At 42.2% G+C, this 72,089-nt stretch overlaps 1 protein-coding gene across 6 annotated transcripts; it reads left to right on the top strand.

Annotated features, from left to right (window-relative positions):
- Positions 1 to 16,473: 16,473 nt before the first annotated feature.
- Positions 16,474 to 57,691, top strand: RSPH3 (radial spoke head 3). Of its 6 annotated transcripts, none has more exons than XR_009690708.1 (10): positions 16,478 to 19,635; positions 21,796 to 21,883; positions 24,544 to 24,685; positions 26,808 to 26,953; positions 27,997 to 28,200; positions 30,193 to 30,355; positions 31,051 to 31,137; positions 31,667 to 32,037; positions 56,277 to 56,430; positions 57,523 to 57,691. XR_009690708.1 is itself a non-coding variant. In XM_061130431.1 (8 exons), the coding sequence occupies exons 1-8, from the start codon at positions 19,139 to 19,141 to the stop codon at positions 57,582 to 57,584; spliced, it is 1,389 nt and encodes a 462-aa protein (XP_060986414.1). In that variant the 5' UTR covers positions 16,474 to 19,138; the 3' UTR covers positions 57,585 to 57,691. The 6 variants fall into 6 exon arrangements, 2 of the variants coding, with proteins under 2 accessions (XP_060986414.1, XP_060986413.1); XR_009690709.1 differs by lacking the exon at positions 56,277 to 56,430 and adding an exon at positions 49,407 to 49,563; XR_009690707.1 differs by lacking the exon at positions 56,277 to 56,430.
- Positions 57,692 to 72,089: the final 14,398 nt, after the last annotated feature.

Below are 72,089 nucleotides of genomic sequence, written 5' to 3'. Positions count from 1 at the left end.
TGAGCAACCAATACTTTCTTCTTCCTTTGAAATAGCAGTTTCATTTTTCTTACTGTAAAATTTTAACATTAATGTCAAACTTAGTGTAACAATCATTTAGGATATCAGCAAGTTCAAAATGACGAAATTGGCCTTTTGAGGAACACTATCAAATTTCAGTTAAAAGTGTTCCTAGAACCAATTCCAACCTGTGTGTGGTAGAGCCTCCCCCACACCAACTATCAAGCCTTGGAACACTAGCTGAGTGTCCTACGACTTCTGACACTATTTACCTGGAGATAACCTAGATTCCATAGTTTAAGGGTTCAGCCCTACAAGGCCCCTCTGTCCCATGTCCTGTCCAAAGGCCACTTTTCCAGCATCTCCATATGGTCACCCACCTAGAGGCTCTCTGAAGCCTCTCCCTTCAGGTTTTTCATGAGGGTTCATTACATAGCCATGATTAACTATCAATAAATCATTGGCCATTGACAACTGATTTGACCTCCAGCCCTCTCTCTAATCTGGTGGCTCAAATGGTAAAGAATCTGCCCACAATGCGGGAGACCCAGGTTCAATCCCTGGGTCAAGAAGACCCCCTGGAGGAAGGAATGGCTACCCACTCCAGTATTCTTGCCTGGAGAATTCCATGGACAGAAGAGCCTGGTGGGTTACAGTGTATGGGGTCGCAAAGAGTTGGGCAAGACTGAGAAGCTAACACTTTCTACTTTTCACAACTTCCTTCCATCACCTGGTATATTCTCCTCCCAACAAATCCCTATCCTTAGGTGGGATCCAAAATTCACCTCATTAACATAAGAAAAGACACACTTATCACTTCGACGCTTAGGAAATTCTGAGGGTTTTAACAGCTATGAGCCAGAAACTGTAGAAGAAAACCAAATATGTAGAAAAATATTATGTGGGTCATCTGAGTGTCCAAATATATTTCTCATAAATCACAATATCACACAATGAACTTCTTCTTATGCCCAAGAAGAATGTAGGAAAAAAGTAAGATATTACATTTAATAGATTGTAATATATTAATATAATAATAAGCAAAAAATAACGACAAACTTACATACTAATTCTAAACAGCATTAACTCAACACATTCCCTGCATTTGCTGATTCTTCCTAAATTCTTTACACACTTGTCTTTTAAATTACTTATCCATTTTTATTTTTGGCTGTGCTAGGTTGAGTTGAGTTGTGTGCGTGCTAGGTTCTAGTTGAGTTGCCGGGCCGTCTCATTCTGGTGCCTTCTCTTGTCGTGGAGCGCAGGCTCCAGAGCGTGGGCTTCAGTAGTTGGAGCACGTGGGCTCAGTAAATGAGGCTCCCTGGGTTCCAGCACACAGACTCAATAGTTGTGGCGCATAGGCTTAGCTGCCCCAAGGCATGTGGGATCTTCTCAGATCAGGGGTGGAACCCATGTCTCCTATAGGCGGATTCTTTACCACTAAGCCTCCCGGAAAGCCCCCTTTACACATTTTTGATGCATCTACATAACTTAAGTAGAACTTAAACGTTCTGAAGGATGTTCACTGGTGATCTCAGAAACTGATCGAAAGCATGCCCCCAAAGTTCCTCATTCACATATCCTAATGGTATATGGTGTAGGTCACTTGAACTTTCTATTTCAATGTCTATAATTCAAATTGAGCCTGTTACAATTAGGGAAGAGAAAGGAAAACAAGGAAGCTATTTTGAAAGATTGAAACTTCTCACAGGTGAAAACAAGACGTGACTTAACTACTGTAGGGAAGTGTTTTGACGCCACCAGTTGGGACAAGACTAAGGGTCTGAGTTACAACAGATCGATTCTCAGGACTCTTGTTTCTCTTCTTGGTTTTCCCTCTTCTTCATTCCTAAATTCGATGCACAGCAGTATGATCTAATTGGAAGAGAAAATAACCTGGATGAAAGTCCGATCCTAGCTACACTTACTACAAGAATATCATCTTGAGCAAGTGTCTGAGCATCTTTGTATCTTTGGTCCCTCATCAGGATGATAAACAATTTTATTCTTCCATCGGCCTCTTTAAAAATCAGCTTCACTGAGATATAATTCACATATTGTAAACTGCATCCACTCAAAAACGTTCAGTTTGATCAATTTTGCCTGATACATATACTCATGAAACCACCACCATCATCAAAATATGAAACACATGGGTAATACTGGTATTGTCATATTTGTTCATTTTGTTTTACCCATTCTAGTGGGTATGAAATAGTATCTCAGTTCAGTTCAGTTCAGTCATTCAGTCATGTCCGACTCTTTGCAACCCCATGAACCACAGCACACCAGGCCTCCCTGTTATCTCACTGTGGCTTTAATTTGTATTTTACATTGGCTAACAGTGTTGAAAATCTCTTCACATGTTTATTGGCCATTTGTGAAGTACTCAGTCTATGCCTATTTTTTTTAATTGAGTGTTTAAGTACTAAGTTTTCAGCATACTTTATATATTTTATTGACAGTCCATTTTAATGTTTTTGTGCTTTTAATATTCTGTTTAAAAAAATTTTTCCTCTCCAAGTGTCACAAAGATCTTTTATTCTGTTATCTGCTATAAGTTGTATACCTTTTTAAGAGTCTGCATTTATAGATCTAAATGTAAAAACAGAGATTTTATTAATGCATTTAAGTCTATGACCCATTATAAGTTAATCTCTGTGTATGATGTGAGGAAAAAATTAATGTAATTTCTTTCCATATGGAAAGACTACTTTTAAAAAAACTTTTGATGACTAATAAGAAACTAGTTTGGGGGGTTTTTGGGGGGGTACCACACTGTACGGATGTGAGAGCTGGACCATAAAGAAAGCTGAGCACCAAACAATCGATGCTTTCAAACTGTGGTGCTGGAGAAAACTCTTGAGAGTCCCTTGGACAACAAGGAGATCAAACCAGTCAATCCTAAAGGAAATCAGTCCTGAATATTCATTGGAAGGACTGATGTTGAAGCTGAAGCTCTAATACTTTGGCCTCCAGATGTGAAAAGCTGACTTACTATAAAGACCCTGATGCAGAGAAAGATTGAGAGCAAGAGGAGAAGGGAGTGACAGAGGATGAGATGGTTGGATGGCATCTTTGATGCAATGGACATGAGTTTGAGCAAACTCTGGGAGATAGTGAAGGACAGGGAAGCCTGGCGTGCTGCAGTCCATGGGGTCGCAAAGAGTCAGACCAAGACTTAGCCACTGGACAACAACAACAACACTGTGTGATATCGGGACCTTGGTTTGTTGTGGAAAGCTCAGCTTCTCTGTACGCAGATGCGGAATCAAATCTTCAGAGACAGAGTTCTGGGTGAAGCAGAAAAGGATAGCTTTATTGCTTAGCCAGGCACAGAGGGCAAAACGGGCTCATGCCCTCAAAAGCATGTGTCCCAACTCAGGAAAGATAGGGAGAAGTTTTATAGTACTTTTCAAAGAGGGCATGATCAGCTTGTGGACATTCTTCTGATGGATTGGTGGTGAGGTAAGTAGGAGTCAGCATCATCAACCTTCAGGTCCAACTGGTCTGGGGTCTATATGCTTGTGGGCAGCTTACGGTCATTAACTTCTCTCATCTAGAGGGAGTTTCAGTATTTGCAAAACAGCTCAAAGATACTATCACATCTGCTGATGGAGAAATAGGACCTTGCCCCAAGGCTGCTCTTGACAGTTTCTCCCAAGTCTCACGTCCCCTCCCTTCCTTAATTTACAACTGCATGCATCTGCCCGATCCCTGGGTTGGGAAGATCCCCTGGAGGAGGAAACGTCAACCCGCTCATATCCTTGCCTGCAGAATCCCCATGGACAGAGGAGCCTGGTGGGCTACAGTCCATGGGATCACAAAGAGTTGGACATGGCCAAGTGACTAACACTTTCACTGAATCTGCTCACTAGAACTCAGGGAGGGTCATGGAGGCTGAATGAAGGCTGTTTCCTATAATCAAAGAAACGGGGGACACAGAAAGGCTCTGTGCCCAGGAGCCCCACAGTTTATCAAGTTTCCCCAACCAGGGATCAAACTCGTGCCCCCTGCAGTGGAAGCGCAGAGTCCTAACCACTGAACAACCAGGGAATTCTCTCCAAATTCTCATATGATTTCCCGTAAGCCTGTTGAATCAGTAAATTTAAATATTCCTTTAAACTTGGGAAGTTTTCTGTTGTTACTCCTTCAGATATTTTCCATCTCATTCTCTCTATCCTCTTCTTCTGGAACTTCAACTATCTATATGTTAGCCTTTTTGATATTGTCCCACACATCCCGGACGGCTCTCTGGAACGTTTTTATTCTCTTTCTCCATCTCCTCCTCCTCCTCTTCCCTTCCTTCCTTCTCCTACACTTCCTTGTCTTCTCTCTTGACAACAGGCCACTTTTTTCTGGTTCTTCTTGTCTTGAATAGTTTGGGGTTATAACCTAGACATTGTGAATGTTTTGTAGTCAAGACTGAGTTCTGTTGTATTCATCCCAACATTGTTGATACTTTTTCTTAACAGGCAGTTGACTTGATTAAATTGAAATGGCAAGCTCTGTCTCACCTGTGGTGGGTGGCAATGCAGATCTCAGGTTGTCCCTCAGGATCCTTGGGGGATTGACTCTGGAATCCCCACCTCCTCCATCAAGACCCCTGGATGCTCACAACTCTTAGTTGACCCTCCTGTTCTCAGGGTGTAACCCGCAGATAACCAGCTGTGCTCCAAACCCAAGTCTGCCTTGTGCAGTGTTCAAACACAGAATTCAGGTCACCTCTCTTCTGGGTAATCCCTCACTTTCTCATTTCTCTGATTGCCCCAGGCTTCACCCTCTGCTTCCTTGGGCCAGAATACAATCGACCTTCCATTGGAGTTTCAGCCCGTCACACACCCTTTGTGACCATGTCCCATCCTCCAGTCAGAGCGGATGCCAGGAAATAGACACCTTCCTCTGCCGTTCATATCCGTTTGTTCACTCTCCGTATCCCTTTGTTGATCTTTGTGGATTGTCTGGAGTTTAGAGTTGCAATATGCTGGGGGGTTTGGCCCATTCAGCGCCCACTCCACCATACAACTGGGCATGTGTCTTCTCCAATGTGTGTGCATACCTAATAAAGAGCTCTCAGCCTAGGGCTGGTGTCCCTGACAACACACCCCCAGTAGGCTTATTGAAGGGATAAGATGTGATCTTTCAGCATGTTCCATATTTAAAATATATGGAGGCACATATTTACACACATAAAAATTGACCAGCCTGTAAAAAGGCAATGTAGTCCAAACAAACTTTAAGAAAAATATGTTAAAGTCTTAAGGAACCAGAACCAAGTGGAGGTCCTCACCTAATGGATATGAAGGTATTCCCTTTTATTTTCTCAAAAAGTGAGAGTTTTCATTGTAACTGGAAATGAGAAAAAGTATAGCTTGGTTTCTGGCAGAATTGTAGGTGATACAACACTTGGATAGCATGCATTTAATTGCTAAGAAACATTTTCTTTTTTTTTTTTTTTTTTTAAGAAACATATTCTATGGCAAATCCTGAAAAGTACAGTAAACATCCACAGTACTCAAAACATACTGAGACCTTAATGTATTCCTTCTGGGATTTTTAATTATAAAGTTCAAAAACCCCTTTAAAGATAGGAATTGTTTGTTCAACAAACATTACATCAGAGCCAAGCAATAATGCAATCTGCAAAACTGGTCTTGCCAGGTGGCTCAATGGTAAAGAATCTGCCTACCAATGCAGGAGATACAGGTTTGATCCCTGGCTTGGGAAGATGCCCCGGAGGAGGAAATGGCAACCCACTCCAGTATTCTTGCCTAGAAAATTCCAAGGACAAAAGAGTCTGATGGGCTACAGTCGATGGGGTGGAAAAGAGTCAGACATAACAGACCACGCGCACACACACGTACACACACACACAAGTCACAGGCGAAGGAGCCTGACCTGCTCTAGGCCACTGTTCGCTGCGTTGGGTTCTTCTGCTCATACAAGGAGCAGTCAGGAAGACTCTTTGCTTTCCCAGTGCCCGACACAGTGCAGCTTTCAAAATTGGACATCTGGCCCCAAAAGAGATCCCCGCTCTCAAACTGCTAAACCAATGTTGCTAAACTTAGCAGCTCTTGCCTAAGAATTTTCACAGGTGTTCATTTGCATGTATGCAATTCCTCTTGTTATATTAGCATTTAAACAAATTGAGTCATGTTTCAAATCTAATTTGTGAATGTTGGTGTAATTTATGAATGTTTATGTCTGACTATGCAACCCCATAGTGGAGATATTAATTTTTCAAAACTTCTGGCCATTCCCAGAGATTAAAGAGTTAGAAAAAAGGCAAAATTTAAACTACCATCTGCTGGCCCCTGCTCATATTATCAAATGCCCAGGCTTTAAAAATGTCATCTTATTAAATACCTTTGCCTCTGTGGATGAAAAAATGTTGCATGGCAAGCATATCATTCAACAAAGGATGTTGTGGCCAGCAAGCCAGCAGCCACCCACAAATATGCACCCTGAAGGCATTTAAGGTAGAGAAAAGCATGATACTGGCCCTGGAGAGCTAAAGTTTCAAATTGCTCAGTCCCTAAGTCATGTCCAGTACTCTTTAAGACCCCATGGACTGTAGCCCGCCAGGCTCCTCTGTCCATGGAGATTCTCCAGACAAGAATACTAGAGTGGGTTGCCATGCCCTCCTCCAAGGAATCTTCCTGACCCAGGGATTGAACCTACATCTCATGCATCTCCTCCATTGGGGGTAGTTCCATTACCTGCTGGCCCAGCAGGGAAGTTCGTGGTGAATATTTGCATCTATATTTTATAGATAAGAAAATTAAGTTACTTGCCGAAGAACAAAGTCAGCATTTGAACACAGATATTCTGAAGACATGCTCTTTTTCTTCATATCAGCATTGGCCGGCAGGGGGAGGGGGGAGGTGTGAGGAGTAAATACTCTAGGCTGGATACTAGTTTTATGTTCTTTCTGTCATAAACCTGCTATAAATAATCTGTAATAGAGCTTCACAGACCTGAAATATTTTTAGAACCACAGAGTAATTCCTGGATTCAAATTAAAATCGCATCTATGTAAAAGCAATTTTGTCATGCAAGTCTATTTTCTTCCCTGTGTTTTGAAACTGTAAGACACCCAAGCACGTGGTTACAGAAGGAGCACGGTGGAGGGGCTGCCCCAAGGCAAGAAACCTGGACCCACGGGCCTTATCACAGTCTGCCAAATGCATTTCAAAAAATGTATTTGGGTCTCAGATCCTCTGACAAAAACAACTTTTATTTTCAAGAATAGGAAGAGTGAGGGGGGTTTTGGTATCTTTTTATAGGAAATTTCCATCCACTGGCTTTAAATTGTACTTTTTTATTCAAAAGCACAGCATGTTTTTATATTTAAAACTTCCTAGGAAACTGAGAGCCATTTTCTCACACTCTGACTCATGGTTTTACTCTGACTAGGTGAACAGCATCCCCAAGGTCTTACTAGACAGACCTACTGAAACCTTCCAGATCAAAAGGAAATGGTCGGTAAACAGCTGCTCCACTTTTCAGTCCTTCTGTAGGAGATGGAAAAGCAGAAGCTACAATACTCAGTATTAGCACCAGATTCAATAACAACTTCTGAGAAGAACAAGGATTAATCTGAAAGCTGGGCTCTCTTAAGTCGGACCCGTGTATTGAGGGGCCTTCCATCATTTTGGAGAACAAGGATGCAAACTCACAAACACAAAAGCAAACAAAAATATTTATGTAGAGAAACAAATCACAAATTATAAATTTAATGTTCACATTAAATAAGTTATCAATTGAATGAAGCAGTGGTTTGTTTGACAACAAAATCCCCCCCACCGCAAAATTAGATAATATTTTGATTAACAACCTCTAGACACATTTCATTACTGTTCCTTTTTCTGCATACCCATTTTAATCACTTTTTAATAAGATTTTGTCCACACACCCTTTTAAATTGCTTCTTCCTATAAAGAAAGATTTTGTAAAATAAATAAACATTTATATAAAATAAATAAACATTTTCTGAAGAAAGAATAAAAGATATATCTGGGTTCTTTTTTAGCTTACTTTATTAAAATGGTGTTCTCGCCAACATTTATAGTTTAGAATACTTTTTTTTCAGCTTCTCAACTCATCATCAGACTTCCCTGGTGGCTCAGAGGGTAAAGTGTCTGCCTGCAATGTTGGAGACCCGGGTTCAATCCCTGGGTCGGGAAGATCCCCTGGAGAAGGAAATGGCAACCCACTTGCTTGGAGAATCCCATGGACAGAGGAGTCTGGTAGGTTACAGTCCACAGGGTCACAAGGAGTTGGACATGACTGAGCGACTTCACTTCACTTCAACTCATTATCGGTCATGTCATGTACATTTTTAAGATTTTTGTCAAATTTAGAGAGATTTCTATCATTTCTTTCATACAGAAGTTGGAAAATCTGGACAATCTCTCCACAGACACTTTCTGGCTCCATATGTTTCAAACCTTTTTTCTCCTCAGGTACTCACATACTGTCAGCACAAGGCCCTGTAAAAAGTGTTCTTACAGTGACTTCCCTGGTGGCCCAGTGGATAAGACTCTGCCTGCCAATGCAGGGGACACGGGTTCAATCCCTGGTCCAGGAAGATTCCACATGCCACAGAGCAACTAAGCCTGTTCACCACAACCACTCCTGCGAGCCGCAACTACTGAACCCGAGTGCCTAGAGCCTGTGTTCCACAGCAAGACGAGCCACGGCAGACAAGAGTAGCCCCTCCTCGCTGCAACAAGAGAAAGGCCACGCAGAGGGATGAAGACCCAGCATAGCCAAAACCCGGATAAATAATTTTTTTTAACTGTTCTTACACGTGTTCTTATTCATCTCAAGCTGGGTGAGCAGGCATAGTGGCCAGTGGAAATTTCTCTGCCAGGCCCTAGTACCCCGGATCAGCTATCAATGGCTGATCTCTTCAAGAAGGTGACCGCACACTGCATAAATACATCTCACTGAACCCAAAGTAAATGTATCCATAGTCAACTTTCCCACATCCCAACCCCCAAAGCCCCATGGCCACTCCACGGCCATCCAAGGGCAGGGAGAGTGTGGGGGTCAGAGTGGAAGGAGACAGCAGTCTTAACTGATTGCATTTTAAAATATCTTTTGCAAATTTTTTCAAAGCCACATGACCATTTGATCCATTTTTGCCCCTGACCCTTCCTAAAAACCTTAGGGGGAACCTGGGTAAGTAGAGGCTCTTAGCTCAAACGGCCTTTGCTTCTCAGTAAGGGCCACCCCTCTGTGTCCTAGCTTTTCACACCCTTAGATTTTCACTATCAGGGAAAATCATTCACGGCTCTTAAATTACTTCAGTCTTGCACCCACCCCATAATCACAGTCACAGAAGTCATCGGTTAAGTTATAGAGAGTGAAGGCTGAGCTCATAAGGCACCAGGTCAGGTGCTTCAGGTATGTTCATTCATCGACACATCACAGCAACACTGAAAAATACTCCTCCCATGTTCCGATTAGGAAGCAGGCTCAGAATTACTAAGTAGCAGAGCAGGACCCAGGGCCAGCTCCCTGAAGCTCTTACTCTTTCTATTGTAATGGCCGTCTCCTGAGGTCTCTTTTCCCTCCCACAATAAAGTGACACACAGTTATAACAGAAGACATTTTCAGCACAGAGAAACAGAAGGAATTTTTTTTTAATGGTTTATAATTGTAAATACCTATACTGTAATCACGGTGACTGAAGCCATGAAATTAAAAGACGCTTGTTCCTTGGAAGAAAAGCTATGACAAACCTAGTCAGTGTATTAAAAAGCAGAGACATCATTTTGCTGACAAAGGTCCATGTAGTCAAAGCTATGATTTTTCCAGTAGTCAGGTATGGATGTGAGAGCTGGGCCATAAAGAAGGCTGAGTGCTGAAGAATTGATGCTTTTGAACTGTGGTGCTAGAGGATACTCTTGAGAGTCCCTTGGACTTCAGAGAGATAGAACTCATCAATCCTAAAGGAAATCAACTCTGACTATTCATTGGAGGGATTGATGCTGAAGCTGAAGCTCCAGTACTTTGGCCACATGATGTGAAGACCCAACTCATTGGAAAAGACCCTGGTGCTGGGAAAGATTGAAGGCAAAAGGAGAAGAGGGTGGCGGAGGATGAGATGGTTAGATAGCATCACTGACTCAATAGACATGAGTTTTAGCAAACTCTGGGAGACCGTGAAGGACAGGGAAGGCTGATGGGCTGCAGTCCCTGTGGTTGCAAAGAGTTGGACATGACTGGGCGACTGAACAACAACAATATTTGTCTTACACAGATATAACCATAGTTAAGATTTTGGTATATTTCCATGTTTTATGGAAACTAAAAATTGAAATTATTATATTAAATAAATGTATTTTCCCCACTTTTAAAGAAACATATGTTCCTTGTCAAAAATATGAAAAATATTAAAAATTATAAACAAACTAAACCACATCTGTATTAGTTTTCTAGGACTGCTATAACAAAGCAGGTGGCTTACACACCAGGAATTGATGGTCTCCTAGCTGTGGGATCTAGAAGTCCAAGATCACGGTGTGACTTAAGCTGGGTCCTTCTGAGGGAGTAAGGAAGTCTCTTCCGGCTTCTCCCCTAGCTTCTGGTAGCTCTCTTGGCTTGCAGAAACACCACACCAGTCTTTATCTTCATGGGATTTCCTGCCTGTGAGTGTCTGTGCCTAAATTCCCCTTCTTAAAATGACACCAGTCATATTGGACTAGGAGTCCACTATATTCCTATATGACATAGTTCTAATTCAACTAACTATACCTGCAAAGACCCTATCTCCAAGGTTCTGAAGGTTAGGACTTTAACATGAATTTTGGGGGGGACAAAATTCAATCCAGAATACCATTCCATGAGCCAAAGAAAACCAATGTCAGCAGTTTGAAGTGAAGTCTCTCAGTCATGTCCGACTCTTTTCGACCCCATGGACTATAGCCTACCAGGCTCCTCCATCCATGGGATTTTCCAGGCAAGAGTATTCATGTGGGTTGCCATTTCCTTCTCCAGGGGATCTTCTTGACCCAGGGAACGAACCTGGGTCTCCCGCATTGCAGGCAGACATCTGAGCCACCAGGGAAGCAGTTTAGCAGTTTCTAAAATACAACCACAAATTTTTTTGACACTCCTCCCACTGAAAGTGGTATGTATGGCCCCTTTCCTTGAGTGTGGGCAAGTTAGTAACTGCTTTGAACAGTGGCCCTAGTGCCCAAGTCATCACAACCCAGGCACCAGACAGGAGAGTGGAAGAACTTCCAGAAGTTTCCAGCCTCTACTATCAAATCATCCCCAATATGAGTCTTACCAACAGGGGTTCCAGGCTTCACGGGATAAAGACAAACCACCCCACACTGCACCCTGTTCCAATTCCTAGCCCACAGGATGCGGGAGCCTGAGAAAATGGTTATTACTGAAGCCACTCATTTCTGGGGGAACTGGTTACACAGCAATAGTAACTAGAAATGTTATGATTCTCAGCCTTTTTCCTGTTCCTTTATGAATATGGCTCCTGCTGAACTGAGTCACTAACTTCCTTGATGAAAAGGAAATGATAAATTGTGTATCTGCTTCTGAGATTTTCTTTAAGAAATAGAAAAAGAGATAAGCTACATTTCTAAACATCAGCATCATATGTATATGATGAACGTGCTGGTTCCAACCAAAGGTAACAAGGGGACATTCACAAGTCCCAGATGAGATAAAGCAAAGCTTCAGGCTGCGATGGCTGCTAACACACCCTTTGCTAGTCTTGCCCAATTCAGGGTACCACAAGCCAGACAAGCATCCAAGTTTGAAAGATGCAGAAAGCATGAGAGGCTCTTGGACATGAAACTGATCAGTACGTTGCATTCAGGTCTGTCCTGAGAAAAGGAGTGTTCAGTTCCTCTCGAGACTGTATCTCAACCAGGTAAGTAGCTAAAACAATATTACCAGCTGTTGGAAACCAAATCAGTTTTAAGCAGTCATCAAACTTGACATTCCTTCTGAAACAAGGGGTAAAGCATGTGGGAAGAGAAATACATTTTCTGGGAAATGGGAGTTACCTCAGGAGGAACAGTTCAGGGAAGCTTCACAGGCCAAGTTTCACCCTCAGGCCCCAGAACTGACCAGACCACACGGAGGTCAACCAAGCAGCTACATTGTGGTCCAAAGTAAGGCTGGTCTCATGAGTCCTTCTGAATCGTGATTCCCTCATTACTGAGCTTTCATTTTGACTTCTCTTTTGTTAGCATTTTTGTAAGTTTTTTTTTTTTTTTTTAATGAGGGACAGGATGATCAATGGGCTTACCTGATAGCTCAGTTGGTAAAGAATCTGCCTGCAAAGCAGGAGACCTGGGTTTGATCCCTAGGTTGGGAAGAACCCCTGGGGAAGGGAAAAGCCACCCACTCCAGTATTCTGGCCTGGAGAATTCCATGCACTGTATAGTCCATGGGGTGGCAAAGAGTCGGACACGACTGAGCGACTTTCACTTTCACTTCTTTCAGGAATGTCTGGTGCAAGGCTGCAAATTTGAAAGTAAATGCCATTGCCTTGAAAAATAATGGACTTTTGGAGTGTGAGGTTGTTCCCAACATTTTCCCTGAAAACTCTAATAGATGTTGTTTAACTGTCTTCTGATCTTGAGTGTTGCAGAAAAGCCTAAGGTCAGTGGGATTTTCATTCTCACAAGAGGATTTGCTTCTTTTTGCCTGAATTTTCACGAGATCTGTCTTCTATATTCCTGTAATGTAAAAACGTTGCCATTAGTTTTTCTTGGATTGTGGAGAACCCTCTTGATCTGTGTATTCAAGTACCAATACTTAACTCAGGAAACAGTTGTTAAATTAAGTCCAGTTGTTATTTCTACTGCACCATAGGAATAGGAGTCTTGAATTATCTGCCCTGCCATATACCAATCATCTATCTCAACGTGTGTGTGGTAGTCACTCAGTTGTGACTCCATGGACCATAGCCTACCAGGCTCTTCTGTCCATGGGATTTCCCCAGGTAAGAATACTGGAGTGGCTAGCCACTCCCTTCTCCAAGGGATCCTCCAGACCCAGGATCAAACCCAGGTTTCCTGTGTTGCAGGTTGATTCTTTACCATCTGAGCCATCTGGGAAACCCCAATAGGATCAATATTTTTAATCCTTTCCTCTAGTTCTGGGAACATTTTTCAGGATGGTTCTCTAAATCACTGATGTGATACTCAACAACCTTCTCCATAATGTGGATATGAATTGTTATTGCATCATCATTCTCCTTTGAATCACATATTTCCTAATACCCCCTACTTCATGTTGATTCAGACACAGCAAGCTCTCAAGATCCTCAAAGTTCTAGGCTTCTCTCACCTCTTGGGCTTCACACATGGTATTCTTTCCCCCCTTATTTCATCCGGCAAACTCCTGCAAGTTCATATGACCTGATCTCCAGTGTCCTTTCACGCAGGAAGCTTGCCATGACCCCCCAGCATGGGTGAGGGGTCCCTGTGCTCCTATTGCACCCTGTCCCACCCTGTTATCACACATCTCACACAAGAGTTTAAGTTTCTATTCCCCTGATTACCTCCACTAGGTCCGTGAGGACAGTTCTATTCATCATCTTATTCTCAGCACCCTAGCACAATCACTGGCACTCAGAAAGTATTTTTGCCTATAGTATCACTCCTTTTCAGTCGCATCTGGCTGTCTTTCAAGTGTTCTTTTTCTTGTGGTTTCCTGTCTTATTCATAGGTGGTGCCAGTATTTTTAAGGATGCCAAACAGTCTCACTTCTAGAGATTCAGCTTCCTCTGACTATTCAAAGGCATAGTTCAAAGGCATATATAATCCAATTCTGAGAATATAAAGAAATACTATGCTGTTAAAAAAAAAAAAAAGACAGGAAATTAACATGGTGCAGTATTATTAACTAAAGTACAGACTTTGTTTAAATTTCACAAAATTTTATGCTAGTGTCCATTATTTGATTTCATGTCTTATTCAAGACTCCACATTGTATTTAATTGCATTGAGCAGCTTCAACTGCATGCAACAAATTCTGGTAAATTCTCTTTCCATTTTTATTCTATTACATTTTCTAATCTTCCCTGTTATGGCTCCTTAGATACACCCATCATTTAAAAATGGACATTTAATTTCCAATACATGGGATATTTAAAAGTATCTTTCATTTTTTTCTTATTTTGATAGTAATTTCTCATTTAAATGCTTTCTTTCTTGGCAATCGCCCTCTGGATTTTTTCAGTCTCCTAACTTTATTGAGGCTTTCAATGGTTAAGTCAAAGATCTTAGTAAATGTCACATTGCACTTGAAAATATGTGCGTTATTTTCAAATATCTTTTGATATTTATTTCTAACATAATTCCACAGTGATAAGAGAACAGACTCTATGATTTCAATACCTTTGCTGCTGCTGCCAAATCGCTTCAATTGTGTCTGACTCTGTGCGACCCCATAGACAGCAGCCCACCAGGCTCCCCCATCCCTGGGATTCTCCAGGCAAGAACACAGGAGTGGGTTGCCATTTCCTCCTCCAATGCATGAAAGTGAAAAGTCAAAGTGAAGTCGCTCAGTCGTGTCTGACTCTTCATGACCCCATGGATGGCAGCCTACCAGGCTCCTCCGTCCATGGGATTTTCCAGGCAAGAGTACTGGAGTGGGTTGCCATTGCCTTCTCCAAGACAGCTGGCTACAGCTTGCCAACCTATTACTGGCTTCCCCGTGGTCCTTATTTCATAGATTTTTCTCTTTAGTGTGATTTCTCTCATAAAGGATACAGTCAGACCAGGAAAGGCTTGTCCAGTCATGGAATTTGCAGAGATCCTCCAGGATGAACTTGTTCTTGTACCCAGAAGGTACGAGGTGGTACTAAAGTCATTCTGACATTAAATACCAGGTTAGGGGTTCCCTCTCCAAGTTCCCCTGTTTGTTGAGAGCTACGTGTACACTGATGGGCTTCCTCACACCTCAGATACACGTTTTCTCACCCACTGTGAGTTCTCACATAGTTCCAATGCGACGTGGAAAAACCCAAGTCTTTCCACAGTTATTATACGAACTGGATTTCTTCCAAGTTAACAATTTGTCCCAAGTTAACAGTTTATGCCCTTTAGACCATGAAATTCTTGCACCTTATGACCCTGGATATGGTCCAGCGTCTCTCAGTTTATAGTCTATGGGAACTTGAATAGAATTTGTATCCTACTATTGTGTGAAAACTGTATAAATCTTAATTACGTTGAGTTGGCTCATAGTGCTTTTCAGGTCTACTATATCCTTCTACTTCTCCATATGGTCATTCTATTAATTTTTGGGAGTTTGATATTGAAACTCCCAACTAAAATTTTAATTTATCTACTTAAAAAATAATTGTGATATATAGTAGAACTATATGTAACCTTGTTCTGTATTTTCCAAGTCTCCTGTAAATGTCTTATCATACTTTCATAATTTAAAAAATAAAAGAGAAACATTTTAAAAAACATTTTAAAAAAGGCATATTTTCTTTCCCTTGTTTGACAGCACTTTTTCCAGAGGCTTTAGCTTTCTCCTCTTCCTCCTGCTCCTCTTCCAATAAGGGAATTAAGACTGGGTCTCTGCCAACCAACGACATCATAACTGCCCCCAGCCTCACTCCTGTGTGCATTTTAAATCCCCTTCTCAAGCTGAAACAGACTGTGTTTTGCACAACTTTCACCCCACTCCCCTCACTGACACCTACTGTGCTCTTCTAAACAGATTATATATAAAATTCCATTCATTTTATATAGGAAAGTTTATAAAACTTGCTTCTGGTTCTAAGAAAACTCAGGTCAGGATAATTTTTTTCAGATCAAATTTCAAAGATAATTTAAAAGATATCTGATAATGAATACATGTGCAAGGAAAAATTCATTAATTGTTCAAGATTTTTTGGTTAAAAACAATTCACTTATTTGGGGGGGTTAAAAGAAATTAAATATTATATGACTAGCAAATGCACCTCATAATATTGATACATATGTTCCTGAAGAGTCAAGTAAAACTAGGTTTTCATTAACATATATTCCAGATCAGAATGCCTTTTTAAAGAATACCATTCTGAAATGTTTAAAATGAAGATTTCTTTTTAAAAATTATACCTATCTCTTTTTTTGGTAATTAAAACAAAATTTTTTTTCAATTTCTTTAAATTAGGTACATTGATCCCACTATCTTAACTCTTTAAAATGTGAACTTATTGAAGATAAAATAACAATGCAAGACTAAATTTTTTTAATAAAGACATGTAGACCCAAAGATTAGACTGTTCCGGAACATTTGCTTTTTTTCTTCAATTTGAAAGTCAGTATTAGTTGACAATGGCCTTCATCAATTTGAAATTCATATTCTCCTCACCAAAATCAAGGTAATTCATAGCATCTACTTCTTCAGCTCCATCTTCTCACCTTCTCAAGCTACAGGATGCTGTATTGTGGATGTCCTACAACCTTTATAATATCACAATGCTCCCTATTAGGTGGAAGTAGCAAGTTGGAACCAAAGAGATAAAGACATCAGCGGGAAGAACAGAGGGAAGTAGGGGTGCACACTTTGCTGTCATTCAACCATTCAACCCCCAGGGATTTGAATCAAATTTGAATCATATCCCTTCCATCCTATAGCACTGCCATTCCTGAAGTCACCTGAACAACCCTTATAAACTTCAAAACATGTCCTTCTAGCCAAGCAAGAAACTGGGATTCCTACCATTGCAAATGATAATCTTCACTAATACAACTGCTTTATACTGCTACAAACTTGGGCATAAGTGATTTTTATAAAAGTTGTTTTAAATCTTGTATTTACATCGCACTTCACCATTTTCTAAACATCTCTGTTATACACATCTGTTTTGACATGCAAAAATAATTGAGTGAGATGAGTAAAGTGGCATTTACTGTTACTTTAAAATAATAATGAAAGATTTTAAAAAATCAGTAAGATGAAGAATCACCTAAATTTTGCCTGAGGTCACACAGCTAGTGAGTGTAAAACTGGAGTTGAATCCCAGTCTTCTAACTCCCAATCCAGAGCTCTAACTCCAGAACCCTAGCCTGCTGATTCCCAGCCTTGCGTTCAATATGTTCTTTTAGGCCTGTGCACAGATGTCAAAATACTCTTGCTTCAGTTAGTTGCTCAGTCATGTCCAACTCTTTGCGACTCCATGGACTGCAGCACGCCAGGCTTCCCTGTCTATCACCAACTCCCAGAGCTCGCTCAAACTCATGTTCATCCAATCTGTGACGCCATCCAGCCATCTCATCCTCTGTCATCCCCTTCTCCTCCTGCCTTCAATCTTTCCCAGCATTAGGGTCTTTTCCAATGAGTCAGTTATTCAAATATTCTAGAGAGAACTTAAACAGAAAACTTTCCACAATGTAAACAATTAACTTCTAGTCAGTCTATTTTTAAAGTGATTTTAAAAAAAAAGTATTTCCTTAATACAGGTATGCTTGTGCTCCAACTATTCTATTTGCCAGAAGAAGCTAATGAAGAATTAGTGACACCTTGTGGCAAAAACTTATTAATTCATGAGCTACGACCATCCAAAGTCCTCATGCACTTCACTAAGTAGTTAAGACAATAGCAAAACATCTGGAAAGGATAATCTGTGGTTACAGACTCCACATCTCACAACTAAAACTGTCCTCCCTTTGTTCCACTTGGGCTCAGTTCCCACCACTTCACAGAAACTGCTATTTTTGTGAAGTTCACAGACAACTTCCATGCTGGCAAACCCAATGGTTACTTCTCAGTTCTCATCTTACACAACTTCTTGTAATAACCAGGCTGACTCCACCGCTCCTGAAAGTTTTGGTTTCACCAAGACCACACTCTTTCCTTTTTAGTTTTAATGTCTCTAAAGCCCTCTGAACTCTCATCAGTACCAGATTCTTATCTCTAGCTCCAACCTTTCCACCCAACTCCAGACACACGTCTAAACCGCCAGCATGACTCGTCCATTTGATACCTCAAGCGTTTCAGAATGAAAAATGCCCACAGGAACTTCCACCCAGACGGCTGCATCTCAGTAAATGACATTAAATAATTGTTAACCCCATTTTGCAGATTTGCAATATGAAACACAAAAACATTACTTCGCCAGAAGCTATGGGGCTAGTACAGTGCAGAACCCAGATTTAAATCCACACAGCACTTAATTGAATGCAAAAGCAAAGGCAAATAACTGTTACCACTCAGTTCAGTTGAGTCGCTCAGTCGTGTCCGACTCTTTGCGACCCCATGGACTGCAGTAGCCAGGCCTCCCTGTCCATCGCCAACTCCCTAAGTTTACTCAAATTCATGTCCATTGCATCGGTGATGCCTCCAACCATCCCATCCTCTGTCATTCCCCTTCTCCTCCTGCCTTCAATCTTTCCCAGCATCAGGGTATTTTCAAATAAGTCAGTTTTTTGCATCAGGTGGCCAAAGGGCTGGAGTTTCAGCTTCAGCATCAGTCCTTCCAATGAATATTCAGGACTGAGTTCCTTTAGGATGGACTGGTTGGATCTCCTTGCTGTCCAAGGGACTCTCAAGAGTCTTCTCCAACACCACAGCTCACTCAGGGAAGCATAAGCTTCACTTACACAAACCCAGTCCTTTCACATCGCCAACACTAAAACCAGTGCATTTGCTGTTTCTAAGAACAGACCCGTCCCTTGAGGCTTCATTTTTTAGGGCAAGAGGAGGAGGGCCTAAAATACGCAAGAAGACGGACATCCTTTATCAAAAATGAGATGTCTATGGGGCGGCCCTCCACGCCCAAGGACCGCCCCCTGAGGACTAGCAACAGAGCGGTAAGCAGGGAAGGAAAGCAGAAAAGGGCAGACCAGCTACGCAGGCGGACCCTGGGGCGGAAGAGGTGGCGGTGCTGGGAGACAACGGGGAAGCCCCTCGGCTCGGCCCTGGCACGTAACAAGAGATAGGAGGCTGGGCGCCATGCGTGTGCGGTCGTAGGTCCGGATCAGAGGCGCGGCAGCAGACGCGGGAGAAACGGCCAAGGGCGGTACCCGAGGAGCGGGCTCTGAGTGAACGGCGCCAACCCAGGCCCCGCCGAGCGCCCCTCTAGAGTGTGGCCGGGGACCGTCGGGGCCCTCCTCAGGCCTCTGCTGGGACTGCCGGGACCGCCTCCTTCATGCGCAGGCTCGTTGACCAGGAAGACGCGGGTAGGCGGAGTCGAGAACCGGAAGTGCCGGGGCGCACCGGAAACCTTCCCCGGAAGCCCGCCAGCCGGAGCAGCCCTGAGGCCCCGCCCCTCGACGGAACGCTGGGTTGCTGGGCAACCGGCGCGGGCGCCGCGGGAGGGTTCGGTGGTGCTCAGAACCGTCCCTGTGTAGCCCCTACTTCCTGCCCTGGCAACTTCCCGGCCCGCGCGCCTCCCTTCTTGCCGCCCCTCCTCGCATCACGGAATCCCTGCCCTTGGCACTACGTGCACCTCTCCGGCTCCCACGACACTCTAGTGCCCACCTGCTTCGAAGCCAAGCTTCACCGAAAGGGAAGCGGGCCGACCCCGGGCGCGACCTCCACGTTGGCTGAGCGCGCCTCCCCGGCCATGGCCACCTACACCTACACCAGCCGGCCCCGGGCCTTGCCCTCCCAGCGCCGCCGTTACCGGGACGACCTGATGCAGCAGTGAGTGAGCAAAGCGGCCCCTTGGGGTCTCTCCCCATTCTGGGGCCGCGGGATCTTGGCCCTTGAGCCCTGGCAGAAACTGCCTGTGCTGCTTTCCCTTCCCTGCTCTCTGAGAAATAAATTCCCTCCCTAAGGAACACTCCTGGAGAAGGAAATGGCAACCCACTCCAGTATTCTTGCCTGGAGGATCCCAGGGACACAGGAGCCTGCTGGGCTGCCGTCTAGGGGGTCGCAGAGTCGGACACAACTGAAGCGACTTAGCAGCAGCAGCAGCAAGAAACTCTCCTGTGTTGTGGAGGACTGAAGCAATAAAGGGAATTGGTTAACTTTTTAGTGATCATGATGCTGGCATGATTGGTAACATGTGCACGGAAACGACTTGTTGAGTCAACAGATGTTTATTGGCCAACTGTGTGCCAAGCAGGCACCTTCTAGGGGCACCAACATACATTTTCTTACCTAATTTCCAGTGCTGTGAAGTTGGTTTTATATTATGTATATAAAGAGACGGATACAAAGGTGTACCTCACAATAGCGTGTCTATGATGGGAGCCACGTAAATCTCTCACAGGAATCTGGTTCTCCTTCCATGTTGGACTGCAAATTGTACTTTTACTTCATCAGTATTGCAAATATTCAGGTATCCATATTTGGAAAGGGCGTTAAGTATTATGGTTCTCTTAAAGCTCTTTGTGTACGCTTCAAATTTGGAATCAGCAGAACTTTCCAAGAATGCAGGCTCCATGGAAGCAAGACCCTTTATGACTTTTGTTCCCTAAAGAGCTACCTGACACATAGTTAGCACTCAACACAGATTGTTGAATTAAAGACAGAACATGAGTTCTTGATGCTTATTTAAAGCAGAGTCTAAAATCATAGTTATCTTATTCTGACAATAAAGACATTTTTAAATAAGAAAGGTCTATCACTTTAAGAAAACCAAAATAAGAACATTTAAATTATAAAAGGATTCAATTTTAAAAGGGACTCCTTGGAGAAATATTTCCTAGTGCCTTGAAGTGGTTGCTTACAAATCCTTCCTATTAAATCACACCAACAGATGAAATAAGACTCATTGGTGGGTCCTTAGAAACAATTTCTCTTTTTATAGAATTAGTTGATTGGTATATTGAAGCAATCTGAATCAAGCCTTTGAGAGGAGTTCTTTTAGATGTATCTATTTGATTTTTCAGTTTACAAATTTATAAAAGTAATACATTCTTGTGAAGCAAATGGAAATTAAAAATGAGGAGTAAAGGCAAAGTTAATTATCTTTCACCCATCTCTACTCCCACTTCCCTGTTGTAACCAAACTTAACAATCTTATTCTTCCACACCTTGCTGGTGCACACAAAGAGGAGCATATGTACGTGTACATGGAAGGTTTTATTTCCGAAATGGAATCATATTACACATATTAATCTGCACTTGGCTCCCTCTACTTTTTTTCTTCTCCACTTTTTTATAAACTCTAATTCCTTTTTTCCCCTAATTTCTTTCTGTATACATGCACACACAGATCTAATTTTTTAATAAATGTACTCATTCATGCCTGTGGGTATTCTTCAGTCAGTTCAGTTCAGTCTCTCAGTCGTGTCCGACTCTTTGCGACCCCATGAATCGCAGCACACCAGGCCTCCCTGTCCATCACAAACTCCCGGAGTTTACCCAAACTCATGTCCATCGAGTCGGTGATGCCATCCAGCCATGTCATCCTCTGTTGTCCCCTTCTCCTCCTGCCCCCAATGCCTCTCAGCATCAGGGTCTTTTCCAGTGAGTCAGTTCTTCGCATCAGGTGGCCAAAGTATTGGAGCCTCAGCTTCAGCATCAGTCCTTCCAATGAATATTCAGGACTGATTTCCTTTAGGATGGACTGGTTGGATCTCCTTGCAGTCCAAGGGACTCTCAAGAGTCTTCTCCAACACGACAGTTCAAAAGCATCAATTCTTCAGCGCTCAGCTTTCTTCACAGTCCAACTCTCACATCCATACACGACACTGGAAAGACCATATATATGTGTATAATTGATACACTTTGCTGTACTCCTGAAACTAACTCAATATTGTAAATCAAATATACTTTAATTTTTGAAAATGAAAAATTGACTTTTAGATACCAGTGCTCTATTACAGTCATGATTTAGAATTTACTTTTTTATAGAGCTGAAGAACCTGTGCATTACGGAAACATAATGTATGACAGAAGGGTAATCCGAGGCAACACTTACGCTCTGCAGTCAGTACCCCTGGTGAGTACAGTTTGAATTGTCTGACACAGAGTACTCAGACTACCTGAGGTGAAGGACCAATTTTTGTTTCTTTCTTTAAATTTCTAATCTGTTACAGACTAAAACATTTATGAAATAAAATAAGGATAGATTGCTAGAAAAATGAAAGGGGAAAAAAATGTATGCAAAATACAAACCAGATAGTGGTTGGCAGGGAATAGGGGAATAGGGAAGTGTTATTAGTGAGTACAGACTTTCACAGAATGAAAAAAGTTCTGGAGGTAAATGGTGGTAGTGGTTGCACAATGTGAAGGTACTTAATGCCCCTGAGCAGTGCACTGAAAAATGGTTCAGTTCAGTTCAGTCACTCAGTCATGTCCAACTCATTTCGAACCCATGGACTGTACCACGCCGGGCTTCCCTGTCCATCACCAAATCCCAGAGCTTACTGAAACTCATGTCCATAGAGTCGGTGATGCCATCCAACCATCTCATCCTCAGTTGTCCCCTTCTTCTCCTGCCTTCAATCTTTCCCAGCATCAGGGGCTTTTCCAGTAAGTCAGCTCTTTGCATCAGGTGGCCAAAGTATGGGAGCTTCAGCATCAGCCCTTCCAGTGAATATTCAGGACTGATTTCCTTTAGGATGGACTGGTTGGATCTGCTTGGGACTCTCAAGAATCTTCTCCAGCACCACAGTTCAAAAGCATCAATTCTTTTCGCTCAGCTTTCTTTATAGTCCAACTCTCACATCCATACACATGACTACTGGAAAAACCATAGCTTTGACTAGATGGACCTTTGTTGGCAAAGTAATGCCTCTGCTTTTTAATATACTGCCTAGGTTGGCCATAGCTTTTCTTCCAAGGAGCTAATGTCTTTTAATTTCATGGCTGCAGTCACCATCTGCAGTGATTTTGGAGCCCAAAAAGGTAAAGTCTGTCACTGTTTCCATTGTTTCCCCATCTATTTGCCATGAAGTGATGGGACTGGATGCCATGATCTTAGTTTTCTAAGTGCTGAGTTTTAAGCAAACTTTTTCACTCTCCTCTTTCACTTTCATCAAAAGGCTCTTTAGTTCATCTTCACTTTCTGCCATAAGGGTGGTGTCATCTGCATATCTGAGTTTATTGATATTTCTCCCGGCAGTCTTGATTCCAGCTTGTGCTTCATCCAGCCCAGCATTTCACATAATGTACTTTGCATATAAGTTAAGTAAGCAGGGTGACAATATACAACCTTGACGTACTCCTTTCCTGATTTGGAACCAGTTTGTTGTTCCATGTCCAGTTCTAACTGTTGCTTCTTGACCCACATACAGATTTCTCAGGAGTCAAGTCAGGTGGTCTGGTATTCCCATCTCTTTCAGAATTTTCCACAGTTTATTGTGATCCACACAAAGGCTTTGGCATAGTCAGTAAAAGCAGAAATAGATGTTTTTTCTGGAACTCTCTTGCTTTTTCAATGATCCAGCGGATGTTGGCAATTTGATCTCTGGTTCCTCCGCCTTTTCTGAATCCAACTTGAACATCTGGAAGTTCACGGTTCATGTACTCTTGAAGCCTGGCTTGGAGAGTTTTGAGCATTTGCTAGCGTGAGGTGAGTGTAATTGTGTGGTAGTTTGAGCATTCCTTGGCATTGCCTTTCTTTGGGATTGGAATGAAAACTGACCTTTTCCAGTCCCGTGGCCACTGCTGAGTTTTCCAAATTTGTTGGCATATTGAGTGCAGCGCTTTCACAGCATCATCTTTCAGGATTTGAAATAGCTCAACTGGAATTCCGTCACCTCCACTAACTTTGTTTGTAGTGATGCTTCCTAAGGTCCACCTGACTTCGCATTCCAGGATGTCTGGCTCTAGGTGAGTGATCACACCACCGTGGTTATCTGGGTCATGAAGATCTTTTTTGTATAGTTCTTCTGTGTATTCCTGCCACCTCTTCTTAATATCTTCTGCTTCTGTTAGGTCCATACCATTTCTCTCCTTTATTGTGCCCATCTTTGCATGAAATGTTCCCTTGGTATCTCTAATTTCTTGAAGAGATCTCTAGTCTTTCCGTTCTATTGTTTTCCTCTATTTCTTTGCATTGATCCCTGAGGAAGCCTTTCTTATCTCTCCTGGCTATCCTTTGGAACTCTGCATTCAGATGGGTGTATCTTTCCTTTTCTCCTGTGCCTTTTGCCTCCTTTAATCCCTTAGTCACCTTTTGTTTGGGTACTTAAACAGGCTTTGTTTGGACTGAAGTTGTTTTCTTTGTGAGCTAATGTATTTTTTATGGAAATTCTGTCATGAAATTAGGCTAAAAAAAAAATTCAAGTGGTTTTCAATTTGTTAACTACACATTAAAATCTATTGTGACTGAATGGTTACCTCAGTTTACTAGACATCACACGAGTTCATGGTAAAAAAATCCTTGAATAAGGAAAAACAGTTTATTATTTGGGATTCTGCACCCATTTTATTCTGGTTAACAGTCATACTTTGAAGTTACTTTCATGTGTTTTACCAGATACCTTTGTAATTGCCTGGCAAATTTCAGATAAATTTTTAGTCACCAAGTCACTGATAAGCAGGAAGCATTCTGTGACAGATGCTTTTATGCCACCCAGGAATTACTTTGGAGCAGCACTCCTATACTCTTTGAGAAATATTTTCTAAATTTCATAAGCCGTTTCTGTCATTCAGCCTGGGCAGCCTGATCCTATAGAGATTCAGAGACAGCAGCAGGCCAGGAGGAGGGCTTTTGCCAGAAAACGAGCCCAAGAACAGCTCAGACCACATACACCTGAACCCGTGGAAGGCAGAAAACATGTGGATGTGCAGACAGGTATGTGGGCCCACGGCTTGGTGGCTCCTGGGTGTGTGTGGTTTTCTGAGTCAGTTCATTTTGTTTGACTTTCATGTTAACATGTCTGTTATGCCATCTAGTATTTCCCTGTCTCGTGGTAGAAAAAGTCCATTCCGTAAACAAACTCATAGACTGAATATTGGTAATATATTGGGTATGGCTGAAAATGTGACATGGTGATTTTTTAAAAAAGAATATAAGAACCAAATTAATTCTCTCAGCCCTTTTCACATATGCTGTTCTCAAACTGGGAGTATTTCCTGCTTTTCGTAGCCCAAGATGAATCACTCTTGGATTCCTGGAAGTGGAGAGCAGTATAGTTTTATTTTGGCATTTTGTCTTTTGAGAGAAGTAAACCGTTTTACTGAATATCTGAAAATGTGGGTTATTAGTCCAAGCTTTACTAATCCCGGGGCTTCCCGGGTAGCTCAGCTGGTAAAGAATCCGCCTGCAATGTAGGAGACTCCAGTTCGATTCCTGGATCCAGAAGTTCCCCTGAAGAAGGTTTAGGCTGCCTGCTCCAGTGTTCTTGGGCTTCGCTGGTGGCTCAGATGGTTAAGAATCCACTGCAAGGCGGGAGACCTGTGTTTGATACCTGGGCTGGGAAGATCCCCTGGAGGAGGGCATGGCAACCCACTCCAGTATTCCTGCCTGGAGAATCCCCATGGACAGAGGAGCCTGGCAGGCTACAGTCCATGGGTCACAAAGAGTCGGACACGACTGAGTCAGCACAGCACAGCACAAACCTGTTCAGATCTGAGTCCCCCACCTCTCACCACGGCCTCTTCTTCTGGCTCCTTTTGTTCTCCTTTCCCTTGCATCCTCCCCAGGGCCACACAGGCTCTCCTAGGCTAGTGCCAGCCTTTTCCTACTTGTCTGACTGTTGTCAGCTGTGGGGGTTTACCTGGACCCATAGGGTCCAGCTGTATTGTTGACGGAATCTTGGTAGTCAAACAATACTTGATGTTTTCCTTGGACATAAAATGTAACCACCTAAGATTCACCCTGCCGAGATGGTGAGTGGATTCACCAGAGATATTTCTGGATAGTAAGGACAAAAGGTTGAGGACCATTCCAAGCTTTTTCCTACCTTGAGCCCAAGTCTAGAATAAGTATATGTCTGTGATTAGCCAATATAGTTGTAATTCTGTAAGAGCTATCTTTTAGTCTTTATTTATGCCATCAGAATATGAAGCAGTAGAGTAGCAGCCACTTTTTGCTGAGTACTTCTTGGGTCTCAGAGACGATACCAGGTCCTTTACCTGTGTCTCCTTTATTACTATGAAGACTGCAGGTGGCTGATAACCCTGACCCCTTCTGCAGATAAAGAAACCAAGACCCAAAGATAATGTAATCGCTAGGTCCTATATTCAACACATGGCTCCAGTTCTCATGTTTTTTACATGATGCCATACTGCCCTTGCCTCATGTAAATTATTCCTAAGGTGAAATTTGCTTTCATATATCTGTTTATGATATGTAGGCTAGAGAGAACGTCTGTAACACAATGATGTGATGCATAGTTTTTTTTACACGTCCAGGGATTTTCAAACCTTTAAACATCGACTATCTTAAGACTTGTTACATGGATGGATCCTTAACTTTCCATCCCATGTTATATTTTGTGTCTTATATTCATCTATAGGTTCATGTTCTTTAGTTCTATTTTCAAATACAAAGTTAAAGTTGCTCAGTCATGTCTGACTCTTTGCGACCCCGTGAACTGTCCATGGAATTTTCCAGGCCAGAATACTGGAGTGGGTAGTCTTTCCCTTCTCCAGTGGATCTTCCCAACCCAGGGATCAAACCCAGGTCTCCCGCATTGCAGGTTCTTTACCAGCTGAACCACAAAGGAAGCCCATTTTAAATACAAAGCTCAATGATCTCTCAACATTTAGTAAATGTTCTAGCCTGACTGACTCTGTGGTCTTCCAAATTTATAAAAATGCTTAGTATACTATGTGGATTGAATCCCACATTTGAGCACCTTTATTTCAAGACTTATATTCTGATCCATTCATTTCTGTTTTGAAGGGACTGTAGTTTCAAATTCTTGAAAAAGACCAGAATTTCAAACTCAGTGTATATGGTGTTCTCTTAGAATTATACCTTGAAGAAATTGCTGACCGCATAATAGAAGTTGATATGGAGTGCCAAACAGATGCGTTTTTGGACAGACCACCAACACCACTCTTTATTCCTGCCAAAACTGGCAAAGATGTGGCCACTGAAATTCTAGAAGGAGAGGTATAGTACATTATTAGACTTCCCTCTGTCTTCTTTATAAAGAGTTAGGTTTAATTAAAACCTTAACATAAATGCAACCCACTTTACAATCAGGAAAATTCTATACTTACTGCACTTCCTTCCAAATGGAGTATGGTTTTATCCTGAGCTACCCAGAAATGTCTTTAAATATCATGATCTTTTATTTTTTAGTTTTTTAAAAAAATTTTAAATGGCATGATCTGATTTTCCCTCTTTGCTGATCAGAAATAAAAAATTTTAGAAATGTATTTAGAATATTTATATATTTAATTTTTGTGTGTTTGCATACTTGCTTAACGGATGAACATAAAGTAGATTTGTACCAAATGAGGGAAAATAATATCTCTGGTATAAAAGGTTCTACTGCTAGTTGCTTGTTGATTACATAACTTTTATGAAGATAATTCTCTGTGTTAGGAAAAAAGTCCTAAAATAATTAATTTTTATATCAATGTGGAATACATAAATATAGGCCAGTTTATGAAACTGAAGAAGAGAAGGCAGTGTGCGTAATGACTTAAGTGAGATTTAAAACTCGAATTTGAAAGTATTGTCATTGAATTAGGAAATAAACTAAGTCTTCATAATCTATATAGAAGACTATAATTGCCTCTAAATCCTAGAGATGAATCACCAAAGTATCCATTATTCTTGTTCGTTTGTTCTTCAAACTGTTATCAAAACAACCAATAAAAATCAAGCAGAAAAGATGAAGAATTAGACAAAGGTATTTCCCTTGGGTTTTAGAGGTTTATTGAAAAATTATTGAAAATGAAGGTTCATTCTAATGATTGAATAGATCTTTTTATAACTTTGACTCTTATCAGTTTTTGCCTTTAAAGAGCCCCTGTGCCTTTTGGGCTGTTTTGAAGATTAGAAACGGTAAATTACCAGCTCAGTGTCTGGCACATAGAAGATCCTCAATAAGGAGTATCCTGTTATTTATTGCTGCTCTTGTGGATATATTTTCACTGAGCCTTCGGTCTGTGATTAAAATTTTAAATCTGTTTTGTGTGTTTAAGCTGTTTGACTTTGATCTTGAAGTTAAACCAATGTTAGAAGTTTTGGTGGGGAAGACCATCGAGCAGTCTCTTCTGGAAGTGATGGAAGAAGAGGAGCTGGCAAACCTGCGGGCCAGTCAGTATGCATATGAAGAGCTCCGCAACGTCGAGCTTGCTGAAGTCCAGCGACTTGAAGAGCAGGAGAGACGACACCGAGAGGAAAAAGTAGAGAATTTTCGTTCTCTCTCTCAGACTGATTTCGGTTACTTAACAGATTATGTTCAGAATCACATGTAGAGCTAACAGGTCTTGGCAAACATGTTAGAAAAGACCTGTAGTGTTTGTTGTCCAGGTCTCTCCTGTAGATCACTGATCTTTCATGAACAATTACATTTTTAAAATCCCAGTTTACATAGATGTACCTAAATGGAGACGGACTTCCCAGGTGACTCGGCAGTACAGAGTCTGCCTGGGCCCAGGTTTGATTCCTGGAGAAGGAAATGTAGCCTCCTCCGAGATTCTTCCCTGGGGAATCCCATGGAGAGAGGAGGCCTGGCAGGCTGTAGTCTATGGGGTCACCAAGAGTCGGACTAAACAACACCAACAACCTAAATAGAGTTCCCCAAAAATTCCTGCAGGTCACAATTTAAATCACATATGTCCCAAGGAAAGGCACTCTTAAATAAGAGTCCTGGAGAAGAGATAACATCAGTTTGCCAAAAATCAGTGGCAGAAAAGGTGGCAGGAAAAAGGGGAGTGTATTTGGGTGGATGGGGAGTAAGAAAGGGAATCTGGAAAGAATTCTGGGTCTGTTTCTTAGTGGCCAGCCCTGCTCTACACCCTTACAGATACACCTACTATCTGAGTCTTTATAGAGTATTTCTTCAGATTATAAGGTTTTTAGAACCTTTAATAAGAAAAGTTGTAGAATTCAATCATTAAATACGCCACAAACCTTTAGTTAGGAAGCACTCGGCTCAGTACAGTTTAATAAGAGTCTGTCTGGGTGTGGCAGTAACTCACCGTGTGTTAAACACTGGATGGATAAATGATAAAGGCGTTTCCACACACCTGAAAGGGCTCAGAGTCTAGCTTCCCACACGAATAGCTGAGTTGTGCGAACATTCTACTCCAAACCTAGTCAAATGGACTTTCAGTTTTCCTCCAAAATGAGTAACTGTGTAAAGAGCACGGGTCTGTTGATAAAGATTGTGCAAATGCACGATTATTTGTTCGCAAGTATAAGATGAATCCTGACAAAATGAGCTTTGTTGAAATAATTGGTGAAGTTTTTATCAAAGAATAGTTAAATTTGTTTATTTACTGTTTGGTGGTGTGCGCATGTTCAGTCATGTCTTGACTTGGACTGTAGCCTGTCAGGGTCCTCTGTCCGTGGAATATCTCAGGCAAGAGTATGGGGTGGGTTGCCATTTCCTCTTCCAAGGGATCTTCCTGACCCAGGAATCGAACCCACATCTCCTGCCGAGCAGGCAGATTCTTTACCACTGAGCCACCTGGGAAGCCCTTATTTACTATTAGGAAATGTTTTCAAAGTTTAAGCACATATAAATCTGGATGACTTGTATTCTTCATTTTTTATAATATATATTATTTACTATTAGGAACTATGAAAAAACAAAGAATACAAGTCATCCAGATTTATATTTGCTTGAACTTTGAAAATAGACTAATTAGAAAATATATTAATGTTCCCACTTCTGCATGGGAATAGAGAAGGTAGTTCATTAGCTTCACAGATTTCATATGATCTATAAGTAGCAACAGCAGCAAAAATGTTTTATAATTTTCAGAACTTTACAAAGAATCATTATAAATGAGACAATTTATTGGCCCAAGTTTTTTAATCAAAGATGTCTAAGTAATTGTAATTTTCATATCAGCAATACTTTATAATACTAATTAAAAATACAGATAACTATTATTATTCTTTGATTTCAGTCAAACATGTATATCCTGAAATTATTTTACTTGAAAATGGATCAGGAAATGAATTTTACCTTAAGCATCAACTCCTCTGAATTCAGTACCTATCTAGCTGTTGAAACTCATTAAAATCTTAGTGAAAAATACAAACTGATCATAGACACCTTGCTGTCCATTATTGGATACAAATATAAGTACAGATTTCTCCCACTCATGAGAGTCGCTGTCTGGGGAGGCTGAATAGCCACCTGTGATGATGTTTTCCCTGGGCAGGAACGTCGGAAGCAGCAGCAATGGCAGGTGGTTCACAAGCATAATGAGACCTCGCAGAAGATCGCTGCTCGAGCGTTTGCACAGCGTTACCTGGCCGACCTCCTCCCGTCAGTTTTTGACAGCCTTCGGGATGGTGGCTACTTCTATGATCCCATTGAAAGAGGTTTGTTGGAGGTCTTTTGTTAGATTAACTGTTACAATAAGCATCCTGCTAATGGTTTGAGTTCATGTTGTGCCCATTTTTATTTTGAATTGGAATCTTTCTTTACCAGCTGAGCCACACAGGAAGCCCAGGAATACTGGAGTGGGTAGCCTATCCCGTCTCCAGAGGAACTTCCCGACCCAGGAATTGAACCAGGATCTCCTACTTCGCAGGCAGATTTTTTCCCAACTGAGCTATCAAGGAATCTTTCTATCTCTGGACCAAATTTTAAAATCAATTATATAGTTGTTTTAAGAAAGTACCGTTACTAATAAGAGGGGTGTTACAAAGATTGTAGAATGTTTACTGAGAAACAACACTGGAGAGTAGAAAGCAACATGGACCGGATGTCCCCCATGACGCCAGGCCCTTGTTTCATCTCGCATAGTGCCTATAAAGTCAGTTCTAAAGGCTTTGACTCCAGGGAAAGCCTCATAATTTTGCAAATACCATTTATACTTGAATAGAAAGGTAATGGACCAGACCATAGAGAGAGAATACTATACAGCAAAAGTGATACTATACGAGTCTGTTTGACATTTTATAATAAGAAAACAAGGCTGATATATCTGTAACATTAGGGGAAAAGCACAGATTCTCCCAGTTTGTAATGCTTCATAAAAATCACTTAATGAAATTAACTTTTTAAATTGCAGATATTGAGATAGGATTCCTCCCATGGCTAATGAATGAAGTTGACAAAAGCATGGAGTACAGCATGGTGGGAAGAACAGTGCTTGACAGTAAGTTCTTTTATGTTATTATAAAAGTCATCTCTGAAATTTTTCAGTAAAAAGAACATAGAGAAAAAGGATGTTAATTTTACAGTTTTGGTTCTTAAATTTTCAGTATATCAATTCTATTAACAAAGTGAAGTGAAGTCGCTCAGTCGTGTCTGACTCTTTGCGACCCCATGGACTGTAGCATACCAGGCTCCTCCATCCATGGGATTTTCCAGGCAAGGGTACTGGAGTGGGTTGCCATTTAACAAAGGTACCTATTTTTACCTTTAGTATTATTTTTGGTTCTTTTATAATTTGATCAGAATTAAAATCTTCTGTCATTACTTTATAAATCATATTCTGTTAAAATAGGCATTGAATAGAGTTCACATTAAGTGGCACAGAAGGTACGTATTGCTGACTTTGTATAAAAAGTCATGATACAGGGAAGGGACAAGGCCTGGTGAATATTTTATGCTCATCTATTAGCGAGCGTTACAACTACTAAAATATGAAAAGTCATAGTGATTTCTGTACATGCAATTTTCAGTGTTGATTCGTGAGGTGGTTGAGAGGAGACTGAATCTCTATGAGCAGAAGGAGGGCAGGCACGCCCCTGTGAGGCCTGAGTCCGGGCTCGGCGGTCCCGGAGGAACGCGAGAGCCGCTGGTGGGTTTTGAATCCCAGGATCAGGGTGCAGCCCAGGCCCAGAGGCCCCTTCCAGACAGAGACTCCCTACAGAGAACGGCGTACGACGCCAGGTACATGGATAGAGTGTCGTCCCGGGAAAGGAGGCTCGCGGAAGAAGATGACGAACTGACAGAAATGAGGAGATCCTTTGAGAGGGAAGAGCTGTCGCAGTAGAGGGGAGCCTCACTGCCTGGAGCCAGTCAGCAGCCAGTCAGCGCTGCAGTCAGTCAGGTAACGGTGCGTGAGTCCCTCAGCTCGAGGAAACTATGTTGTGTTTAGTCAGCGTGTCTTTTTGTCTCATGGACCGGGCAAATCAAATATGTTGAGATAATAAAAACTAATTTTTAAAATGAAACCTTATTTATTTAATAGTAGACTCTTTAGGAGCTATACTGTAACTCTAATGAGAATTATGTGTAATTTCAAGCTTCCTATTACCAGTATATATAACTAATATATTCTTCCTACCTTCTTCCATCACCACTATATAACCAATATGTTTTTCCTTATTTGTCCCATGACCACTATATATCGCTAATATTTTTCTTCAGTTTTGTAGCTGCATTCTCTTTTTTTAGTAAGTATGGTATTTAATGTTAGATACCAATTCTGTTAGCCACTGAGCTTTTCTTCTCTGTAGAAAAACTTACTCCAAGCAGGAATCCCTCAAGGTTGGGTTCCTGAAAGCCATAGTGCTCTCTCCTTGCAAATACCAAGAAATATACCCTTGTCTATATAAAGATAAACAGTTACCCTTTCCATCTTCAATATTCAAGTAAAACTCTCATCTATTTGTTCACATTCCTGCTATTAAAAAATTTCAGACAATACCAGTGAAGCTAAAAGTCCCTCCTCAGAAAGCGTATGTCATCCATCCATCCATTCTATGTACCATCCAGGCCTTTTTTAAGGTATTTCTGGAGATAAAGATTTGAACATCTGGCAATATATGGGTTATAGTACTTGCATTTTCACCTAACATTTTATCTTAGACTTTTCAACATCAGTACATATAAATTTTTTTTTTTAAATGTGGTCAGATACAACTGTATTATAGGTAATTGCCATTTGACTTTTTAATCTGAACTTGTTTGGTGAATTTACCTGCACCATTGAAAATCATAGATATTTTTTACCTCTAAAGTTATATTAGAGATATAAAACTCTGGCTTAAAACTCAACGTTCAAAAAACTAAGATCATGGCATTCAGTCCCATCACTTCATGGCAAATAGATGGGGAAACAATGGAAACAGTGACAGACTTTATTTTCTTGGGCTCCAAAATCACTGCAGATGGTGACTGCAGCCATGAAATTAAAAGACACTTGCTCCTTGGAAAAAAAGCCATGACCAACCTAGATAGTGTGTTAAAAAGCAGAGATATTTGCTGACAAAGGTCCGTCTAGTCAAAGCTCTGGTTTTTCCATTACTCACATATGGATGTGAGAGTTGGACCATAAAGAAAGCTGAGAGCCGAAGAATTGATACTTTTGAACTGTGGTGCTGGAGAAGACTCTTGAGAGTTCCTTGGACTGCAAGGAGATCCAACCAGTCCATCCTAAAGGAAGTCAGTCCTGAATATTCATTGAAAGAACTGATGCTGAAGCTGAAGCTCCAATACTTTGGCCACCTGATACAAAGAACTGCTGCTGCTGCTAAGTTTTCACTTCAGTCGTGTCCGACTCTGTGTGACCCCACAGACGGCAGCCCACCAGGCTCCTCCATCCCTGGGACTGTCCAGGCAAGAACGCTGGAGTGAGTTGCCATTTTCTTCTCCAATGCATGAAAGTGAAAAGTGAAAGTGAAGTTGCTCAGTCATGTCTGACTCTTCGCGACCCCATGGACTGCAGCCATCAGGCTCCTCCTTCCACGGGATTTTCCAGGCAAGAGTCCTTGAGCGGGATGCCATTGCCTTTTCCACATGCAAAGAACTGCCTCATTGGAAAAGACCCTGGTGCTGGGAAAGATTGAAGACAGGAGGAGAAGGGGACGACAGAGGATGGGATGGCATCGCTAACTCAATGGACATGTGTTTCAGCAAACTCTGGAAGTTGGTGATGGACAGGGAAGCCTGATGTGCTGCAGTCCATGGGGTCTCAGAGTCAGACACAACTGAGTGACTGAACTGAACTGAAAGCTCTATCAGTCTCTAATCAGTGACATCTTCTGAGGCTTCAGATAGATATAGTCTACTTTTCTCAGAATGTTTATAAATATATAAGCTGTAGTGATTTGAAATAGCTTGCAGTTATTAACGCATTTACCTTAGTTTCTTTTTAAACGCGGCATTAAAAATACAGAAGAACATCTTTCTCCATTTATAAAAAGAACTGAGCTGTATGTCTCAGTAGCATTTTTCATGATTCTCAAACCAATTTCCCACATTTTATATCCCTATATCATCGTAACGTCAGAGCAGCCCTTCTGAGGTCGATGTGACAGTGTTTTTATTTTCGTTTTCAGTCAGTCATGGGTTTGTCCAGTCGGCAGGTGTTGACTGAAAGCCTGCTGTGTGCTGAGGCCATGAGGAGGCTGCAGCCTCACAGTGAAGCTGAATGAAGCAGGGGTGAAGCAAGGAACTGCAGCTCAGGGATTCTCAGTGATTTTCAGTCGAGTGACTTGTCTAGTGAGTAATGGGATGAAAGCTGGAGCCCATATCCCCTCCCTCCCAACCCACTATCCTTTCTTCTCAACAGCCTTGCACTTTTGTGAGGTACAAAGAATAAATAAATTACTGAATTAACAGCATTTAAAAAATTGAAATCTGTCCTTTCATTGCTGAGTTAGGTCCATCTTCTTAAACAGTCTGTGATTATCCTAAAATCTGTCCCTGCTGTTTAGTTGCTCAGTCATGTCCAACTCTTGGGACTGTAGCCTGCCAGGCTCCTCTGTCCATGGGATTTCCCAGGCAAGAATACTAGGGTGAGTTGCCATGCCCTCCTCCAGGGGATCTTCCCAGTCCAGGGGTCCCATCTGCATCTCCTGCATTGGCAGGTGGATTCTTTACCACTGAGCCACCAGGGAAACCTCAGTGATCATCCTAAAATTTACAAGATACTAATTTTGGTGACAAGACCAGGAATTTTTTTATTTTTTAAGAATGCTTTCAAAATGGAGTGAAGGTTGATTATCTTCTACAATTCTAATCCTCCTTCACTATAACACTTTGCAGATACTTTGCTAAACTTCTCATTCTGAGTTCCATAATTCCATAAGGTAATTCAGTTTATTAAAGAAACCTAAATCTGTAGACCCCATACTGAAGCTGGTTAAGCTTAACTGCCTATTCCATCCTAGAGAGAAACAGAAATAATCAAGAGGTTAGGACACTGTCCCTATGAAAAAACATGGAGAAGCTGGTGATAAAAAAGAAAAATATTGAGTGGAAACTGAATTGTCTGTGCCCACATTTGCTCATGCTCTTCTTAGGAGTTCTGATCCCTTCTGTTTTCAGCTAACACTAAGCTAAGGGAAACTGAATAGTAATAAAATAGATAATATGTAATAAATTTCTAGAGATTGTCCTTCCCCAACATCAATTCCCAGATCACTGAACTAGATGAGAGGGAGGGGTAGAAGTCATTTTCTCCAGTGCGGGCCTCATGGTGTGTAAGCCATTCCTGACTTGGGCTGAGCTGAGGAATGCTGGCGTGGCCTAGGAAGTCACTCAGCATGGTTGACAGCAGACACCAGAGCCAGACCAGCTGGTCTTGAGTTCTTCACCGCACGCAAGGAGGTTGCCCCTTTAGTTAGGGAAAAGAACTGGTTTATTTTGAAAGCAGATGGTAGAGCAGAGGTCTTGGCAGAAAGAAGTCGTATTTGGAGATAATTCCTCTAAAACTCGTAACAGGCGTTGGAGAAGTGGCATCTTGCATAGCATAGCAAAACGCTGTGGTAACCATAACCATCAGGTTAATCGTGCACATTTCTTCTCACCTAAAAACTTTCATTTACTTGTCAATGTTGTTAAAATGTAGCAATCATATCAGCTAAATTTTTAATCTACAACTTTTAGATGCAGTTTTCATATGCTTTATTTACTAGGCAAAATCTGATACATTCTGCTTTGCTCTTTGTAGGTGAATCACAGCAATTTTTATAAATTGCTATAAATTTTTATAATTTTTAATGTATTCTAGAGCTCAATAGCCGTAATCATTTATCTCTATTTATTTAGCATAAAGGCATTCTGGGGACTTCCCTTGCAGTCCAGTGGTTAAGACTCCAAGCTCCCAGTGCAGGGCCATAGGTTCCATCCCTATGGTTGGGGAACTAAGATCCCATATGCCACACAATGTGGCCAAAAAAATAAAATTTAAAAAATAAAGGCTTTCTGAAAAAGCCCAAATATGCATTTACATTACATTTTTTTTTTTTTTTCCCAGTGGGTTTTGTCATACATTGATATGAATCAGCCATGGATTTACACGTATTCCCCATCCCGATCCCCCCTCCCACCTCCCTCTCCACCCGATTCCTCTGGGTCTTCCCAGTGCACCAGGCCGGAGCACTTGTCTCATGCATCCCACCTGGGTTGGTGATCTGTTTCACCATAGATAGTATACGTGCTGTTCTTTTGAAATATCCCACCCTCACATTCTCCCACAAAGTTCAAAAGTCTGTTCTGTATTTCTGTGTCTCTTTTTCTGTTTTGCATATAGGGTTATCGTTATCACCTTTCTAAATTCCATATATATGTGTTAGTATGCTGTAATGTTCTTTATCTTTCTGGCTTACTTCACTCTGTATAATGGGCTCCAGCTTCATCCATCTCATTAGGACTGGTTCAAATGAATTCTTTTTAATGGCTGAGTAATATTCCATGGTGTATATGTACCACAGCTTCCTTATCCATTCATCTGCTGATGGGCATCTAGGTTGCTTCCATGTCCTGGCTATTATAAACAGTGCTGCGATGAACATTGGGGTGCACGTGTCTCTTTCAGATCTGGTTTCCTCAGTGTGTATGCCCAGAAGTGGGATTGCTGGGTCATATGGCAGTTCTATTTCCAGTTTTTTAAGAAATCTCCACACTGTTTTCCATAGCGGCTGTACTAGTTTGCATTCCCACCAACAGTGTAAGAGGGTTCCCTTTTCTCCACACCCTCTCCAGCATTTATTGCTTGTAGACTTTTGGATAGCAGCCATCCTGACTGGCGTGTAATGGTACCTCATTGTGGTTTTGATTTGCATTTCTCTAATAATGAGTGATGTTGAGCATCTTTTCATGTGTTTGTTAGCCATCTGTATGTCTTCTTTGGAGAAATGTCTGTTTAGTTCTTTGGCCCATTTTTTGATTGGGTCATTTATTTTTCTGGAATTGAGCTGCAGGAGTTGCTTGTATATTTTTGAGATTAATCCTTTGTCTGTTGCTTCATTTGCTATTATTTTCTCCCAATCTGAGGGCTGTCTTTTCACCTTACTTATAGTTTCCTTTGTAGTGCAAAAGCTTTTAAGTTTCATTAGGTCCCATTTGTTTAGTTTTGCTTTTATTTCCAATATTCTGGGAGGTGGGTCATAGAGGATCTTGCTGTGGTTTATGTCGGAGAGTGTTTTGCCTATGTTCTCCTCTAGGAGTTTTATAGTTTCTGGTCTTACATTTAGATCTTTAATCCATTTTAAGTTTATTTTTGTGTATGGTGTTAGAAAGTGTTCTAGTTTCATTCTTTTACAAGTGGTTGACCAGTTTTCCCAGCACCACTTGTTAAAGAGGTTGTCTTTTTTCCATTGTATATCCAAATATGCATTTAATTTCCCCATAGTACCAATTAGTACCTACTGTTTTTTTTGCTATAGCTCCAAGATCTAACCAGAACCAACCTTTTCCAGGTTTGTTCACAGTCAGAGACCCAAACAAAAATGTTACAGATCAGGTGTCACTATCATGAAAAACTACTGTTAATGCTATTGGATTGATGTCTATAATTCTCGCTTTGAATTGGAACATATTTACGTTTTTGTTTTAATGCTTTCAACTTACAAATTAAAATTTAATAAATCGATAGTTTAGATGATACTTTTTGTTTTTCTTAAATCTTGAAAATAGAATTAATGAAATATATGATTTAAAAGATATAGTACTACCAGCTTCCTATGTGGCAGCTAGTGGTAAAGAATCCACCTGCCAATCAGGAGACACAAGAGATGTGGATTCAATCCCTGGGTCTGAAAGAGCCTCTGGAGGAGGAAATGGCCACCTGCCAGGCTACAGTCCATGAGGCTGCAAAGAGTCAGATACGACTGAGCGCACAGGCACACACACGAAAGATACAGTAATGGTTATAGGTTTGCTTATAAATAAAATCAGTCAAGATATTGAAGTTTGAAATTTCAATATAAAAGTATAACATTTAAAGAATTTTAAATTCTTTTTCAAAATAAAATTTGAAACACTAATACATTTTTATTACCAAATGCATTTATAACTCATAAATTATATATTTTATTGTTATTTATTTTTATTTTTGATAATGATTGTGTATGATGGTCTTCTAACATTTTGAATTATATTGATACCTATTTTCTACCACTAGGTGTCAGTAAATCCCTAAAGCAAAGTTAACCTGCTTCCAACTTCAAACATAATTTAATGACCATAAAGAGACCTTGGTAGAGAAAAGAGTTCAAAAATATATTGTACTCCTTGGAGAAGCTAGACTCACACTAAGCATTTTATCTTGCCCCCAAGTTAGCTGCCAGCCCCATAGGGGTGGCAGTGGACTGCACCCTGTATCTCAGACCCTTAAAATGGTAGTGTCAGAATAGACTTTAGCTGTCATATAATCCAGCCTCCTATCCAATACAGTATCCTTAACAGGTGGTCACTTGGCCTTTGTTTAGTCACTGAGGATGGGGCTTTCCCTTTATAAGCTGCCCTGGAACAGCAATTCTTACATAGTTTTGTCTCCCCAGGCTCAAGACATGGTAGATATTTACTCAAGTACATTGTTGCACAATTCTCATTATTAGAAATTTCTTTTATACTGAGTCAAAATCTGTCCCGTTACTCGTGCTAAGTCACCTCAATCATATCCAACTCTTTGCAACCTTCCAGACTGTAGCCCACCAGGCTCCTCTGTCCATAGGATCCTCCAGGCAAGAACACTAGAGTGGATCGCCATGCCCTCCCTCCTGCAGGGGATCTTCCAGACCCCGGGATCAAACTCACGTCTCTTACGTCCCCTGCATGGGCAGGAGGGTTCTTTACCTCCTGCCACCTGGAAAGGTGCCACCTGGAAAGCCCCTGTCCTATTATAACCTATAGCCTTTTAGTTTATAACCTGTAATCAACTAGCATAATTATGGTGGAGAGAGAGAATAATTTTATTTACATACCAGCCCTATCCTATACTCCAGCCCTATCCTATACTTTTGGGGTTTTGTTTTGTTTTTTTTCTTTTTTTCCAGATTTTTCTTTCTCCCAGTGAAGTACCACCACTTGTCCCAATTATTCCTCATAGAGAATAGTTTCAGAACTTTCCCACTATCCATACTGGTTACTATTACCTTGAAATTTCTGTTTGGTCAAAGTCATCTTAAAACATGTTTCCCAGAATTAGGTATACTACTATAGATATAATCAAACTTAGCAAGGAGTATTGTGAAACTGTTGTCTCCCCTGATTTGGATATCACCAACTTGCTTCCCTTAAATTTAGATGTCTCAGTTCAGTTCAGTTCAGTCGCTCAGTCGTGTCCGACTCTCTGCGACCCCATGAATCGCAGCACGCCAGGCCTACCTGTCCATCACCAACTCCCGGAGTTTACTCAGACTCATGTCCATCGAGTCAGTGATGCCACCCATCCATCTCATCCTCTGTCATCCCCTTCTCCTCCTGCCCCCAATCCCTCCCAGCATCAGGGCCTTTTCCAATGAGTCAACTCTTCGCATGAGGTGGCCAAAGTACTGGAGTTTCAGCTTCAGCATCAGTCCTTCCAATGAACACCCAGGACTGATCTCCTTTAGGATAGACTGATTGGATCTCCTTGCAGTCCAAGGGACTCTCAAGAAATCTTCTCCAACACCACAGTTCAAAAGCATTAATTCTTCAGTGCTCAGCTTTCTTCACAGTCCAACTCTCACATCCATACATGACCACTGGAAAAACCATAGCTTTGACTAGACAGACCTTTGTTGGCAAAGTAATGTCTCTGCTTTTTAATATGCTGTCTAGGTTGGTCATAACTTTCCTTCCAAGGAGTAAGCATCTTTTAATTTCATGACTGCAGTCACCATCTGCAGTGATTTTGGAGCCCCAAAAAATTAAGTCTGACACTGTTTCCACTGTTTCCCCATCTATTTCCCATGAAGTGTGGGACCAGATGCCATGATCTTAGTTTTCTGAATGTTGAGCTTTAAGCCAACTTTTTCACTCTCCTCTTTCACTTTCATCAAGAGGCTTTTCAGTTCCTCTTCACTTTCTGCCATAAGGGTGGTATCATCTGCATATCTGAGGTTATTGATATTTCTCCCAGCAATCTTGATTCCAGCTGGTGCTTCTTCTAGCCCAGCGTTTCTCATGATGTACTCTGCATATAAGTTAAGTAAGCAGGGTAACAATATACAGCCTTGATGTACTCCTTTTCCTATTGGGAACCAGTCTGTTGTTCCATGTCCATTTCTAACTGTTGCTTCCTGACCTGCATATAGGTTTCTCAAGAGGCAGGTCAGGTGGTCTGGTATTCCCATCTCTTTCAGAATTCTCCACAGTTTATTGTTATCTACACAGTCATTAGAAAAGACAGAGGAACCAGAGATCAGATGTCTAGAAACCTCATTTTTAGAACATACGAGAGAGAAGGCCAAAGTGACTTCTGAGTTGCCATTTTGCCATGGACCATCCAAAGCTATTCCAACATTGCTACCCAATTTGGCTGTTTTTTAGCCCCACAGCATATTAGAAGTAGCATACTGACATAGAGATAGGGACCACTATGGGAAGACTGTAGGCTAAAATTTATTAGGGAAAAAAGGTACATGGAAAAGCAGAGGAAAATAGATAGCTCAAAAGACATAGCAATCTGGGGCCAAAGTTGAATATCCCTCAGCTGGTCTTGAATACATGATTACTTTACAACACAGGACAGAAATTAGTGTTTATAGAAGAGGGACTCTGGAATTGGTAGAGTAGGGACCTCTGAAAATTAGCTCCTCCATAAAAGCAACAAGAACACGGCAAAAAAGAAAAAAAATTGTCAAAAAATAACATTTTTTAAATTCTGGAAATTAACCAAAGACTTGGAACAGTGAAGAGCATTTATTCCAGAAAAGTGGCTGAATCTCCAAGAGTCAGCTTTGTGGCATTTTAATTTGCCCTATTCCCATCCCATTCTTCCCAGCTCCACAATAACCTTGAAAACCAACAGACTCAAAACCCTGGTAACTGAGAAAACCAGCAGCCTGTCAGCCACTGGAGGGACTAAAACATGCCTAGAGCTCCCCAGAAAAGCCACATCCCCAGAAAACTGTCAGTATGTGACCTGTCTGGGAGCTCCCTGGATAAGTTCTTTTACAGGGCTTATCTTTATTTGACCTGACTCAGAGCACGGTGAGGAAAGTCCCAGCAGCAGGGCATTTGTTTAAAAATAGAAAATCAGCAATCAGCAGCAATTGTCTAACATCACAGCTACCCGAGGTGGAAATGCTAGTTGGAGCAAACAGGAGGCTGACCAGAATACTTAGAAATCTGAGGAATGAGAGGTCCATAGGGGGTTTTTAAAAGTTTCAACATATTCCCAGGAATCTGTTAAGTATAAGGTACTTTGTAGGGCTGTTTACAGCCCAGGAAAGACCTGGGAAGGCCCTCATCTCTCATCTCTGGCTGACATTGAGGATCTACACAAGCAAAAGCTGAGAGCAAAGTCAGAGTTGTAAACTTGCTGAAATATCGGAGGCATGTCTTAACACACAGAGAACCCCCTCAGCACAAAGTGTAAGACTTACTGATTCAGGACATTTAAGAAATCTCTTTAACCATTAGCTAACCACTAAGCTAGCTGAGCAGACTTCAGTGGCAGCACCAAGAATAGAGGCTTTACAGAATTTGCTCACGAAGGCCATCAAGCAGACAAACACCAACAAAAAACCCAAGGTGAAGAGGCAGAGCAAGAATCTGATAGCCAGAGTTACCACATTTTGACTGTCTGAAATGTCTAGATTTCAGCCAAAAAAATACAAGACATGCAAAAAGTAAAGTATGGCCTGTGCAGAAGAAAGAAAAACAGTTGATAGAAACTGTCCCTAAGAAAGTTCAAATTTTGAACCTACTTGACAGACATTATCAGCAATTGTAAATATGTACAAAGACCTAAAGGAAACCAGGTGTACATAAAGTATAAAAATGATTCTCACCAAAGAGTGAATATCAAGAGAGAGAAATCATAAAAAAGGAACCAAATAGAAATTCTGGTGTTGAAAAATGTAATAACTGAAATGAACAATTAACCAGATGGTCTCAGCTGTGGACTGTTAAAGAAACCATGAAGTTCAATCAGACTGAGATTATCCACTCTGAAATGAAGAAAAATGCAAAGAGCCTCAGAGACCTGTGAGACACTATAAGGATACCAACAGACACACAGTACAAATCCCAGAAGGAGGGGAAAGAAAGGAACAAAAAGAACATTTGAAGAAACCATGGCTGAAAACGTCAATGGGATGCAAAAAAAAAAAGTTAATATTTACATCCAAGAAGTTCAGTGAATTTCATGTATAATAAACTCAGAGATCCACAACTGCTGAGAGACAAAGACAGTTCTGAGACAGTGTTGGGGACGGGGATATTCTGCCCCACCCATCTTGAGTTCTTCTGGCTGGTCTAATCATTAAATTGCCATAGGACAGATTAACAGGAGAAAAAAAAAAATCAGTTGAATTTGTATTCACAAAGGTCTCATAGAAATAGGACCCCCAAAGTCACCAAAACAAATTGTTTGAATATCATTTTTAGACAAAGAAACAATTATTTGTGAATGTTAACAAAACAAAGGGGCTTGTGCTTGGAGCAGCAAAGAAATGAAGTAACAGTATTTGTTTACACAGCTTTCTTAGCCTAGAATGCCCTAACTCTGTTGTTAAGGATGCTTTCTACCCTCCTGGTATAGGGAGGACCCCTTCTTCACTTGGGAGATTTATTTCCCACTCTTTAGGAGTAAGGAGTTGAGGGCACAGTGGTTTTTTTATATGCTTTCTTTTTTTTTCACTGACTGCTTCTCAAGTAACTTTAATTCAAAATTATCAATATGCCACTAAGGCATATTTGGCTGCAGCATGCCTTGGGCCTCAACAGCAGCAAGACAAAAACAGCTATCATATACAAAGACTCCTCAATATTAGCAACTTATTTTTATTCAGACACCATCGAGGTCAGAAGGCAATGAAATGATATACTCAAAAGTGCTAAAAGAAAAAAGCTGTCATTCAGAAATTTTATATCCAACAAAACTGTTCATAAAAATGCAGGAGGAAGTAGGCAATCTGAATAAGCCTATATCTATTAAATATATTGAATTAATAACCTTACAAAACAGAAAACACGAGGCCCACATGAGTTCTCTGGTGAATTCTACCAAACACCATTTAACAAATTATACCTGTTCTCTACAGTTTCTTTCACATGATAAAAATAAAAGGAGTACTTCCTAACCTACTCTATAAGACCAACATTAAATACCAAAATTAGACATTGCAAGAAAATTACAGACCCATATCTCTCATGAACCTAGTTGCAAAAATCTGCAGCAAAATACTAGCATATTGAATTCAATAATGTATAATAGAAATTTTATACCATGACTTAGTAGATTTATCCCAGGAATGCCAGGTGGTTTAACATTTCAAATTCAATTAATGTAATCCATCACAGAAATAGGCTTAAAAAGAAATATTACATGATCATATCAATAGATGCAGGAATAGCATTTGACAAAATTGAACACCCATTCATGATTTGGAAAAAGAAAAATCCCTCAATAAGTAGAAATGAGGGTAATTCCTCAATTTTATAAGGAATAGCTAGCAAAAAAAAAAAAAAAACCTTAGGGCTAACACCATGGTGACAAACTAGAAGCTTTCCCACTAGGATCAGTTATAAAGCAAGGATGTCCTCTCTGACCATTCCTTTTCACTATACTGAGTCCCAGGTAATGCAGTAAAACAAGGAAATAACAAGTATATAGACTGACAATGAAGAAATAAAATGATTTGTTTGCAGATGACATGATTGTCAAGGTAGAAAATCCCAAAGAATCACCAAAATGATTCCTGAAACTTATAGTAAAGTGGCAAAATGGAAGATTAATATATAAAAATTTATCACTTCCCTATATACCAGCAATTGACAAATGGAATTTAAAATTAAAATCACATTAGAATCTCCCCAAAATGAAATACTTAGTTATAAATCTTAACAAAATGTGTATAAGATTTATATGAGGAAAACTACAAAACTGATGAACGAAATCAAACTACTAAGTGGAGAAACATTTCATGTTGATGAATAGGGCGACTCAAGATTGTCAAAATGTCAGTTCTTCCCAACTTGATCTATAGATTCAGTGCAGTCCCAATCAAAATCTAAGCTAATTAGTTTACAGATATCAACAAACTGATGATGTGGAGAGGCAAAAGACCCAGAAGAGCCAACACAATATTGAAGGGTAAAAACAAAGTTGGCATTATGTGAGGACTGGACTATAAAGAAGACTGAGCACCAAAGAATTGATGCTTTTGAACTGTGGTGTTGGAGAAGACTCTTGAGAGTCCCTTGAACTGCAAGGAGATCAAACCAGTCCATCCTAAAGGAGATCAGTCCTGAATATTCATTGGAAGGACTGATGCTGAAGCTGAAGCTCCAATACTTTGGCCACCTGATGTGAAGAGCCGACTCATTGGAAAAGAGCCTGATGCTGGGAGAGATTGAAGGCAGGAGAAGGGGACGACAGAGGATGAGATGGTTGGATGGCATCACCGACTTGATGGACATGAGTTTGAGTAAGCTCCGGGAGTTGGTGATGGACAGGGAAGCCTGGCGTGCTGCAGTCCATGGGGTCGCAGAGAGTCGGACACGACTGAGCGACTGAGCAGCAACAATAAGCAGCCAACCATACTGAGAACAGCAGAGATAAAGGCAGCCCTATAAAGGCATCCAGGAAAACCCCACAGCTAACATCATAAGGTGAACGACTGAATGCTTTTCCCCCTAAGATCAGAAACAAAACAAAAATACCTATTGTCGCCACTTCTGTTCAACATTGCACTGGAAGTTCTGGCAACGGCAGTTTGGCACAGAAAATAAATGTATCTAACATCCGGATTGGAAAGGAAAGGTAAAACTCTAAACTGCAGAAGACAATGCCTTGTATATTCATTCATGCATGCTGTCGTGTCTGACTCTTTGAAACCCCACAGACTAGCCTGCCAGGCTCCTCTGTCCATGGGATTTCCCAGGCATGACTACCAGAGTGGATTGCCATTTCCTCCTCCAGGGGATCTTCCCAACCCAAGAATTGAACTGTGTGTGTCTCCTGTGTGTCTTGGCACGTAGATTTTTTTTTTTTAATTGGAGGCTAATTACTTTACAATATTGTAGTGGTTTTTGCCATACATTGCCATGAATCAGCCATGGGTTTACATGTGTTCCCCATCCTGAAACCCCCTCCCATATCCCTCCCCATCCCTGCAGGTAGATTCTTTACCATGGTGCCACCTGGGAAGCCTTGTGTATAGAAACTTTAAAAATTGACAAAAAGAATACTAGAATTAACAGAGTTCAACAAGTTTTCAGTCTATAAAATCAATAGTATGCAAAAGTCAATTATATTTCTACAATTAACAGTGAACAGTCTGAAAGGAAATTAATTTTATTTATAATAGCACCAAAAGGGATAAAATACTTAAGTACTAACTTAATCAGAGAGGTGCACAACTTACCTAATGCAAACAACAAAAATGATGAAAGAAAGACTTAAATACTAAAAAAAAAAAAAAAAAAGACTTAAATACTGACTTGGCCAAAAAGTTCATTCAGGTTTTTCCCAAACAACAATAAAACAACAACCCAATTTTAAAATCAGCAAAGGATTTGAGTAGACATTTTTTTAAACAAATGGCCAATGAGCACGTGAAATGTATTCCACATCATTAGTCAACAAGGAAATACAAATCAAAGTCACATTATTACACTACTTCATACCCACTAAGATGGGTAAAATCAAAGTGAGACAGTAGCAAAAGATGATGAGGATAAAGAGAAGTTGGAAAGAGAAATCTCACCCACTACTGATGGTATTGTAAGATGATACAGTCACTTTGGAAAACAGTTTGGCAGTTTCTTAAAATGTTAAACGTACAATTATATAAGTCGCTTCAGTTATGTCCAACTCTGTGAGACCCTATGGACTAGCCCACCAGGCTCCTCTGTCCATGGGATTCTCCCGGCAAGAATACAATTACATGTTTATCCCGCAATTCCATTCCTAGGTATTCCGTTTCTCCACCCAGGAGAAATAAAAACACATCCATACAGAACTGTGTGTGTGAATGTTCATAGCAACATTATTCATAAAAGCAAAAAAATAGGAAGAATCTAAATACCCATCAAAGAATAAATAAAAACTAGTCTGTCCAAACAATGCAATATTATTTGGCAATAAAAAGAATGAAGTGCTACTTATGTGCTATGACATGGATGAACCTTGAAAATAAATTATAATATGGAAAGAACCCAGTCATAAATCACATTATATCAGTTTATTTATATGAAATGTCCAGTTGCCAGAGGCTGAAGAGGGTGTAACCGAAATGCCTGCTAATGGGTATTAAGTAATGAAAATATTCTCAAATTTAAGTAGTGATCACTGTTGCACTGATTTGTACACTTTAAAAGGATGGAAAAGCTTAGATACAAGGATTAAGGTATAAGCTACGTGTGTGTGTGTGTCTGTGTGTATTATATGTATGTATAAAATCATATCAGAGGCATTTTTTAAAACCTTAGACACCTTACTAGTATAATCCTCTGTCCTTCACACTTCTGTCTCTCTTTTTTTAATGGAATGTGGCTATCTAGGTGGTGGGCATAACTTAAAAAAAAATTTTTATGTATTTATTTTTGGCCGTGCTGGGTCTTCATGGCTACAGCGGCTTTTCTCTAGTTGCGGTGAGTGGGGCCTACTCTCTAGTTGAGGTGCTCAGGCTTCTCACTGCCGTGGCTTTTCTAGGGGAACACAGACTCTAGGGCACATGGGCTTCAGTAGTTTCAGCCCCCAGGCTCCAGAGCACAGGCTCAGTAGTTGTGGCTGCTGCTGCTAACAGACTTAAAGGCACTCCTCAGCATATGGGATCTTCCCAGATCAGGGATTGAACCCGTGTCTCCTGCATTGGCAGTCAAATTCCTTACAACCCTGAGCCACCAGAGAAGTCCCCTTCACACCTGCTTCTTGAAACATGGACTGCATTGTCCTTCCATTCTTAAACCTCCTACTGTTTTCAGACCCTTGCTTGGTCATCTGGATTTTGTCTTCATCACTCCCCTGAAACTGGTCATTCACAAGTCTCCAGTGACTTCTCAAGTTTCGGATCCAGACTTGTTTATCTCACTGACTTTCTCAGTACTTAACATTCCTCACCCCTCCTGGGTGAAGCCGAAGCTGTTTCTCCGAAGCTGTCTGTGTCTTGGGTCTGTCCATGTGCTCTTCCTTCCTTTCTCTGTTGGTAGTCACAGTTCTCCCAGAGTCTCTTCTTCCTCATCTTTGTCATCTCTCACGTAGTGCTCAGAAACCAACCCCCAACCCTAGGTAATCTCATCACTGCCCACTACTCAACGCCCCCACACTCTGGTGAGACTCAGCCCTGGGCTCTAAATCTGTTATCTCTAACCATCTCTGGACTGCTCTGTCCAGAACTATGAAGAGCCTCAGATTTTATCTACTTCCATGTTATCAAGTTAGCCTCCAGAGATTCATGAGTGCTGGTAAATTTTGACGTAAGACTCCTGAGTCAGAGACACGGGGTTATGTGTTACAGCGGTAGCAGTACCCGGAATATCAGCATTTTTGTGCTGTTGCCTCAAGGCAAAGTGAAGAAGGCCAGACGGAACTTGCCCATGTGGTGAGTGGCCTTAAGGGAGAGGACCCCCTGAGCTCAGAGAGCACCAGTCTTTCATAGTGGGCAGCAAGCGGGCCTGCTCTTGGCTCCAGAGGGAGACACAGTCTTTTTCTTCAGAGATTATTCAGGTTTTCTTCGAAGATTGTTTGCTATACAAACATCCCTGAAAAGAAAGTATGAGACAAAGGGCAGTCCATGCCTTGCTGTCAAGATGGGCAGAAACCCTTGGAGAGTTGTTTCAAGTTTCATTTTGCTACCAAACTGGCATCTCAAATTCGAGACATCGTTAAACAAATCCATCATCATTTTCTGAACTGTTTCCTTTCTGTCTTCTCTATATTGAATTAATGGTGCTACTCACCATTGATTTCCTGATTTCTGTGCGTCAATATGGGCTTAAAGCTGAAAAAATACTTATAAAAGAAATGCAAAAATCTCTATGGCTTAAGCACAACACAACTTTATGTTACTCTCATGTAAAACCCAGTTCAGATGTTCCTGGGATGGTGACTCTTCTGAGGAGCTCCCTGCCAAAAAAAATAAATATCCAGGCTGTTCCTGTCTTGTGGCCCCCGGGATCCTGTGGCTTCAGGGTCTCCTTGGCTTAATCGTACGTGAAGTCATTCAGTTCAGCAAGGTTCCCTCTCCTGTCATTTTCTTCTCGACCATTGCAACCGCCTGCCTCCAGTCTTACCGTCCTCTCACTTTTACTCTGGCAGTCCATCAGAACTTTAGATCTGATTGTATCACTTTCCTCCTGAAAATCCTTCATTGTCTTACCACTGTGTACAAAGTATAAAGTCCAGACTCCTTAACAGATGTGAAGGCTCTCTGCGGTCTGGCCCCTGACTGTCTGTCCAGGCACATTTCCTGTGACTCTCGTACACATACCCTTTGTTCTCACCAAACCAAATTACTAACGGTTTCCTGATTTTTATTTCCTCTGGTTGGCTTCTCTGCTTTTGCACCTGTTGTTCATCTTGCCTATGAACCTCCTCCAACCACTGCACCACACACACACATACACACACATACTATTTGCCTGTTTAGCAAACTTCTCATCCTTCAGTTCTCAGCTAAAGTGTTCCCACTTGGCCTTCCTTAGAATGCCAATGTTTGGGTAGCGCATGTACCAGGCCTGAATAGTACTCATGGGAGGAAACCTTAGCAACAGGAGCAATGACGAGCCATTTCCCCATTCTCTGTCACAGTCGGGGGGTGGAGGGCAGGGGCGCTGACCCGGGCTGAGCAGAGCTAGAATTTGACTCCAGGAGAGAACCCTCAGCCCTGTGTCATGACGTGCCAGTGATCAGCTGCATAACAGGGTGAGTCCCAGGCCGTCCTCTAGCACGGTCAGGGTCTGGGAACCAGGTGTGGTAGTGGCAGCTGTGTAACTTGGGGGACCCATGATTTCCAGCTCTGATCTGCCACTCAGCATTCCGTCAGGCCTGACTACACAGCCTTAAGCACTCGGCGATGGTTCATTTCCTTACAGCAGATGGAAGACCCCAGTGGTCCTGTTCCATGGAAAGGCAGCTCCAGCTCTGAAAGGCCACTGCTGCTGAGGAGGAGTCCTGGACAGGTTGACCCCTACTTCACAGCCCACCTTCCTTCATCCAAAGGCTGTCCCATTCCTTGTTCCATCAGTAGGCGTAAGTAAGCAGTGCGTGCGTGCTCAGTCATGTCTGACTCTTTGCAACTCCGTGGACTATAGCCCGCCAGGCTCCTCTGTCCATGGGATTTTTCCAGGAAAGAATTCTGGAGTGGGTTGTCATTTCCTGCTCCAGGGGATCCTCCCAACCCAGGGATCGGACCCACATCTCCTGCAATGACAGAAGATTCTTTACCGCTAAGCCACCTGGGAAGCCCTGTTCCATCAGTATCTCATACCTTTTCACTCGTGGGGGCTTCCCTCATAGCTCAGTTGGTACAGAATCCACCTGTGATGTAGGAGACCCTGGTTTGATTCCTGGGTTGGGAAGATCCGCTGGAGAAGGGATAGGCCACCCACTCCAGTATTCTTGGGCTTCCCTTGTGGCTCAGCTGGGAAAGAATCTGCCTACAATGTGGGAGACCTGGGTTTGATCCCTGAGTCAGGAAGATCCCCCTGGAGAAGGGAAAGGCCACCCACTCCAGTATTCTGGCCTGGAGAATTCCATGAACTGTATAGTCCGTGAGGTCGCAAAGAGTCGGACACAACTGAGCGATCTTCACTTTCACTTTCACTTTTCACCCATGAGGACCAAGAGGCCAGTCCCTGATGGGACTCTGAAGAGCCAATCCAGGGAAGAGAAGAGGTCAGAAGATCAGAGCCAGCATCATGGGTGTGGCACCTGTGTCCCACAGCTTTTATGGGGCTCAAGCTTGATTTAATGTTCTATTGTCACTATCTTGAAATTTTTAATAATTTTTGAACAAGGACCCCACATTTTTATTTTGCACAACCCCACAAATTGATGTAGCCAGGCCTATCATTGTAAACAACCATCCTTCTCATCCTTGTATATGAGAGACTGACTCTTCTAACTCACTGTCCGTGTTGATCCATATACAACACGATGTATTGGCGAGCCAGCAGAAAGTCAGGCATGGTCCTCTTATCTAGAACCCCCCTGGCCAAGGATGCAGGCCAGTCTGCTGAATCTCTGTGCCTTGGGAAATCTCACTGGCTCTTTGACCAAACACAGCTGACAGACCAGTATCATTGTCGGTTCAGTTACCCCCAGCCAAGAATGAAGCCCCTTGAGAAATTGTGGCTTCTCCGAGCTCCCACCAGCCTATTCCAGCATCCCAGGACAATAGCTCACTCACACTGGGGCTGAAGAATGACGGTCTGGACGATACCACATGTGGTCCCAGGGATCAGTCGGTCAGTGGCCGCTTTCCCCAGCGGCGGTCACAGCGATGCCATGAGGACGGACTCACAGCAATGCCGTGAGGACAGACTCCCCGAGGTCAGCAGCATTGCTCTCCAGCACCCCCGGTGGCACCACTGTCTTCTGGCAGCTGGAGCCTGGCCTGCTCAGCCCCAGGAACTGAGGTCTGTTGCCAGGAGTCATCCTACCTCAGACCTCGCCCCAGTTACACAGCATCACCACTGCTCATCGGCCAGTTTCTACCACCAGACTGAGCTGCCCAAGGACTGAGATGTGCTCTGTGTTTGAATTTTCATTGTCCACCTTGTGGGCATCAACCAGTGTCCACCGCAGGAACAAAAACAAGCCAGCATTCATCTGGCTAAACTTGAACAAAGCTATTACATCAAGCTCCGTTCTTTTTATTGTTTTCTGTGTTCTTCTGACCGCCCTGGTTTGCCAGGTTCACCTGGTTTACAGTTCACCTCCACTCAGCCATCATGCTTGTAGTGTATAAACAGTGCTTGCCCGAATAACCCATGCCTTGTTCACTTTTCCATATAGCTAGTTAAATTTCTGTATCAACCTAGTTTTCATGCCTCCCATGACTTTGGGTTTTTTCCCCTAAATTTCTAATATCTGATCCCATTTTTAAATAAGATAAATCATTAAGATGTACTATTTCCGTTGCTGTTACTAACATCACTTCAAAAACTCATTTCAGAAGTCGTTTTGGCGATTAAGTTAATTAAGCACCTCATTTTTGTTAGTTACCTTGTTGGATAAAACTAAGGAGTTCAGTGCTTTAAAGGTAAACTGAATCATCCACATGGTTGGGTGTCTGTGTTCTCTGTAATACAATCACCCCGCAGGATGGAGAACAGGGTCCGTTCTCAGGGGTTCAGCTGAGGAGGAGGCAGGAGGTACCTGGAGAGGGGAGGAGCTCGGTGCAGGGCTCAGAGGGGCTGCCGCTGCCCTTAAAGGTTGCAGGGAGCCAAGTATCTCAGAGGGAAGCTCCTGTGGGGGCAGTGGGTGCGCTGTGCGGTGTCTAGGCAGTAAAGACACTCCCAGGGAAGCACGTAGGAGTTTGACGTGTGATCCTCAGAGTTGGAGTTAATTGCCTTTGAAGCATTTATGAACTGTGGTGCTTTTGAACTGTGGTGTTGGAGAAGACTCTTGAGAGTCCCTTGGACCGCAAGGAGATCCAACCAGTCCATCCTAATGGAAATCAACCCTGAATATTCATTGGAAGGACTGATGCTGAAGCTGAAGCTCCAATACTCTGGCCACCTGATGGGAAGAACTGACTCACTGGCAAACACCCTGATGCTGGGAAAGATTGAAAGTGGGAGGAGAAGGGGATGACAGTGGATGAGATGGTTGGATGGCATCACCGACTCAATGGACATGAGTTTCAGCAAGCTCCGGAAGTTGGTGATGGACAGGGAAGCCTGGCATGCTACCCATCCATGGGGTCACAAAGAGTGGGACACGTCTGAGCGACTGAACTGAACTGAGCAGAAGAGTTTATAGCAACCTTTAAAGAAGTGTCACCAAATAATAATGAATGGATTTACACAGCCTGTCAGAAGTGACAGGTGCGTTCCGAGTCCCTTCAGGACATTTCAGGGCAGGACCTACCTGCCCCGTGTGCCCATCTGCCCTACCGACCAACAGGCCGGTGACTTGAGCATCCAGCGGGCGGAAGTGCCCCCGGACGCCGAGCCTCCAGCAAGCGGAAGTACCGGCCGGCGCCGAGCATCTGGCAAGCGGAAGTAGTGGCTGGCGCCTCAAGTGGCACTTCCCCACCATCCCTCAGAGCCTCTGTGGTGGCTGAGGTCAGCGCACACACTTCTTCATCACTGTGCAGGTCACAGAAACCGTAGCCACCTCCCTCTCGGGGTCTTTGAGGAACTCCCAAAAGCTCTCTTTGAAAGAAAGAAAGCCAAGGTCTTCCACTCATGGTCCAGGGGGCCCCCCATCATGGCAGGCCACAGCTGCCTGCCTTGGCAGGGCCGCCCTCACCCTGACCCAGCTCTGAAGGGTCAGAAACAGGAGTTCACGGCAAGTTGGGGAAATTGGGGAAAGAGGAAGAGCCTGTCACACCAGCCCCAGCCCTCTGCCACCCCACCACAGACCACCGAACCTGACGCTGGCTTAGTCTCGGAGGGGAAAGAGCTTCCTCCCAGATGAGAGTTGGACATGACTTAGCAATTGAACAACAGCAAGACTTAATTATTAAATTTTCTTAAAGTTTATTTCTTAGATTTTTTGTTTTTATTTTTTTGCTGCACCAGGACTTAGTTGTGACATGTAGGATCTTAGTTCCCTGACCAGGGTTTGAACCCAGGCCCCCTGCATTGGGAGCTCGGAATCTTAACCGCTGGACCACCAAAGTGAAAGTCACTCAGTCACATCGGACTGTTTGTCACCCATGGCCTGTACAGTCCATGGAATTCTCCAGGCCAGAATACTAGAATGGGTAACCTTTCCCTTCTCCAGGGGATCTTCTCAACCCAGGGATCAAACCCAGGTCTCCCACATTGCAGGTGAATTATTTACCAGCTGAGCCACAAGGGAAGCCCAAGAATACTGGAGTGGGTAACCTATCCCTTTTCCAGGGAATCTTCCTGACCCAGGAATCGAACCAGAACTGAGCTATCAGGGAAGCCCTTGAGAAGTCCAGATTGTTAATTATTCTAGAGGTTTAAGTATATTAAGAGTGACCAGAAAAGGTCTAAAATCTGCCCAAGATTGCATCCAAGAAGCTTTTCACACAAGAGTCCACAGAGTGGGCTTAAGCAGCCAGAGGGAGGAGAACGAGCTTGTGTTCCGCCTGCCCCGCCTCGAGACCAGCTTGCTCAATAATCCGCTTACACTGTGTAGGAGTAGAAGGTATTCATTACCTGCTATGAAGGTCAGCTTCTCAGACACTGCCACCCTGTATAGATTCTTTTGTTCTATTTCACAATCATTTATCTTTCTCTAAACGTAACACAAAGGGAATGCAAACACACACATTTATAGAGGATTGCGTTTCTAAGCAGACATAAACCAGGTTGCCATCTTGCCTTAGTAAACTGGGTACTTTACCAAGGGTTTGCCCTGCCGGCAGGGTTTCAGCAGGTGCCTGAATTGTAAGGGAAGCCACTGTAATCAGTAGAAGGTATCAGGTGGTGACGTCACACCTTTTATTCTGATTCCTTTAGGAAGAGTTCTTTTAGAAGGTTTTTGTAATGACAGAATCCATACTATGTTGCACAATGCTGAACTGAATCAACTTTCTTGAGAGAGCTCTTGATATTTATCTTCAAAGAGATATATCCAGTTTACCTGTGTTTTTTTTTTTTTAAGTCTATCAGAAAATTGAGATGGAATTTTTAATTTTTTTTAAAATATACTTGATTTACTATGTTGTGCTAGTTTCAGGTGTACAACAAAGTGATTGTTATGTATACATGTATTCTTTTATTACGTTCTCTTCCATTATAGGTAACTGCAAGGTATTGAGTATAGTTCCCTGTTCTATACAGTAGGTCCTTGTTGGTTGTCTGTTTTATATATAGTAGTGTGTATATTTTAATCCCAAACTCCTAATTTACCTCTCCCCCATCTCCTTTGGCAACCATAAGTTTGTTCTGTCTATGAGTCTTTTTCTGTCTCATAGATAAGTTCATTTGTGTCATATTTTAGATATCTATATGAGTGATATCAGGTGATACTTGTCTTTCTCTCTGACTTACTGCACTTATATGATAATTTCTAGGTCTGTCCGTGGAGCCACAAATGGCATTATTTCATTGTTTTTGTGGCTGAGTAATATTCCATTGTACATATGTACCACTTCTTCTCTATCCACTCATCTGTCAATGGACATCTAGGTTGTTCCATGTCTCGGCTATCATAATTAGTGCTGCTGCAAAAATAGAGGTGCATATATCTTTTCAAATTATAGTTTTGTCCGAATATATGCCCAGGAATGGGATTGCTAGATCATATGACAATTCTGTTTTTAGTTTTTTGAAACAACTTCATACTGTTATCTACCAATTGACATTCCCACCAATAGGATAGGAGGGTTCCCTTTTTTCCACGATCTCCCCAGCATTTGTTGTTTGTAGACTTTTTAGTGATGGCCGTTCTGAGTGGTGTGAGGGGGTACCTCATTGTAGTTTTGGTTTGCATTTCTCTAGTAATTAGCAGTATTGAGCAAAGTCAGAGAAGTGATGTGACAATAGAAGTAGTGATGAGTGGCCACAAGCCAAGGAATGTGGACAGCCTCTAAAAGCTGGAAACAAAACAAAACAAAACAAATTTGCCTCTGTGGAGCCTCCAGTAGGAACCAGCCCTGCTGATGCCTCAGAACTGAGATAATAATAAATGTGTGCTGTTCTGGACTTGCTAAGTGGTCATCTGTTAACAGCAGCAATAGGAAGCAAATACACTCAATAAATGTCATTAGTGGAAGAGAAGTCAGATGAGTAAATTTTCAAAATTCCTCACACTGCAGAGATTGCTTGTGTAAACTGTCTAAAAGCCAAGACAAACCTGTGCTCCAGAGTGCAGTGATAATTGACATGCCTGCTGTCGTGTTGTTATTGATGGCATAATGCTGGCCACCATCAAGTCCTCTCCAGGAGAATTTTGTACACATAAGACACTTGTTTTATTTTTCACATTTTGTCAAATTCATAGGATGCCTTTTCTTTTTCCACGTTCAGTCACTGTGGAAGAACTTGACCCATTATAATGTAGAAAATGCTGGATGCCAGCAAGCACTAGGTCAGTGGTTGCTCCCTGCGCCATCCCAAGGTGTCCAGACAGCCTTTCAGGCAGTGAGTAGGTGCTCAGTGGGTATCTGTTGAATAAACAAGCAGTGCGAGGCCCCGTCAGGAACACTGGCTCTTGCCTGCTTGGTGGCCATTGAAGGGGAAAGCCCTTCAGGTCTCTCATTTCACCCTCTTCATCTGTCCACCAAGGGCCTCGGCTGGACGATCTGTCAGAGCCTCTTCTGAATTGCTGATGACTGTGAATTGCCAGCATCACGCTCACTTACTTACATCACATCTCGTTTACTCCTCATAGGCAGTGGTGGATGGAAAACAACTGTCTCAAAAATCCTCCACCACTTTCATTCATGATCCTCCCACCAGCGCCCACTGTTAAAGTCAGTACAAATGTCGTCTCCCTGGAGCCTCCTGAACATCCTCCAGGGAGCCTTTTTTTGCAGGGCTTGGACGAGCCTGTGCAACAGGGCTCCAGGCACAGCATCAGATGTGATCAGTTGACTCCTGGCTGCTGCAGTCACAGACATGTGTAACAGACATTTAAGGGGACACCAAGTGCTCCGAGAAAAAGATAGCCGAGAGCACGTGAGGCTTCGTCAGCATGGAGACTAAGAGCTGGTGGGTAAGACTCAGAGCCACGCTGAGCTCCCCGCACTGAGCATGACGCTGCAGCCGCAGCCAGCCCCAGACCCAGTGAGCCCGGTCATTGTTCCCTTGATCCAGGGGGAAGTAAGACCACTGACGCTGAGGAATTTGTCCCAAAGTCACATCAGTACTCAGAGGCAGAGCCAGGACTCACAGCCAGCCGGCTGGCTCCAGAGGCCCCTCCCGACACCGCCTCCACTAGGCTGGGCAGTTCCAGCTCCACAGTTAACCTGTAAGTGAATCAGCAAATAGGAGGCTACCTCTAGAAACTCAGTTAACGTGCTGACTTTCTAGAGAGACCTGACGTTGCTTTAAAAAAAAAAAAAAAAAAAAGGTATATTAGCAGCTGCATTTTCAGATTAACCCAGTGCTACTTTTCTGGCCATATAGAAGCTCAAAAAGTTTGCATCACTTTAAAAAAGTGACTGTCTTCACGTTGCACACAGGATTTACTTAATGACAGAGCTAATTCCACATAAACGAAGACCATGGAGTAACGGTTTACATGACACTGAAATAGCCTGGTCTTCCCAGAAGTCAGGAGGGAACAGTTTGGTTAATATGTGCTGCTGCTGCTTTTTTTCTTTTTTTGGAGTGTCCAATAAGTTGCTATGCATGAGAGATTTTTTCCCTAGAGATATTTGTAAACAAACAAATTCGTCCCCAATTCTAATGAAAAGTTATTGTTTAATTTTTTTTTAAGGTTCAGGTTCCCCTTCTTCAGTTACTACGGGCAACAAAATATCCCTGAAATGAAATGACTCATCTTCTAGTCAATTTTTTAAAAATCTTACTTCTTCTATTTAGGACAATTTTTTAAAGTTTAATGGCAAACAAAAGCTGTCTAAGGCACCTTAAGAACAGACTATACAGAGGACTCATAAATACACAAGTTTGTTCTTTTCTAATACTTTTTATTTCTTGTGAGGTATGCATGCTAAAATGATTCCTAACAAAGTTGAAGTAAGTAAAATATGTTTAGGTGGTATAACTACATAAATTATAAGATAATTTCAGTATACCTAGAGATTACAGTGTTACAGATGCTTCAGCATTATTTATGTATAAAGTGTTGGTCATTCCTTTAAAAACATTCATGTAAATTCCTAAAGCATCATGCATTGCTTTCTCTCGGGGGCCGTGTCAGCTAACAGTCTCCACTGGACTCCGTCAGTAGGGTCATGCTTCCTGCTCCCAAAAAATGGACCCCCCTGGAAAATCATATTGTTGGATGAGGGTTCTAGGTTTTTTCAATGAGAGAACTGTCTTATATCAAATGTGATTTTTATGTATTTGTATGTAATATGTATATGTAATTTCACAGATCTTTGTCCAAGATCACTCATCATCCTTTGCATCAAGAAGATTTTGGCCACAACATTTTGAATCATCTGTTTTCATTTTTTGGATGGAGGAAGAAGGGATAAATGAAAATATGAACATTTCTATTTTGTTGTTGGCTCATCTCTTCAATATAAATTATTCATAAAACCCTTTTCTTGACACTGTTGTTTTCTCTACTGAGTCAGAAAAAAACAGAAACCACTATCTACTCCTTTCCCCTATAAACAAAAAGCCAACACAAAAAGATAGCATTCAATAAGAAAAGACGTAAGTATGGCCTGTCAGACAGATGACAGCTTGTTTGTAGAATGATCAGAGAGGATTCAGCTGCACATTTGAAGGAAGAATTGAGAGTGCACGGCTGTACCACGGGGAGAAAACAGAGTTAATCTTTCTACTGTGTCATTTATTTATTCAACAAATATTTATCCAGTCCCTACTGTATATCAGGCTCTTTCTTTGTGACGAGGAACACGATGGTGAGCAATCAGAGAAAGTGGCTACCCCGACTCTCCCATCTCCTGGAAACAAATAAAATTCTGTACCCCCCCGGCCCCCCCACCTCTATTAGCAATGCCACCAGCCCTACCAGGATCATTCCGAGATACATCTCAAAGCACGTTTTCAAACAGCACTTTCTTCAGTGAATGTACATTGTGATTCAGCTGGTCTGGGTGGGGCCTGGGTATCTTTTTTTTTTAAAGCTCCCCAAAGTTAGTGGGATGTCCAGCCACATGCCCTGCTGAAAAGTTGAAAACCTCTCACCATTGCTTCTTCCCTGGGTTCTTGCCTCAGCAGTGGTTTCTTTAGTTTCATTTGACCCAGAATATACTTCCCAGTGTTCCAGAAAAAATAGAGTTGGAGCCAGTGAATTATGAGCAGCTGCCAGACCCTCACCATGCCGGCCAGCCTCTCAGCCCCCAAGGAACAGCGGCTGAGGGGGCTGGGGGTGTGGGCCATAAACACAGTGCTGAGGGCATACGTTTTCACTGATCCCAGCCGCCCTCCTTAGCCACCTGCTACAGTGTTCGGTTAGAAGCGTGGATGAGAGTCCAGGCCCGCTGGGGGAAAATGCCGAAAATCTGTCTTATAATTAAATGACCATAACCAAATTGTATCCTACTTACTTTGGTGAGTGGCAAAAGCAACTTAAAAAATTATGTAAAAACCATCTATTCCCTTTTACTCAGAAATTTAGGCAGTATCTAGGTATCTAGTATCTAGGTTTAAAGAACATAGGGATTTATTTTCAGGGACTATTGGCCAGAGTGAATACTACAATATTAAAATAGCATTACATAATAAAAATCAATGAAGTAGTAACATTTCAAGTTTAAATTGGAGTTATCTGTTTTAATTGATCAGTTTACTTGGTGTGATTACACATGCACACACACACACACACACACACATATATAATTCTTACAGTGCTTTCATGTCCTGTAACTAGCTTTGGTTGACAATATAATTTAATTAATGGTGGCTTATAGTTTAGGTTGATGATACACCATAAACTGTGATAAACCTCGCAGGATGGGAAAGCTTCACAGTAAGCGTAGTGTGGTCTCAAAATCCTGACGTGTAACTTATTGACTGAAAACCTCTTATCACGTTCTCTTAAAGCTGGTCCATAAGCCCCAGGACATACTCCATGCAGCATGTGAAGTGAAGTGAAAGTCGCTCAGTCGTGTCCAACTCTTTGCGATCCCATGGACTATACAGTCCGTGGAATTCTCCAGGCCAGAGTACTGGAGTGGGTACTGTTCCCTTCTCCAGGGGATCTTCCCAACCCAGGGATCAAATCCAGGTCTCCCGCATTGCAGGCAGATTACCAGCTAAGCCACAAGGGAAGCCCAAGAATATTGGAGTGGGTACCCTATCCCTTCTCTTGCGGATCTTCCTGACCCAGGGATTGAACCAGGGTCTCCTGCATTGCAGGCAAATTCTTTACCAACTAAGCAATGAGGGAAGCCCATACAGTACTTTTAAAAATAGAATCTTGGGACTTCCCTGGCTGTCCCGTGGTTGGGGCATCATGCTTCTACCACAAGGGACAAGTGTTTGGTCTCTGGTTGAGGAGCTAGGATCACACATGCTTCATGTAACCAAAGAACAGGGGAAATTTTTTTTTAATAAAAATAGAGTCTCTACACTCCAAGAGCTTCCAAACGACGCAAAACTGAGTTTACATTTTAAGTTGCTGCCTGGGTGAGCAAAGGGGAGAATATGAGTCAATAAAAACCTCTAGAATCTATTCAGATTTGTCAGAGAACACTAATACCTTTTCTTCATTCATTCATTCCTTCAGCAGACATTTATCAGCCTCTTGGGTTTGTGAGGTACAAGGATGAACAAGACAGACAGGGTCCCTCCCTTCTGTTCCCAAGCTTAAGACTTCTTCAGTTTTGTTTTCCTGCAGAAGAGAGTATGCCAGGGTGCCCAGCAACACCAGAAGCAGGGTCCAGACAGGGATTTAGCCAATGTCTAGCCCCAAGAAGTGAAGTAACAATGGAGAGAGTTTTAATTTGGCAGTATTGTCCATCTGGGGTCAAACAAATGGAAAGACTCTTTGTAAAATTCAAATTATACTGTTTAAATAGCTGAAACTACTGGCACTTAGGGAGAGGAGGTTAGTTCTTTGAGACACTGTGCTGTTTAGGAGATAAGCAGGTGTAGGAAAGCGTTCTTTATGGTGTTTAGAAATATTGTGGATGTTGATGGCATTACCCACAACCCGATCCTCCCTGGAGCCTAGTGAGAGGAGACATCGTATTTCACCCGTGTTCTTTCATCAGCTTCAGTGGGTTCGCTGACTCAAGAACCAGTGTTAAGAGATGCCATAAGCCGCCTGCTAAAATATTCCGATAGTCACTTAAGACTTCACCAAACACTCCCTGGGAGCAGGGTGCTAAGATCGACACATTAGCTCTTTCAAACCCAAGAGACTGCCTCCGGTGGACCCGACAGTGCCTGGAAGCAGAGCAGCTAGGCTGACGCCATAAGCTGTTCAACCCTGAACCCATTAGCAGAGCCTCCAAGATTGGGAAGGAAGCCTCAGATGGATTATTCAGTTGAATTCAATTTCGTGTACAGAGCAAGGTTAACAAAAGAACCAGTGTAAGTTACCTGCTTCATCACAGAGATCATAAACAGAGGTCCTAGGATGTTAGACAAAGGGTCCCAGGGCATGGCACCTTAAGGAACACAGATAACTGAGCCTCACTGCTGCCAGCATTGAATCTTTGGGACCGAAGGTTCTGAAATGATGTAATAAATCTCTGGTAAATACTTGAGCCTCTCCAGATTTAAAAAATAATAGAATCCATTTTACTGATCTACCAACAAGACAGTCTAATCCTCGACTTGGTTTTACAGGAATTTTATAAATGTATCATTAAAGAAAAAAGTTTGAGTTCTTGCTGTTTCTGGTACGGAATAAAAATAGTCTATAGGCTTTTGGTAAGGAAGGTTGCTGCTCTTGTATTCGTAACTGAAACCAAAAGTGAAGCGCAGAAATATAAATGAGGTTTTCAGTCCATTCTTTAGACTTGAGGTTTGAACACTCCCAACTGCCTGTCCTTCTCCTGTCATTAGTGGCAGAGCACATTCTTGGGCAATGATGTCAGCGGAGGACTCTGAATACTAATGGAAAATCACATTTTGTCCTTCTGAATTGTTAATGCAAAATGTTATTGACTATAATCAGCTATAATAGATGGAGGAAAACTCAAAAAAAAAAAAAAAGATTACGTACCTTCCATGATCGCATTCTCCACTGGGTGGTCAGACAATACAACACAGTATTTTTAAAGGGGATTTTCCAAAAAAAAAAAAAAAAGGGGGTGGGGGGATTTTCCTGGAAAATCCAACAGTTTTACTCTACAGAGAAATCTAAACTTTTATGAATTTTATACCGTAGAGGCACTGAGCTCCTAACAGGACACAAAAAACACTAGGGCTATTTTTTTTTCTCTCCCGATTCACAGTTAACTTAATGCTGCTAAAGCTTAGAACAAGAAGTACTCTCATTGGATAAAAAAATGTAGTTGTGGTTTTTCTGCTTCATGAGAAAAGTAGAACAGTCCACACTCACGAGATGCAATTCCAGTGTGCAGACAAAATCAGTGATTCATATGTCTTTATTAATTAGGTAGTGGCAGTCAAATAAATTAATAAAGGTATATAAAAGGTCAAATAAAATGAGTTTGCTTCCCCTGTAGAATATTTCCCTAAAATTGTAAGTTTCAGAAGCTCAGTTTTCATATGTCCACTTGTTTTTGATGCACTATTACTTTTCTAAGTGCATTCTTTACATAAGGTGGACTTACCTTGGATTTCCCAGGCAGCCAATGTAATTTAGGTGAGATCAATAATCGTTTTTAACAAAACTGGATTGTTTTTGGACCAGCACTCCTATCAAGAACAGTTAGAAAACCTGAACAGAACATAAAAATAGATTCGAAGTCATCAGAGCTCTCCCAAGGCAGTGGGTTCCATTAGAGCTAAGATATGAAAGAAATCGGAAGCCTTCTCAATCTCTGACAAGAATCCAGTGATGTACTCCCAGCCCAGCTGTCTGCCAAAAACAAAAGCAAGTCTTCTCTGTAGGAAAATAACATCAGTGCAGCACCTCCAATTGTCACCAAAACTTTTATGCATACCATCTGGCACTCATTCAGAAATAACCAGAGCATAGGAGAAATCTGGCCAGTTCTGCTCTAACCACGTGACCAAAACAAACATCACTGAAAGTCTGACTTTGAAATTTTGTGCCTCCTTAGCGATGCCCTAAGAAGGACACGGCATCAGTTAGTTCTCCAGTATTTCTGCCAAATAAGTGTAACCTTATTCTAATCAAACAGTCAAACTCAAATTGAGAAACCTGTACAACAAGTGACTCATACAAGTCAAAATTTGTCAATGTTATGAAACGAAGGTGGAGGCAACATTTCAAAATAGTGAAAACGAAAAGAGATGTAACAACGAAATGCAAGATGTGACCCTGGATGGATCTGAGAGAAGGGAAAAATATAAAAGATTCAAGCAAAGGACATCAATAGGACAATTTGAATACAGATTTTTGTACTTTAGACAGAAGTGTATCGGTGCTAAATTTCTTTTTTCATTAAGGTATAATTGACACAAAACATTATATTAGTTTCACCTGCACAACATAATTCAATAACTATATATATTGAGAAATGATCATCACAATAAGTCTAGTCAATGTCCAATAGTACATATTTACAGAATTTTTTTCTTGTAATGACAACTTTGAAGGTCTACTCTCTTTGCAACCAGGCTTCTCAGGTGGTGGATTGGTAAAGAATCTGCCTGCCAATGCAGGATATGCAAAAAATGTGGGTTTGACCCCTGGGTCAAGAAGGTCCCCTGGAGGAGGAAATGGCAACCCATTCTAGTATTCTTGTCTAGAGAATTCCATGGACAGAGGAACCTGGCAGGTTCATGAGGTCCATGAGGCTGCAAAGAGTCGGACACAACTGAGCACACAGCATACTCTTTGCAACCTTCAATTACGTAATATAGTATAGTTCACTATAGTGGCCAGATTCTTTATTACATTCCCATTAATTATTTCATAACTAAAGTTTGTAACTTTTGATGCCCTTCATCCATTTTGTCCAACACCTCCCTCCCACCTGCACCTAGAAACCACTAACCTTTTGTCTGTATCTATGAGCTTGATTTTTATTTTTGTTTTGTTTTAGACTCCACATATAACTCATAAGGTATTTGTCTTTGTCTAAATTACTTAACTTAGCATTATTCTAAGGTCCATCCATGTTGTTGCAAAGGGCAAAATTTTATTTTTATGACTAAATATTAATAATATTCCATGGTGTATATGCCTGTGTGTGTATCACATTTTATCTATTCATCTTATGATGCTGGAGAAGACTCTTGAGAGTCCTTTGGACTGCAAGGAGGTCAAACCAGTCAATCCTAAAGGAAATCCACCCTGAATATTCATTGGAAGGACTGATGCTGAAGCTGAAGCTCCAGTACTTTGGCCACCCAATGTGAAGAGCTGGACTCACTGGAAAAGCCCCTGAGGCTGGGAAAGATTGAAGGCAGGAGAAGAAGGGATGACAGAGGATGAGATGGTTGGATAGCACCACCGACTTGATGGACATGAATTTGAGCAAATTCTGGAAGATAGTGAAGGACAGAGGAGCCTGGCATGCTGCGGTCCATGGGATCACAAAGAGTCAAACAAGACTTAGAGACTGAACAGCAGCAACAACACTGATGGACACTTAGATTGTTCCATACCTTGGCTGTTGTGAATAATGCTGCAATAAACATGTATCCTCTCAAGTCAATGTTTTTGTTTTCTTCAGATGAATTACCAGAAGTGGAAGTGTTAGATCTTTTGGTAGTTTTTTAAAATTTTTTGAGGAATGTCCACATTGTTTTCTGTAGTGACTTCACGAATTTATATTCTCACCAACAGTGCACAGGGGTTGGTTCCCTTTTCTCCACATTTTCACCACTTTTGACAGAATGCATGGGCATCTCTCCATTTCCCAACAAAAGAAAGAGTTTACACACTATTAAAATGCCTGGCTACCTTTACTGGATAAGAAGCATGAATTAGAACATTCTGTCAAAATCATATTAATTTCAGTATATTGGATTTTTATAAATCATGGCTAAATGATTATCACTTAGCTGTATCTCTACCTACTAAATAAGACTTGTGCGAGACCGAGTATTCTGCCTGATTCAGCCACATCAAGTTCTGAAACATTAAAACATAAAGCATATGCTATTTGTTTTAAGGGAATGTTTTAAAATTTGTCACATCGAGAAAACACTGCCTCTGTTTTTTTCCAAAATAACCAATGATGGTCCCCTCCTCAGTAAAGGGACACCAGCACTTTCCAGACTTCCCCATAGTGAGAATTATCTGATTGCTTGTTAGTAGCATGACCCCCATGGTGATCCTAGTTGATGGGTCTAGCACGAAGCCCAAACTTCACCTTGGCTAGGTGTTAGTATCAGAAAAGCTGGATTTGATAATCGTTGCGTTCCTTCTCTGTTGGCTCTGCAGTTACTGATGTTGACAACTTTGATTCTGCAGCAGTGGAGGTTTCCATAGGTATCAGGTCAAGCTGGTTGATGTTGCTGCATGCGAGTTCCAAGTTGTGTCCAACTCTCTGTGACCCCATGGACTGTAACCCACCAGGCTCCTCTGTCCATGGAATTCTCCAGGCAAGAATACTGGAATGGGTTGCTATTTCCTTCTCCAGGCATTGAAGTATATTGACATATGATACACAGCACATATGTACATACACAGCAAGGTGTACAATTGAATGAGTCTGGACCCATGTACATTCCCGTGTGATCATCACCACTGTTGAGATAATGAACACATTCATCATCCAAAAGTTTTCTCCTGGCCTTGGGAATACAATACCCCCATCCTCAGGCAACCACTGATCTGCTATCACTATAGATGTGTTTGCACTGTCTAAAATTTTCTAAAAATTGAATCATACAGTATGTATATTTTGGGGGGTGTGACTTTCCTTTACACAACATTATTACATTATTATCTGGAGATTCACCGTGTTATTGCATGTACAATAGTACAACTATTGTACTCACTCTTTCATTAGTGAGTACGTTCCATTATATCTGAATTCACCAGCTGAAGGAACGTGGCCTCGTTGTCCGGGACTTACTTGAGATGTGAGCTTATTATTCCTGTTAAACAAGTTAGTCGGGATTGGAATTTAGCTTATTTTCTCTAAGGTGTGAGGGGATGCTCACATCTGGGATGTGGGGTGGGAAATGAGCCAATACTTAGGACTGATGTCAAGTGCGGCATAATCCTACAGACTCTCCACTTCCACAGGAGCAGGCCTAAGCAGCCTGGAGCTGCCCGAGTGAAGAACATTCTCTGGGAAGAGATGAGCCATCTTTGTGTTCATCACTGATCACCAAGCTCAGGTGTGCAATTTTCTGGTCCTCTGTGAATTCGAGCTGTTGCTTCTTCTAAAACATCTTTATATCCTGAAGAGAAAAGAATATGTGTGTGTGTGTGTGTGTCACAAAAATGGGAGAACTTGCTTTATGAGTTTCTTACCAAGAAATAGCTGGCACAGTTCTCATGAAAATGCCCTTACTTGGTTTCACATGATCTTTCATGCAATAACCACTGGGCCGTACATAAGGAACCCAGGATCAGTTCATAATTCAAACAGGAAATTTGACCCAAAGAAATTTTCTTTAATGGAGGGCTTCCCTGGTGGCTCAGCTGGTAAAGAATCCACCTGCAATGCGGGAGACCTAGGTTCAATCCCTGGGTTGGGAAGATCCCCTGGAGAAAGGAACGGCTACCCACTCCAGTATTCTGGCCTGGAAAATCCCATGGACTGTATAGTCCATGGAGCCGCAGAGTCAGACACAATTGAGCAAATCAAAAAAAATTTTTTTGACCCAGCTCTTTAATGGTCTACCACCATAAATGGGTAATCCTCACAGCTCTAAAGCTATTTCCAGCACTGATCCTTACCCCAGTAGTCACAGCCAACCATGGCAACATGTTTCCTATGGAAAATTAAAGTTCACAGAGGGCAGGCTCCCCATCTGTTTTAACCTCTCTGATCTATGAGTCTACTTATCAGAAGTCTGGCGAACAGACCACAGGTCTACTTTCCCTGGGCATTAATCCAGCTTCTTAGTGATGTCCCTTCTCACAGCCCAGCCCTCCTGGCCATGCTCTGCCCTGGGGGAGGGGGAGAGAGGGGGGCAGAAAGAAGAGAGGAAGGAGGAGGAACTTCAAATGACCATCAAGGCACACTGAACCATGTCTGCCCCTGTTTCTGTGGACCAAGAATTTAATTGGGAAAGAATTTTAAGGCTGACTAAGCATATGTGTCAGAGTTCCTACTGTTTTACCCACATTAAAGTGACTGGGTGGGGTGGAGAAGAGCCAGGTCAGAGATAATGGTACATACAGCCCACCAATTCTGAAAGCCAGTTTGGACCACAACAAGCCCTCTGTCTAGGTATGTAGATTGTGCCTCCAGACATCTAAGGAGAGGTTATCAATCTGAGACCATCTTCAAGTTTCCGTGAAACAACCAGGGGTGAGCTGGATGACCTTGCAAATTCCCTTCCTGGTCTGACATTCTGCAATCAGATGGTAAGAGACTTGGAGAACTGGAAACAATTCTGCAAGGACATTTCTCTTAAAAAGTGTTTCTCAACATTTGTTCCGTTTCTATCTTTAAATCCACAAACAGAATATGTCATCACTCTTTCTTCACTGCTTCAAATGCGTACCATGTTACCCTCTGGGGGTCCTGCTCCTCACCCACTGAGGGCCAGGGGCTGTCTGGTTCTCCTGTATGTCTCTAGAATCAGTGCAGCGCCTGGCATCAAATAGGAACTCAGCAAAAGGTGACTAGGGGGTGATGGGCAGATTTCACTGGATGGATGGGTGGATGGATGGATGGTTGGACAGTATCCAGTGCTAGGACCAGGAGGTGGGATAACAGGAAGACAGCTGTGACTCCTTGGGAAGCAGGAAAGAATCTAGTGAAAAATTAGAGTTTGGCAGGGGAAGGGAAGTGCATCTTCTCCATGGCAGTTACTCAGGGGTCTGCCCTGGGTGGGGCCCCTCAACCGCTCAGACCTAGAACCTGCTGGTCTCAGGGATAGCCTCTGTGCTTCCACTTTTCAGCTCTCAGGTAAATTACCCCCAGGAGCTAACCTCCCTGAGCAGGAATCTTTGTCGTTTTCAGTAGCTTCTACGTATTGTCCATGTGTTTACTGTGAACACAATGTGTTTCACATGTCTAGAACAGTGCCTGTCACTTAACAGAGACTTCTTACATATTTATTGAATGAATGGATCCATTCAGAATGAGAAAGTTCACTCTTGAGTCTGAAGTGAGAGCCATCACTCTCTGACCAACCCAGTATTTTTGTGTGGTTCAGAGTGGCTGCTGATTTTGAAAATATAAGGTTCTAGAGAAGGAATGAATGCAAACGGGCTCTACAAAGAAAGGCAGTGGATGGAGCCGGTGGACCAGCTGCCTGGGCTCTGGGCCCAGCTCTGCCCCCTAGGAGCCTCCAGGGGCCTCTGTCTCCTGAAGCTGTGTGGGCTTCATGACAGCACCTTCCTCTCAGAGTTTTTCTGAGGATCCACGTTAGTGTTAGTTGCTCAGTCATTCACCAGGGTATGTGTAAATATGATTCTATACTTTAGAAAATGGTAGATAAATTTACCTATGTATGTGTGTGTTTATGTTTCTATAAGCAGATAAAAAAAAAATATGGCAACATAAATAGTTGCTCAGTCATGCCTAACTTTTTACAACTCCATGGACTATAGTTCACCAGGCTCCCCTGGTCCATGGAATTTCCCAGGCAAGAACCCTGGAGTGGGTTGCCACTCCCTTCTCCAGGGGATCTTCCCGATCCAGGCAGATTCTGCATTGCAGGCAGATTCCTTACCTTCTGAGCCACCAGGGAATGTGGATTAAGTAAGTCATCAGGCAAAACACAAGTAGAAAAGAAGCTGGTGCATCCTACCGAGTACTGTATATGCCCTGTTTATACAGTAACCATGAACTCGGTTCCCTTGAACTTGCTGAAATTGTATGCAATCATTAGGTGAGAGAAGAGTGTTGAATTCTTTTTAGCAGTGTTGACTGTCCACAAGGCCTCACTCCTCGAGTTCCCAAGGGGCCGCAGAACTGCAGCTCTAGTAACTGGAGAAAAGTGCTGACAGTTATTACCTTTTCCGAGAAGCCCAGCGCTGTGGAGATGAATCAAGTGCATACATCAAGTTATAATCCAGGCACCGTCTTTATTAAAGCTACAATATGGCCAAGAACCCAAGCCCCCCCCCCCCCCCCTCCCTGACCCGCTGCCGAAAAAAGCCCCCACTAGAAAGCTAAACTGGATCAACTGTTCAGTCTCCATGAGGAAGCGTTTCCTGGCCCCTTTCCGGGGTCACTGCCCTTGGCTGCGGCTCCCATATGTTTACAAATTCAGTCCGTATCGGAGGAACCCAATTTCCATGCGTTTTCCTCAATTCAGTTTTTACTCTTTGGCCACGTCTCAGATCATGACACCAGGGAGGCAGGGACCGTGTCCTCCGGAACCCACCTGCCCTCACCTGGCCCTACAGGATCACAAGGGGCCGCGTGCCCCGGCCGACCTTCTCACACAGGAAACTGCTTAAAACCAGGACCGCCTTAGAAAGGAAACGGAAGGCAGAGCAGAGAAGCAGTGGGTGGGGGGAGGGGCCTCCCAGGAAGTTGAGCGCTGGGAGGCCGGAAGTGAAGTGAAGTGAAGTGAAGTGAAGTCGCTCAGTCGTGTCCGACTCTTTGCGACCCCATGGACTGTAGTCTCCCAGGCTCCTCCGTCCATGGGAGTTTCTAGGCCAGAGTACTGGAGTGGGTTGCCATTTCCTTCTCCAGCGGATCTTCCCCACCCAGGGATCGAACCCGGGTCTCCCACATTGTAGGCAGACGCTTTACCAATCTGAGCCACCAGGGAAGTCTTGGGAGGCCGGAAGCAGGTACTAACCCCACAAAGGAGGGGGTGTCTCGGTCTGGTTTCGACCCCGGTGGCCGTCAGCAGACCTTGGAGTAGGTGGGCTTGGTGTTCTGCCTCTCCAAGAATACTCAGCACACTCTGAAAGAAAGAAGTAAGGCGACAGGAAAAAGATTCATAGATCCTAAACTCTATACAGCTTGTGTAAGACTGTGAAAAGATGTGCACTCATGCAGAGAGCTGGGAACTCTCTAGACTAAGTCTTTATTTAAATACATGTTGACAGTCATATGTAATGAAAATATAGATAGTACTGACTGAAAAGGAGAAGTGTTTAAAAAAAAGAAGAAAGAAAAGTAGAAGTGTTGACTACATGCTCTATTTTTTTATTTTAATGAAATGTGTGAAGTGCAATACCTCTTTTTAAAAACTGAAATAAAACTCTCTATATATAGCTTTTTTTACCTCAAGTATAAATTCTAACCTTATATATATGAAAGTGAAACTGTCAGTTGCTCAGTCATGTCTGACTCTTTGCGACCCCGTGGACTGTAGCCCACCAAGCTCCTCTGTCCATGGAATTCTCCAGGCAAGAATACCAGAGTGGGTAGCTATTTCCTTCTCCAGGGGATCTTTCCCACCCAAGGATCAAACCCAGGTCTCCCACATTGCAGGCAGATTCTTTACCCACCCAGGGAAGCCCCTTATTTTAGTGTTAATTTTTAAAAAATTTTTTGTTAATGGATAATCAGCATTTCTGAATAAAGAAAAAAAATTTTATTTCAACCCACAAAACTGCCAAAGAGAGAAAGCTAAGCCAAAGGAGCCAGTTTCTGATGGAGGAACCTTAAAAACCAAAGTGGGAGAAGGCTGTCTACTCTGACTCCCTCCTGCTCCCCACTCGCAGAGTTCAAGCCCCACATGGCATCTTTGTGAAGCATGTGGCTGCCATGTCCCTACCTGGAGTACCTGGGTCACCCCCAGGATCTGTACAAGGGAGCTGGGATAGGAGTCCATCACCTCTGCATTCAACAGCCAGCCTGACGCTCAGACTGCTAAGAGGTAACACCCTGTAAAAAATAAACATGAAGGAGAAGGCAGTGATTCACTTGGATGACACCCAGTGCAGACCTTGAGAAAGAGATCAGCTTGTTCCTGAAGGTGACTGAGAACGCCTGGAACAGCAGCCTCTTCGGGTCTGCATTCGGTGCCAGCCTCGATCTGTCATCAGTGGTATTGAAGAAAGGTGCTCAGAGGGCACGTGCCAGTCTCAATTAATAGCTACCCATCCCACGCTGGATATGGCTCTTCCTGCTGTGGTGGAATTTTCCATTAGACTTACTGACGACTATTCATGTCAAGTAAGTTAAAAATTGAGCTGAAAGGTCAAGGCTGCGATGAGGTGATCAAGAAAGGAAGGCCAAGCGGAAGTACCGAGGGCACAGTTTAATATAATGTTACATCCCTGGTGCCTCTGATTGCTAAAATGCGTGTGCAAACATAAAGACATCAAGGTAACCCCTGAAACACAGAATTCCAGAAAAGTAGGGCATTCTTGGCCTTATTTAACTCTGTGCTGTGCTTAGTCGTGTCTGACCCCTTTGCTCCCCTGTCCTTGGGGATTCTCCAGGCAGGAATACTGGAGTGGGTTGCCATGCCCTCTTCCAGGGTTAATTGCTACCTCCAAGGAAAGCAATCCCAACCGCTAAGAGGTAACGCCCCACAAGTTTCCTTCCAGTGAATCTTTCCAGGACCCAAAATTCAAACAGCTGGAATTGTCATTCAAGCACCATCCACTCAGCCTTTGAAAACAAGGGCTTTGCCTCCTGATGGGAAACGTGTGTTTCATTTCACCAACGGACACAGTGTTCTGGGCCTCATTTATTCTTCACTTAAACAGCCTCTTTTGAGAACCGTGTGTTTGGCCTTTCCTACTTAACACCACCACTTAACACATGTTACAGCAAATTCATTTCTGTCATGAAAGGTTCCAAACGTGCAGAAGAAGAATAAAAAGCTTCAATCAAAACAATCTCTGCTTCCCAAGTTCTCAATTCCAAGTAACAGAAAGAGGTGGCTTGAAAACATCCCTAATTCCATTTTAAACATCCGATTTCCTAAGGAGGGACTCAGTCAAGGGAAGAGGAAGTATTAAAATAAATACCAGAGCAATAAAAACCTAGTGGGTCATATAGTGGCGCACAAGCAAATGAGCAACGTGCTTGTACAGACAAGTTGAACACTGGTGCAATTTTCTAAACTCTGCCTCAAGTGAGAAAGTGATATGGAACTCAAATCCCTAGAATTTGTAGCTACAGTTAGTTTAGGAGGAGGAGAAAATCTCTGAATAGTAAAACCCAGATTTGGGGGCTTCCAAACTGGGTCCCAAACAAGCGATATTAACCCACATTTATTGGCCTATAAGGGCTTCCCTGATAGTTCAGTTGGTAAAGAATTTGCCTGCAATGCAGGAGACCTGGGATCAATCCCTGGGTTGGGAAGATCCCCTGGAGAAGTGAAAGGCTATCCACTCCAGTATTCTTGCCTGGAGAATTCCATGGACTTATAGTCCATGGGGTCACAAAGAGTCAGACACAACTGAGTGACTTTCACTTTCACTGGCATATAAAGCTACCCAGCGTAGGGACTTCCGAGGTCATCTAGTAGTTAAGAATCCACCTTGCAATCAAAACAATGAAATCACCTCACAATGGTCAGAAAGGCCATCATCAAAAAAATCTACAAACAATGCTGGAGAGTGTGTGGAGAAAAGGGAACCCTCTTGTACTATTGGTGGGAATATAAATTGATACAGCCACTGTGCAAGACAGTCTGGGTGTTGTTCAGTCATTCAGTTGTGTCCAACTCTGCCACCCCCTGGACTGAAGCATGCCAGGCTTCCCTGTCCTTCACCATCTCCTGGAGTTTGCTCAAACTGATGTCCATTGAGTTGGTGATCTCAGCCATCTCATCCTCTATCATCCCCTTCTCCTGCCTTTAATCTTT

Source organism: Dama dama, chromosome 26, assembly GCF_033118175.1.
Source record: "Dama dama isolate Ldn47 chromosome 26, ASM3311817v1, whole genome shotgun sequence".
In the NCBI taxonomy this organism is placed as follows: Eukaryota; Metazoa; Chordata; class Mammalia; order Artiodactyla; family Cervidae; genus Dama; species Dama dama.
The sequence above is the reverse complement of the archived record's forward strand: the minus strand, read 5'-3'. Positions and strand labels throughout refer to the sequence as shown.

Excerpts from the sequence above, each read along its gene's own strand:
- RSPH3 (XM_061130430.1), top strand. The coding sequence starts at position 19,139 with ATGCGCAGGCTCGTTGACCAGGAAGACGCGGGTAGGCGGAGTCGAGAA. Across the intron at positions 30,356-31,050 it reads CTATGATCCCATTGAAAGAG|ATATTGAGATAGGATTCCTC; the intron begins GTTTGTTGGAGG and ends TTTAAATTGCAG. Across the intron at positions 31,138-31,666 it reads GGGAAGAACAGTGCTTGACA|TGTTGATTCGTGAGGTGGTT; the intron begins GTAAGTTCTTTT and ends TGCAATTTTCAG.